Source organism: Dermacentor andersoni, chromosome 2 (genome assembly GCF_023375885.2).
Source record: "Dermacentor andersoni chromosome 2, qqDerAnde1_hic_scaffold, whole genome shotgun sequence".
Taxonomy (NCBI): Eukaryota; Metazoa; Arthropoda; class Arachnida; order Ixodida; family Ixodidae; genus Dermacentor; species Dermacentor andersoni.
Genome location: NC_092815.1, coordinates 133,977,582 through 134,049,670, shown reverse-complemented (window position 1 = coordinate 134,049,670; position 72,089 = coordinate 133,977,582). Strand labels below are relative to the sequence as shown.

The 72,089-nt window shown below is 47.5% G+C and overlaps 1 protein-coding gene across 1 annotated transcript; it reads left to right on the top strand.

Annotated features, from left to right (window-relative positions):
• The first annotated feature begins 34,676 nt into the window (after nt 1-34,676).
• LOC126540693 (tissue alpha-L-fucosidase-like) lies at nt 34,677-66,173 on the top strand. The gene is made up of 7 exons (XM_050187536.3): nt 34,677-35,017; nt 53,273-53,397; nt 58,065-58,171; nt 59,823-60,095; nt 61,630-61,850; nt 64,495-64,736; nt 65,368-66,173. The coding sequence occupies exons 1-7, from the start codon at nt 34,758-34,760 to the stop codon at nt 65,928-65,930; spliced, it is 1,791 nt and encodes a 596-aa protein (XP_050043493.1). The 5' UTR covers nt 34,677-34,757; the 3' UTR covers nt 65,931-66,173.
• The last annotated feature ends 5,916 nt before the right edge of the window (nt 66,174-72,089 follow it).

Below are 72,089 nucleotides of genomic sequence, written 5' to 3'. Positions count from 1 at the left end.
ATATGTGCTCCGAACGGCGTAAATGTCGCAAAGAAAGAATAGAGATATTGATATAGTGACCACAGTACGCATGGTACCATACACAACGTAAACACACAAGAAACGCATGTACCCGAGCGGTTGACAAAATTCATAACCAATGAGGGACGTCATTTGTACTTCAACATAGCCTACAACTTCATTGCAGAAACCGGTGCACTTCCTCCGGCCTGTTTCGGAGCTGGCCATTGCCAAAGATCCAGGCTGCTCACGCAAAATTCCAATGAGTAGCAAAACAGGGATGGTCGTTCAGAAGAAGTCAAAAGCGGATCCATTACGTCGCACACACGCACACACGCACACACGCATGCACACACACACACATACAATGAAGTGAAAGCTACGGGACGGAACTTCTGCTCGTGTGTTACCGCGCCAAGTAGACGGGCAGCGTTTGACAAAGCTTTTGGTTTCTCGGAACAGAAAGTAAACCAAGACTAATAATAATAAACCACCTGCGATGGGTTCGCATTTGTCCGAACGCGTAATGCAGAAGAAAAAAAAATGCGAAATGAAAAAGCAGGAAAGTAAATCAAATGCAACGCTCAGCGGTGCATTTTGTCTCATTTCGCTGTACTGAAAAGGTATTTGTGTTTTCTCTTCCCAGCTTAAACTAAATCGGATGAGGACATGGGATTTTTTCTAAGAGGGCTCTTACATGCTCCCTCTTCAAGAGGTGTGCTGTACAGCTTTCTCTTCATTGTCACGGTAAGTTGTATGGCACACCTCTTGTAGCTACCATAACTACCTTCACTCTTCCAGTATCCGTCAGCAACCTGAGCTTCTGCGGACATGCAGTTTGGTTTCAAAAAATCAATTTGCCTTTTCTTTTTCACTTTTTCTTTTTTAAGGTGCGACACTGATGTTCCGCAAGACTTCCGGAAGGAGGAAAGGAAGAATTATTGAAGGGAAGATAGACAGGTCGGCCTAAACCAGTGCTCTAATCTGCTAACGCGGACAAGAAAAACGGCGAAAAGGGGAAGAAAAGGGGAAGAAAAGGGGAAGAAAAATTAAGGAACGGGGGATGGTGAGGACAGATCAGCGCGCTGCGTGAAGTTGAAAGCTAAAAGCCCAATTCTCGAGGGTGCGCCAGCCTGCTTGGGTGTATTCGCCCAGCGCCATCACTCAATGCTAAACTGCTGCAGATTTTGGCTGAACCCTCTAACGGTGAGCAAGACCTACAAAGACCTGGCGCATGACCTCCGAGATTTGCGCGCGCCGGGTGGATTTTCAGCTGGCGCGCGAATCTCGGATGCCATGCTTGGCGGTTGTCGATGCACCCCGGAGAAGCGACAATTGACTGCAGCACTCATTAGCGGATGAAGGGCGACAGAGTCCGTGTGAACGATGAACTATATGGAGAGGGCACCTGACTTCGCTGCGAGTCTTTTCAGATACCTGTTTGTTCCTCCTACACGCAATGCCAGCAGAGTAATTTGCGCAAGTGTTCTTGGCGTGCAAGGAAAGCACGAATGCGTCACTCAACATGCTAGCCGCCATTAGTACGCTTTCTTCAATGACACGTCATATGTTTATAAGCGCATAAACGCAAATGTGAAAAAAAAAGAAACAGCGCTGCACGATTACTGCCCGAGTATCGGGGTAATCGTACATGCGGCAACGGCCCTGAAGAAAGGCACTTCCCTTAATATGCAAGGAAGAAGAGCTAAGGAAGGGTTTAGTTTCTGAAAAAATGTTCCAAGCATATTTCGTGCTATGTCATTTTACTATATATAAGCCCAACTACAGGACATCAGCACAGCAACTGTACCAGCTAAAGACTGGTAGAGTACGCAGACAGTACACAAGGCTAGAGCCAAGGACGTCCATTCGCTAACCTTCAGGAACAAAAGACAGGCGCGAAGAGCAAAAAAAACTGTATTAACTCAAACGCACCAGAGTGGCAGTAAAAAGTACGCGCCACGAAGATACTGAAGATTCTCTTCCCTGCCGAGCTAACCACACTGCTTGCGAGCCTACAAATCTGTGCCCTGGCCAATTTTGTGTGCACTAAAATGACGATTGCACTATGAAGCGCGCGCGCGTAAGTCCATGGCGTTTGAGCGATTTACGAAGTGTAGAAGTTTAGAAAAACTAGCATGCATTTAGGTTGTGAATTCTATTTCCGTTGTCATAGCTCGAGATAACGCGATTATGATGTCAGCCTAAACAACGTAAGTGTGACGCTTTCCAGTTTCCTCGCCTCGCATGCAGCGCTGACGTCTGAACCTAGAATGGAAACTGCATGCACAGGACGAAAGGAGCATGGGCTTGATGCATCCACGGACGCTGCAGTGCTCGTATACAAGCCCGCCGCGAAATGCACGCATAATGCTCAAAGTGGCAACGCCGCAAAGCTTCCGAGGTGAAGGGGCGCCAAAGATTACGTGCACCACGTTCGCAGTCGTAAAAGGAAAGAAAGAAAAGGCGGAACGACGGCGTAGCCGCCATTATACAAGGTTCACAGATAGCGCCGCGAAGGTCTCCATAATGCGTTCGACCGTTGCGCCAAAGCGCTATAGCTACTCTCAACTTGGTTTCATCAAGATGTAGTAGATTGTACAAATTGTGACCCTTTCTCTCCTTCCCCCTGTTTTGTTATCCTAGCTATATGTGAGAACCTCGTTATCACACAACCCGTGTCTCACCTTGAACCACGCGACGACGTCGAGTAAAGCTTACCTCGGGCAATGCGTGGCACGACCTCCGTCCAAAGAACTCGTAAGGCGCCTTCCAAGTGTGACCGCAGCCGATTCCTATATAAAAGCAAGATGCTATCAAGATGCGGAGCTGGGATTCAAGCTATGCCTCAGTAACGCCCCAGTCTTTATCGAAGCTTCACCGTGTGCTGTTTTTTGTGTTAATTCATCGAGCTCCCAAGTGTCTGGTCGGAAGTTAACCCCGATTTGCAACACATCCAATTCAAGGCTGTTTGCTGTGTCGGTAAAGATGGGTCGCGCGCACATTTCTGCTGACAAAGTCTCCTACACTTCCAAGACATCGTACAAAGAATGTTGAAAACCTTTGCAGAATACATCTTTCCACTGTCTATGTTCGGAGGTGAGAGCGCGGGCTTTTCGGACTATACTGCAAGAATTCTACCGACATTAGTCAAAAAGCAAGTGTAAAGCCCTAAGTCCGCCCAATGTCTATGAAAAGTCTATAGACTTCGCAGAATAAATGGACGTATTAGGTTAAAGTAGCCAATAGGTTTAGCAGGTCTGTCATACGGGAAACCTAAGTAGCTTTAGAAAGACACACAGAAATACAGTGACAACATACGGAGCTATATTTAGCACCTTTAGGAATTTAGCGCTTACCCGATCTCGGCCGGGTGAGACGGGCCTTCACCGCAAGAATCAGGAGGCGGTGACGAAGGCGGGCTTCGCGATGATTAAGAATAAAAAGAATGTATTCACTCCATGGTACAATGGTTGTGACTCTATCCGAGTCCCAAGCGGTTCTGCCCAACACGGGCCAGAACTGCCTTAAGTAACCCCTGGCCTACAGCCGACACAAACGGTGGAGAGGTCTCCCCGAAAGGCTCATTAACTTCTCGTGGTATTGAGGTAGTCGCTGTCTGCTTGGGAAACTTGCGGAACTTACGAAACTTGGGGAACTTGTGGAAGTGTCAGTTCCTGCGTGTTTAGCGCAGTCCTGTCCCCTTGTAAGGTTGTGAAGTCGACGACCTCCTCCCCTTTGTGTCTCCTCCTTCTGTCCTCCCCTTTGTGCCTCCTCCTTTGTGCCCGTCCCTTCGTATGCGCCCAGAGGATGGCAGGGGCCATAGGGGTGACGCTTTCTCGGGGATGAGGGAAATTACCTCAACACGGGAAAGCAAGCTGAAATGTTTTCTACACTTGAGGCGTCGAATTCCAGGCCAATCATAACAGCGCTTTTTGCTGCCGTTCTTATATCTGCTCCTATCTTTTCAGCGCTACTTGAACAAATTTTCTATAGTCAAACGCCATGAGTAAGAGACGCTAGCGTAAAATTAAATGCTTATGAATCTTTATGATTGTATGAACGAAAGAAAAATTTATAGGTTTGGTGCCGGTTGAAAAAGAGAACAGGAGATTCGAATTGCTGCACTTGCGTTACCCGCTTTGTCAACTTCTCAACATTGGTGAAAACTAGGTGTCTTCAGCGTCTCGGTCCTTATGTCAGCTACCGCTGCAAAGTGTAGGCCGAGCGTGAAAAACCCGCAGTGGATTGGTCCGAGTTCCTTCGGCTGGCACAGTAACGTTACTTTTGTGAAATATATTGTCGTTTAGGAAATGAGCTCTTTGAATCGGGCGGAGCAATTGCGGTACTTGATCGCCAGGCTAAATCCGCCTGTTGCTACAATTCACCCCCCCCCAGCTCTTTCAATAAATTTTTGCCAACGAAGACGTCACAAAAATGTATTTGAAACGACCGTCATAAGTATACCAACATAGGGAACGAAAGCGAACAAACCGTAAGACTGCAGGAGGCGCACGGACACCGCCCGAACTGCAGCAGACGACAGGCGCGAGTCCGTGCCCTGACGTGACGCGAGTGGGGTTCTCAGCGCCCCTGTAGGTCGTTGTCGGGGCTAATGGCGTTGCGCTGCTAAGCACGGGGACGCGGAATAAAATCACGGCCGCAGCAGCCGCATTTCGATGGGGGCTAAATGCAAAAACGCCCGTGCCCCGCGCAAAGGGGGGCACGTTAAAGATCCCCTGGTGGTCAAAATTAATCCGGAGTCCCCCACTACGGCGTGCCTGATAATCAACTCGTGTTTCTGGTATGTTTAAAACCCCAGAATTAACACAGAACGCACGACACAGCCACAGGTAGTACAGTGGTACTCAACGATTCAAACGCGATACCCGCAGCGTGTGGCTGTCGGAATTATTTTGCGCCACCGTTAGGGCGCTAGGGACATCGGTCTGATTCATTTTTCTAATCAAATGAAAGCGAATGCCCGTGATTGTGGATTTTTACTGCATTCGGCCCCCTCAGTGATTACCCAGCGTTCACTGGGGGTGAAAAAGGGGCCGGTGAGCCACCATGTGATCTGAGTATCGCGTTTCATTTGCTGAGCATAGTATACGTGGGATTGTATAACAGGTAGTCGCTGATGATGCCACACATCCGCGTTCATCTTGCTTACACTCATCGAGTACTTACACTCTTAAAAAAGTAAAGCTAGTTCCACGCAGTGAAAGTTGTCAAGACAGCGAGGCTGGTGGTTGTTTTCACAAGTTTGAACTCGTGTTTAGCGTGATTTTCATCAGTCTTTTGTCTCGTTGTCGTCGTTTTGCTAGACTCGAGCTTCGGTTCCGGATTACGCACTCTCTTCAGTTGTGTGAGGTTGTGGTCAAACTACAGTCTATCACACACCTTGCAGCTGTGGCCGCACTCACAGTCGAGGAATTCTCTCTTGAAGCGTCCATCGGCACCCTCCGTGGGAGGAATCTCTCTGCGTCGACGTCTCTGCTCGGCCTCCTACTCTCGAAGTTGGGGGTCAGCTTGCCTCTGCTGGCGCTTGGCTTGGGTTCCCTTCTCTTGAAAGGTGGGGGGGGGGGGGGGGGTTGGCTTGGCTCCACCGGCACTTGGCTTGCGCTTCCCGTTCTCGAGCCTCAGCGGTAGCGGCTTCCCTCCGCAGGCGCTTTGCTTGCACTTCTCGCTCTCAAAGCTCGGGATTTGCGCGACGTCGGTCTTGCCGCTCTCGTGCGAGCTCCTGCTGCCGCTCGCGCCGAGCGGAATCCATGGGGCGAAAGGACTCGCGCCGGCGAAACACCTGCTCCTATATCCCTCTATTTTCCCCTTTCCCGGCGTGCGCTCTGGCCCCTGCCCCCTTGGGTGACACCGGACAACGGACGGCGAAGGATCGATTTAGTTCCGCTGTTAAGAAAGTTTGCACCCCATGGAGCTTATCTTGTCCCACAACGATGGCAGTCATCTGCCTTGCTTACGTTTGCTTTCTCAAAAACTCTGCGCTCGCTACTTACCTGTCAAGAAAGCTGTCACGCTGATGACGTGCATGTCGTTCATCGCGTGGAAGTACCGGGCGCGCAGCGTTAAAGAGAATAAAAGCGAGGAATCGATTATTATTATGGAACAAGGTAAGCCCCAATGGGTGCAAACTTTTGTAAGAGCGTAGTGTAGAAACCACGAAACAAGAATTTGTAGAACCATACAATCGGCATGTCGTAAGCTCGCGTCGAACGAGAAGAGTAGATATCATGCCGTCGGTGTCACACGATCGTCGTCACCGTCGTCTTGCTGCTGTCGTCATACACAAGCGGGCGTCATACACGCAGCCGTTCGTCTCGCACAAGCACGTTGGTCCACTTGGTAACGCTTTGCCTAATCCCAAACGAATCTGGGTAGCCATGCTGCAGCTACTAGCAAAAAGCAGCGCAATACATCGATATCGATTCTCATAGTGCGACGTATCTGCCCCTCTCTCTCTCTCTCTCTCTCTCTCTCTCTCTCTCTCTCTCTCTTTGTGTGTGTGCGAATACTCATTCTTTGTTTTATTCAGACAATAAACTCAGTTCAGTTGAATTCAAGGCGAAAGCATGCAGCAGATAAATTATACATGCATAAGTCCTTAGGGTTGAAAGTGTTTGCTTATTTTGTTCTGTAATCAAGGGGCATGAATAGACAAGTTTCGCCTAAATTAAGAACTTTTTGAGGAAGCTGCGAGGTGACTTGAGTGAGCGTAGGCTCAACCGTCGTCTTGAGAAACCGCTGAAAGATCTATAGGTATGCAAGTGCCGGCGTCAAAAAAGCTATTCACCAGCTTCGATGTGCAGCCACATGCCACTATGAGAGCACTGCACATTTCACCCTATGGGTACGGAAGGGGATGGAAAATAGTCGAAACAAACAAATAATATGATTTCCTATATACCTGTGCAGCGTTTTAGAGATGTTCTTGCACAGCACGGTGAACTTGTTAGCAGAATCTTTTATAGCGACTCGTCTTTGAGCGATACGAAAGCGAAGAGGGCTGAAGAAGGGGTGCACTCGCGACCTCTCCACCTCCATCGAAAACCAGCTAAACTGCTCGAATCAACGTTTCACAAACATTTCTCGCAAAATGCAGCCACGCATAACACAGACGAAGACTGTATAAAAAAAGCAGAAAGAAAGGGAAACCGCAGTATCAAAACCTAAATATACATGGCCAGTATTTGCAAACTAGGTCAAGCCTTTTCTTTTTCCCTTCTCTTTCACGTTGCTCCGGTGCCAGCTACTGCGTGCCACTGCTTGCGTCATAGACACACATGATGTCTACGTGTCGCTTAATGCGTATACCGATCAAGCCATTGCGTTCCTGCTGACAGGTCAGCCAGCGCGCCCCGTTCGTTCCCAGTGCAGTTACGGGCAGTGACAAAAGTCGAGAGACACAACGAACGTGACAGCCCTGTCGGCCACGTAGGCTCCTGGAGTTGCGATTACATCGTGTCTTCACAAGGACGAACCGAGCGTCTGGTGTGCCAAGAACGTCTCTGAAAGGGGGAGCCCAGCGATCTACTCGGGATGCTCGTTCGTAGCCAAACTTGGAAAATGCGCACAGGACTCCTGAACGCTGCCCCCAAGCCTTATTTATCTCTTTCTTGTTACTGAATTTGGTTAAGGCGTAGCACCCACGTCGTTTTAGGCAAGAAAAAAAAAGGAAACAAACCATAGAACAGGCTTATTTCGAATTTGTTCAAAAGTGGCATAGATGTAACCGCCTGCGGCAAGCACCGCGTTAACCGCGTCGTCTAGTTGTGGCTTCGCCAAGGAGGCTTCTACGGTCAGTGGACAGATCACCGTCGATAACAGTTCTCTCCTTTTTTTTCTTTTTTTGTTCGGGGCGAAACCAGATCGCCGAACCGCCACTTCGCGCGGGATTTCGATCGGTGATGAGATCTCTGGTTCACTGCCCATCCGATCATGGACGCTATTTCGTTCACAGATAAACCGGGCCTCGCGTCAACCCTGCCCTCACCTCTCAAGGTCAGCTGTCGTGTAACGGTTAGCCGAAAGCACGGGCAAGTTACCAAGCGTGTGACGTGTATAAGGAGTATGTTTCGGTACGTACACTATAGACCACGAGAATAAAATTGTTGCGTGCGCCAACTGTTGATTTCCTTGCATTGAGGAGAGGCTGTGGCCTCAGTATGTTTGCTGCAGAAGTACATAGCACCTCATTTGAACGAACTTGCAGTGACCTTAAAAAAGTGTACGTTCAAGGGAAAGTTGATTGACGTGAGGGCGTGCATACAGGGTATCATTATCAACGAGCAAAGTAAGGCGGCGCTGATTTTCAACTAACCAGATTAATTTCTGATGGTGCAGTTACAAACGACAAGCAAATGTCAAATGGTTAAATACCTTAAACAAGAAAGTGTAAGCGTAGAGGTGAAGATTAATATGCAGAAGGCAAATGTGTTGGATCGCTAACTTCTTGAAAGACAGAAAAATATATCTATAGATTCAAATGACAGACAAAGCGATGCGCATACTCCATAAGCAAAGAAGTTCCGCAAGGAAGTGTATTAAGTCTACTTCCCTTCAATGCAGGATTAGCAGGCTTGCCAGTAGTACTTCCGGCAGACGTAAACATATCTATGTACGCTGGTGACTTTTGCATATGGACATCGCATAAGACTCCAGAGGTTGTCAAGCATCGTCTGCTGGAAGCTTTAAATGCAATAAGTGACTATTTAAGAGGACGGGGCATGCAGATATCCTATGCCAAATCAGCGGTTTGCCCTTGACGAGAAAAGAAGTCAGAAATTTCGTTCTTTCAGCATACGGCCATGAGATCGAGCTGGTTCGGAAACATCGTTTTCACGGCGTGATTTTGGACCACCAGCTTCGATGGATTCCTCATTTGACCGCCCCGGAGGACCAAATTAGTTGTGTCATAAATGTTCATCGCAGAATCGCAGGTACAAAGTGGGGTGGAACAACTGCATCCCTGCTCCACGTTCACTCAGCACTAGTCCGTCAGAGAATTGCTTACTCCGCCCCTGTATTGCAGAAATTATCTGCGACGTCCCTTCACCGACTACAGCTATTGCAGGCTCGGAGTTTACGAGTGTGCCTAGGAGTCCCGCAAGCTACTCGCCTCACTATTGCGGAAGCACATTTCCCCATAATTCGCAGCCTGTAAACATGCCGGCATCTCTTCAGAATTTCTATCCAGCATTTCTATCCAGGTGCACAGATACACGCCATGTTTTTAAGAGCATAAATCACGACTCCCATGATCGTTTTTTTTTTTTTTTTTTGCACTCAGATCTCTGCTAACTACCATGGCTTCTACAGGCGCCGAAATAAAAACGTCAAATGAAGGCATTCAGAATAAAAGCGACGTTTCCACATTAGCAGCGAAATAATTAGCCTTACATAAGCTATTTCACAAGTATCAGGAATCTATTCACGTCTACACGGTCGGTTCTGTAATCAGAGGAAGTGCGGCTGCAGCTTATGTTATACCATCCTTACAGGTAGAGTACGTTCGTCAACTAGGACTCTCGCCGTCACCAACAATAGCAGCATTAGCGGCAATTCTCTAAGCCATTTATTTTATCAAGACATATGAGACACCAACAAAGCGATTAATTTACACGGATTCCTTATCGGCTTTAGCATGTCTTGAAGATATTGATGACAGCCAACGACACGCATGAATAACATACGCAGTACTTAAGAGTTTAACCCAGGCTACCTAAGGAAAACATGAAGTAATATTAAATTGGGTTCCAAGACCTGCTGGTATAGCAGGCAACGAATTAGCGGACTTGTTGGCAAAATCGGCCCATAAAGATGCAGAAGTTCAACTCATCCCTTTGTCACCAATCGACACGCAATGCATATTGAGAGTACTAAATAAGGATTTGTGTATGTCAACCTGGTACTAAGGAATCGATTCTTTACGAAGTGGACCGTCAACACAAGTACCGGCTGGGTGCAGAACTTTCGAAAAGTGTCGAGGCACTAATTCATCGGCTGCCCCTTAAGAGAGCATACGCCAAACATTTTCTATATCGAATAAAACGGGCTTCTTCCTCGGCTTGCCCCTGTGGCAACGAAGATGAGGATGTTCCGCGTCTCCTTCTCGAATGCCCCAGAAAAGCGACGCAAAGACGGCAGCTAGAACAAGCACAATACTCCACTGATCCTCGCCGACCTTTCTTACTCGCAAAGTTGCTGGGCCCATGGCCATCGAAAATAACACAGTGAAAAGCATTGAATGCACTCGAACGTTTTTATGGCGATACAGGCATCCTTAGCAAGTGCTAGATATTGCACTGAATAGACACACAATATAATTACAACTAGTTTTCATTATTTGTAATTATTAGCGCTTGTAATTACATGTTATGCTCTTTTGTATACTGTGTTGAAACTCACTCTTAACTGTCATATTCTGTGCGTGTACAATTTTAACTCTGTAATTCTTCATCTGTTCACATGCTCATCGGAGTCTACATCGCGGTCGCCGGTGTGACTTTGTGACTTTGTTTACAAACTCATTGTGGTGCGACTTGCCTTTTCCTCTTATATTCATCTGTTCGTAAATGTATAGGACATTGTGCTGCGGGTTTCTGACCATGTGACGTCGTTTCTTTTCATTTTCCTACTACATATTTCTTTCAATATCGTTATTTCTGCTATGAGAAAAGGAGAAGCCGTCACCATTATAGGGTGACTTCATCTCTTTCTTTTATTTTCAGTGCAATAAAAGAAAAGTTAGTGGTTAATAACCTGACACAATAGCAACAATTCGTGATGGGCAGTCAGCCTCTAGAACCCGTACAGGAGTACGTGTATCTAGGTCAATTACTCGCAAGGGATCCTGATCTGGAGAAGGAAACTTACAGAAGAATAAATGTGTGTTGGAGCTCATACGGCAGGCATTAGGAAACCGATATGTCGTCAGAAGACGACAACGATGAAGTGCGCGTGCGGAGGCACTGGTGGTGTTGGCACGAGCACGCCTCACGGAACGAACGCCTCGCCAGTGCTGGCTCCTAGGCCTGAACTACTGTTCGTCCACTGAGTACCTGTTTCCTTGAGTTAATAAATCGTCGGCACCCGACCACGGCTGTAGAGACGTAACAGAAATCATGACCGACAACTTATCACTATCTTTTAAAAGAAAATTGTACAATCGTTACATTCTACCAGTGCTAGATATATGGGCAGGAGCTTGGAGGTTAACAACGAAGCTTGACAAGTAGTGAAGGACCACGCAAGGAGTGACGGAACGAAAAAATTCACCGACGATCACGATGTTCCGTAATACGAAACTTGGGCGCAGATCTATGCGTGTTTTCATTTCGCGATATATTGGCTGGCGCGGACAATCTGTTTCGTGCGGCACGTGGCAAATGGAGCGAAGTGGGGCGGAACTGCTTCGGTAATCTGGAGATCGCGAGAGGTAGCTCGTGGGTGACGCGTGGGCGCGATTCACAGCAGCCGCCGCAGCCACACCTCCCAGATGACGTGCGCTGCACTGGCGCCATCTCGTAGCCGTCGTCGCCGCACTACGCTTCGCTCCTCACGCTTTCGGCGTACCCTCCTCCTCCGCTTTCCTCCTCGCCTCTTTCAACCCCCGCGACGCTCCGCGTTCGCTCTGTCACCCTTCATTGTGCTCGTTTGCTCGGTTACGCCAACGCGTAAGCTCGCCGCAGGAGCGGGTGCCTAAGAGTGGCGCTCTAAAATTTTAGGCGCAACGTTGACAGACAGGAAGAGAGCGCTGTGGATCAGAGAGCAAATGGCAGTAGTCTATATGCTAGTCGATATCAAAAAGAAGAAATAGAGCTGGGCAGGCTATGTAACGCACAGGGTGTGTATCCAGTCAGCTGTTAGATTTACAGAATGGGTGCCAAGAGAAGGGAAGTGAAATCGAGGACGGCATGGAATTAGGTGGTGTTATCAAATAAGGAAATTTCCAGGCATAAGGTCTGCTGGCACAAGACAGGGGTAAAAAAAGATCGCCGGGAGAGGGCTTCGTTTTGCAGTGGGCATAAATATCGGATGATGATGATGACGCCGACTACGACGATGGCAGTGACACATATCTTGAGCTTCTTGCTAAAAATTATGCTACTTTTCGCTGCCCTTGTGCATTCTGGATAACAGACGTTGTAAACTGGGTCCATGTGTCGAAGAATTTATGCATATACTCGGGCACGACAGTTTGTTGGATATTGGTCCGATACAGAATAAGTGATCTTTTTTGCTTCAGCTGTGGCTACGGCACGAAATAAGCAGTTTAGTCATTTAATTTAACTGAAGGTGCATCTAGAAAGTGAAGAAGGTGTCCTCCGCAGTTGAAAGTAAACATGTGGCAGAATTGACAAACTTTTTCGTTCGTGAGAGCTGTTTGCCATTGCCCGGCCACCTTGGCTCATTATACATTCAACATTACAATTGGCTTGCGCTTGCTCTTACGGACAGTTTTTATCTTAAGAACATTTTGTGAGCTAGAGCCGTAGTGGACGACACCCACAAGGACCAAAATAAATCACGGCAGTTCTTATGGAACGCGCGAATTTTCGAACGCGAATGATTGGCGATAGAAAAAAAAATTGGCAATTCCCCGCAAGGGCTGTAGGTTATGACTTCACAGAAAATGTTCTTATATAGTTCAAAATTGCACCGCGAATGGAGTTTGTTCTACGGGAAGTAATTTCATTGGCCACAGTGGCATATCGGTGCGAAACGCTACGAAACTCAGTGAGCTGAAAATTTTACTCAAGTACTGGTCGCTCAAGCATATATGTGGCGTTTCACGTATTTCACTGCATCACGGCGCGGCGTCCCTCATAACGAACAATCAATGTGGCGAGTTTTCCGGAAACACGCACCGCACCAGCGATAGCTTAAGGCAAGATCGGAGCACTGCATTGACCTCGTTGAATAGACGACGGCCGGGAGTATTTAACGTTCGTATCGCAATTCTTTTTTTTTTTTTTCTCACTCTTATAGGTGTCCCGAGCGGTGCTTCACCTGTGCGTTACCACCAGGATCGGCCGTTCGCGAGCGGTGGATGATTAGAGGGGAACATAATCACGCGAAGAAAAAAATATCTTGATAATCTAGCGACTCAGAGATTTATTTCGAGAGTCCTTCGATTCGGCGTCGTCCTCCAACTAGTACACAATATCAGTCGAGAATCACGCACCTCCACTTCACTGATGCGCGAACGAGTGATCTGGTGCTTATTGAAGGAGCAGCTACGGCCGCTATTGACCGTGGGCCAAGATGCGTTTCGTGATGGCACCGCCGCGAAAGGCGCGGGCGCCAAACTTGACGATAGGAGCGAAAACTGCTCATTGTTGTAGCATAAGCAAGATCCCATTAGGGTATTAGGGGGGGATAATAGCAGGAGAGGAGATGGAGCCAGGATCAATACCCGGCATGGGTAACTTTACTATGCAGAGACAGAGCATTTAACGAAAAGAATCGATACGAAGTACAGATAGGCAAAATGCCACACTGCGATAGACGCAGTAAAATCTGATTGACTCAAGCAGGTTAGGCAACTACGTGTCAGCGCTGCGTTATATATATATATATATATCCTATCTTTGTGTCGGTTTCTCTCACTACTTGCCGTAACATTGGCACTGCGCGAAAACAAAGAATGTTTTCAAACAAACAACTTCTCCTAACAGCAAGTGTAGCTTTAGACAATACAATGCCCGTGCTCAGCTCCCAGCCTTCTAAACCGGCATCCAGACTAACAATGCCATGTACCTCGCTCCCTCTCTCTAAATTTATTGCATACACTGTATCGCTTCCAACTTGTCACGTGTATATATTGATGCCACACTTCTTTACATTTGGTGATGCAGCGCACGTTTACCTCTTGAAAACATGCACCGCTTGAATATTTTTCGTTCTCTCTCTCCTGCCATCCACGTTTGCCCGCTGGCATCGTCGAGTCCGTGGAGCGACTTTTTCTCCGCGATACTCGCTGTCTTGGACCTTGATGTAGAAATAAACGTTGGCGACGGTCGACGATCAGATCGTGAGATAGATCTTGAGATTGGTAATATAAGACAGACAGTACGTGAACGTGGCTCCTAACGTTTTTTTGTTTGTTTCTTTACCCTATATTTTTTCACTGCATATTCAATGGCGGTTATAAATCATAGCATTGCGAAGTGCGCGCCTGGTTCCGAGTAGTCACGTTCGCCTCAAAGGCAACGAGAACGACGAACATTTTTTTTTTTAAACAAAGCAACTAAGATGACCAGTGGCTTCTAAGTTCAAGGCACCGACTATCTTCACCTACGGTTTACACGATTGTACAATTAGCAACACGAAAGGCGTAGTAGTTGACTAGCTAATGCGGCTGGCGATACAAATAGACTCACTGCGGATGCTCAGGACTTACAATGCTACTAGAATGACAACAAAAACAAAACAACCTTTGTGTTTATGCTAATGCAACAGAAGACAAAAGAGAAGAATTTACAACCGAGCTGTCAGGCATTATAAGAAGGAAACCTGGTTTATTGACTGCTATTCAGAAGAAAAAGGACGCATAAATTGGGATAATTGGCTGTCCCGACTGGGTCGTCAGGTCGGAACTCGGCATTTCTACTCAGAAGTCGGCACTGTATATACGGCTAAATTCGAGACGGTCCGAAAAACCCTATACGTCTAGTGCCACTCTTATCCAGTGCATATCCTATAGGAATCTGACCTCCACCCTCGATCATACCCATCCAAAACCATATCCATCTTATCACGTCTGCCGAATGGCTGGTCTCATTCCCTGTATAGACCAGCGGCACTTGGCCGCTTACATCGAATCATCAATGGCCCGAGCGGCTAGAAAGCCTTTGGGGTGAAGTACTCGATCTCTTACTAACGCAAAATAAATTTAGTTCTCTCTCTCTCTATCTCTTTCTATCTCCTTCTCATCTGCATTTTTTCCATTTAGTGTAACTCCCTGGATAGAAAGGCCTGCTTTTAAAGGAGATTGTTGATTCACTAGCGAAGGCTTCCCGTTAAGGCCCGTTGTTTCCTTTCTCCCGACGTAAATTTTCATTACTATGGTGAAGTTCCGAAATTGAACCTTTAGGAATGAATTGCCAAAATTTAAGCTAATGTCTTCTCCCGACTTCCGACGTATATATCTTTCTTGCAGCACTAAAACCTGCCCAATATGATAACTTGAATATGCTGTTATCAGGCTTCATATACCATGCTCCCGCTCTAAATTGCGGTCTTCTGATCATTTTGCTTGTATTAATTACGTTACAATTAAACTATTATAGACACAAACCTGGTCTGAGGATTTCCACTTTGCAGTCATCCTGCAACCATCCCGAAACAATTTGTATATATTTTTTTCTTATTCTGTCACCCACTTTCTCCCTCTTTGAGATGGAGTATAGGAACTCCCCTCAGTCGATCGGCATGACGCTGATGCTGATGATGTTAACCTTAAGGACATATAGTGGCACCTACCTACTCAGTGGGATTGGCAGCATGGTGTTTGCATGAAAGCACGTTGGTTTTGTGCTGCCGTTCGTTGTCACAGTCACACGATTGTGAGTGCTTATCAGTGATCACCTTCCCATATTTGTTTTCATGACCGAATGTTCGCTTACAACACGCAAACACCTTTTGCCGCAAGCGGTTCGAGAGGCCACGTGCACAGCCTGAACAATTTTCGTGAAGCAATATCGCAAATGAATTCGTCAGAACCGACGCGTGCCACAGACCCACAAATTGCCCACGAATACTTTTGCACTAGGTTTAAGGCGTGCCTATGATAAATGCTTTAAACACAAGGTAGTTAAACACGTATGCAAAGGCAAGAAAACGAAGATAAATAAAACTTGTACTTATGAAATTCGCTTCAAAAAATCGCCTAACAAACATTTTATTGGCGCACGAACTGAATAAGCATCGCATGACTTTAAGGCGCTAAGGAAGAAAGTAAATAGTCCTTCGCGGGGAGAGAAGAGATAGTATTCAAGAAATCCGATGTCGCCTCCAGGCGTATTATTGGCTTTCTCGGCCGAGGTGATGGGAACACGACTGTAAGCGAAATCACACTAGACAATAAAGTTTTATCAAACGAGGCGCTGGCAAAGAACTTTTTATAACTATTGTACAACCTTAGTAAACAGTACACCAGTTCTTAATCCTCTGAGTTAACTTGGCTGCAGGAGTAATAAACCTTTTTTAGCGCCGATTACGGTAAATGAGGTATTCACTGATTTTATGTCTATCAAGAACAGTGGATGTCGCAATGTCGATGGGTTTGAGATCCCGCCAATTAAGTATATCCTAGAGTTGACTCTACCTGCATTAGTATGCATTCTATAACTTAATATTCTCCAGTGGCTTTCTCCCGAAAAGACTACATGTTGAGAAGGTAATAGCTTTGCAGAAAGTTGACGATAAAAACGAGTTAATAAACTACCAACCAATATCGCTGTTGCCCATTCTTTCTAAAGGTATAGAAGAACTAGTACATACAGGCGTGGACATCGCTTCTAAGCCAACACAAACTCATCACAAGTATGTGGAATGACTCTGTGAAAGGTCAGTCGACCTAAACTGTCATACTTACTCAAAAATAAATTATATTGCATTCATTTGAGCAGTAGCTACGTACTGTGGGTGCTTTTGTTGATTGTTCAAAGGTGTTCGGTCGTATAAATTGTGCTACGCTACTGAATAAACTAGAACATTATGTTTTTGTTGCGTCTTTCCTCAACTAATACATTCATATCTTCAACACAAGACGCAGCAAGTTCTCACAGACAGATGAATGTCGAGCTTAAAACCAGTTCGCGTGGGGAAGTATCCTGGGGCCTCTGCTTTTGCGTGTTTTTATATATATATATATATATATATATATATATATATATATATATATATATATATATATATATATATATATATATATATATATATATATATATATATGACTTTTTTTACTATTGATAAAGTAAAGTTCGTTGTGTATGCGGATGGCACAACTACTCTGGTTACTGCACCGGGTTTCGCTGAGGCTGCCAGTATTGCGATTCAGGCACTAGTAAAAATGTCCTCATGGCCTACCGTTAATTGACTTGCCATAAAGATTAAGAAAGCTAAAGTTGTCCTCTTGAGACCGAAAAGTCGTAATGTCGCTGCAGACTTACCAATACAACTTCCTAATTTTATTCCAATTGTGCCTACTGTTAAATGTCTTGGAGTTGTATTCGTACAGCATACGTATGTCATGGAACGCGCATGGGAATTTAGTCGCTGCTAAAACATACAGAGTAAGGGAAATTTTAGGCAGGTTGAAAATTCTTTTTGTCTTTAAAAGCATCAGGCTTCTTCTGTAGAAGTCCATATTTTGCCTTCACATTAACTATTATCCTCTTATCTGGAGTACTACGGTGTTACTAGTATCGCCACATTAAATAGAATAAAGAGAAAGACCGCCCTTATTGTTCTGCATGTTCCCCACGACGCCCAGAAATAAATTTACACCTTATGCCTGATATTTATAAGAAAACACCCCTTTAATGGTATCAGAGGTGTGTTAACAGAAGTAATAACACTCCAAACACTATTTCGAATTTAAATCCCGAGCTACGAAGCTAAATACACGTAGTTGTGAACTCCGGGAGATGCCACGGGTAAGGAGCAAGTACACTTAGCAAATGCTGCTGTTTTGATTACCGTCTTGTTTACAAAAAATTTACGTTGTCTAACATTCGTTATTGTGCTTCTTTTATTTCTCTCTCTCTCTGTTTCTGAAATAACGGGGGAAAATTATGTTTTTTTTACTGCGTATTCGCCAAATCGTGCATTGCAGATTGTATCTCGTGGAACATTTGTTGATTTCATTTATGTTTAATTTGCAGTCGTAATGAACAATATTACTTGTTATTATTTTAACCTGTTTCACTTCTGTCATTTCATAAGTGTTACATGTGCATTCCGTTCTACTTGTATTCATTTTATATATGCGCAACTATTTTTGTCACTCATATTATTTGGACTACGATGAATCTACTGAGTACGTAACACCTCAACTTTTGCTCAGTCACTGCCTGGTAAGACGTGCCACGGACCACGTCAAACCATTAAAGAAAAGCTTTTGTTCAGCTGCCCTGAGCATTTAGGTGTAGAGATAAAAGTTAATTGAAGCGAATTGAATGTTTACAGTGATATGCAGAAGTCATTCATTCAAACTTGCTGACAAATTTATTTAATTTTGCAGTTTTCTTTTTCTATGTGTCATCTGTTCCGGTACTTGGAAAACTTTTCCTTAATTTAAAAAAAAATAATCATTTTGCTCATGCCATTCTGGCTCCTAACTGTTTCTTTTATGCTCTTTTCTTTACTATTTAAAAGTTTCACGGATTCATTTTAGGTTAAAAAACGCCTTAAAATATTTTTTTATAACACTGGCCGATGCTCGACAGATCCCGCACAGTGGGTGTGTGCCAGAGTTCACGTGACCGTTGTCGTCGTCATGTTCTCAGCTGTGACCAGAATTCTATTTGTTTTTAATTTTTGTACTGTTAAATTATTTATTACTGATGTGATATGACTTTCCTGATTTTATTTTAACAGATAATTCTACGCTATTCAATGCTAATTCCATAGATATGCGGAAACTTATGCTCCATATTAGTTTGGAATAATCCACCCATTTCTTGGCCAATCCCCCCTTGTGGGTAGGAGCCACACACGTGATACGCAGCAACGACAACAACAGCTGTAAGTGAAGCGCTTGGCCCGCCTACAAGGTCCGCGGAGCACACTGACGAGTGAGTGCATGCAACTCTTTATCATTTGAAGCGGTGCGGTAGAGCAGCGATTGCGGAGGGCAGCGCACGAGGCATTTACAGATTAGCGTTTGAGACACGGACAGCAAAATTTAGTTTGAGAACGGTTGGAGCGAGGCAGCTTTCCTCGAGCCTGACCCTTCGCCAGGAGAAAAGGAAGAGGACGAAGGTCAGCGAGGTGCCACGGTAAGGACGGACGACGTGAATAAGTATGCAACCCCATTTCTGTGCAACCCCATTTGTCAGATGGACCACTTGTCATACATCGCAGCCGCGATTCATGATTTTCGCTCCTGCGCAACGTTGCAAGTAATGCACGGACGGCTTTGCAAACTCGATTTACAACTTGACCACGGTTCGAACATGGCGTTTTCAGTCAGCTGCGACCGCCCGCCAAGTTCGGACGAAGCAGCACCCGACGCCTGCCTCTCGCGCGCTTAAATTGGAGACACACACAAAGGACGTGGTGCGTTCTCTCGTGGTGAAATGACACCATTTTATGGCGCCTTACGCGCAACAAGTCGCACGTTATGACAAGCGTACCGCTCTCCTTATCGGCATGTTGCTCTCATACGCAAGCTACCCGCTTACTACGGCATCTTATAGCGCGGCGGTCTTTGAGCCACATCTCTGTCATCGTTTTCTCCGTATTTTTCTTGCATACCAAAGCTTATAAGTGCATTGAAGTACAGCACTTTTTGGGGGGGGATTGCAGGAATGTAACATAACAAAGTGTACAGGATGCATAAAATCATGCTGCGTCAACGAAGTGCTCTCCTCTCCTATAAGGCAGAAAAAGTTTTCATGTTTGGTTGCTGGGCTGACGGGCATTCCACTTTCGTATCGTTACGGCAAAAAAATACGTAAAAACATCCTTCTCCTTTTTTTTTTTTGTAGCAAAGTTCGCGAACTGCACATTCGTATTAACTGAACTTGTAAGTTGCAATTAAATTTAAGACCGACGCTATACCACGTACGTAACGAAGCATTCGTCACGATAATTTGGTGTACGCGTTATCGAAGGCGTATGCACGTCGCTCGCCTTGCGTTTTGCGGGGAATAATTATTGAAGTTTAGGGACGTTCAACTGCGCGAATAAATTTCTAACACCTCGCAGGATCCATATTTGTTCGTCGTTGTTTACGACTACGACGCGACGATAATTATCGCGAGAGACCAAGAGGGACTTTGGTTCCTCGCACCCTTCGCCAGATTCCTTATTCGCGCTTCGCGTACACACGCACGCGCCTTCGAGTTTTCGCGTTTCTCGCCGACGCGAAACACTGCGTTCACGCGAATTCACGCCACGTTCGCAGGAAGAATCGCGCACAATGGTTCCAACGACACCCATTGTTTGCACAACGCGTTCTCGTCTACGGGCTCCCGGCACCGCAAAGTCCGGATGACGTACGGAGAGTGCCCCGCGAGCTGCAGACAACGCACCGTTTCATCATCACAGCGTAACGGGCCTGACTCACCATACGGATCCACCGTTCACACAGACGCGGCCCACGCGAGCGCGCGACGTTTCTCACATCCGCTCGCGTTTACGCGTGGATGCACAATGTCGTTCGTTGTTTGCTCGGTTGCGAACCTTCTCGTTGTCCCGGCGTAGCGGTCGCGGCACATCGTGCGAAGCGCGACATTTGCCGAAGCGGTGGCAATTCGGTGACGCAGTGCGGATGTGTCGTGGATGCGCGACATCAACTCGGGACTGCTTTCTGCATATGCGGGGCGACAATTTTTCTCAGTTTTCCGGACCTTTTTTTTAATATCGCCCGTTGCAGATAACATAATTGTAGTCTTTGAGCTCGATTAATCGGAGAGGCGGAAATTATTACTTGCCCGAGAAATCGAGGCACATATACGGGTAATTAGAATTTCACTAATTCTTCTTAATCTTCTTAATCAATTAACTTCTTAATTAAGTTCCTTATGACACGTATTGCAATTTACGAATTGTAGCTGGCGAGTTGGCGAGGGTATGCGCATAGAACTAACCTCCAGAATGCCAGCAGTTTGGAGATACGTGCCATCAAACTCGCCGCAAGAATGGACTGTTGTTCGACTTACTTTTATTTAACGAAACGCTCTTTAATGCACTGAAGCAGAGAAGTAACTAGAACGCCCGTGTATTTCGTCCCACCCCCCATTTCGGGAAATAACATCTCGAAACTGGTGTCATCCTGAAGATTCACTTAGAATGGATGTCTTGCAAACTCACCGGCTGCAATTCGTAAGTTGCAACATGCGCCGTAAAATAATTAATTATGAAGTTAATTGATGCTTTTTAATTACTTGGAAATGCGTTTCGATTTCTTAGTCTAACAATCTCCGGCCTTTCGAATAATCCAGCTCAAGGAGAATTAAGCTATCTGCCACTGGTGATATTGAAAAACTCCGTAACACTTATATAAGATCGCCCCGTACATGGCTGAACATATGTAAGATTGTAGCGAAAGGTTAACTATGGCCTCATGGTTACCATAGTTTAGTTGCTGCAGGCGGATTCCCGGGAGAAACCTAAAGGCCGTTTTAGAAACAAAAGGAGGCAGTCGGTTCCTCCGCTTGTGAACAAGCACGCTTGTGAACCGCTTGTGTGAACAGAACAATTTTATTCGCGGTTCACAGCGTGTTCAGTTCGGGTGGTTGGTGCACCTTGTTAGACGGCCAATTTTTAAACATCGCGACACAGGCCACAGCAAAAATAATCGCAGGACAGAACCCCGTGTCTTTGTAGGCCGGGGTCCAGCCATTATCGATCAAGGAATATTTCCTGACGAAGGTTGGACTCCGGTCGATCAGATTCAGTGCTCTATTCTGTGGGTCTCTTTCTGTGTCCTACGTCGCGCTGTTTAAAATGTTGCTGTTTATTCACACGCCCCCCCCCCCCTTTTTTTTTTATTTGGTCCTTGGGATGCTTAAGCGCATTGGTCGCGTCAGAGTTGTGCCGCCGAAAGTTGATTTCCAAAGTGGGACAGTAAACAGACTCGGCAGCTGTGAAATTGGAGTCGACGCGCCACGACAGCCGGCGTCCACGCCACGGAGGTGGTGTCCGTTGGTGATCTCCGTCCGATGCTTGTGTGCCCCACAATATGGAAGGAAAGATGACTGCTGCGTCCCGTCTACGAGGCGGCTCTCGCATAAAAAAGCCACGTTTCGTTACGCCTCGTGTTCCGGCAATGTGCGGAAGCCGGGAAACGCACGATTGTTTCAGTGCGGCAGGAATGTCCGCCTTTGTTCTATGCTGCGTCTGCGCAGGGTGATTTCCCCTTCTCTCTCTCTCTCTCTCTCTCCTATTTATTCTTTCTTGTCAGCGTCGCCGGCGGCATTTCCACCGCAGCAAAGACCTGTGCATCCGTCTGAGCTATGTCTGAGATCAACGCAGCGTTTTCAACTCAAAGTGTAGCGTTTGCATGAGTTCAGGATGCCTGCGCGCATGCGCATCCAATTACCTGCGAACATAAAGCACTTCATTGCTCTAAACAAATGCCGTGAAACAATAGGACACAGCAGAATTAATCACAAATAGTGAAAGGAGTTGTCCAAATCGCATCATCCCAGACGTAGCGGTGGCTCAGTGGCTGTGGCGTTATGTTGATGAGCACGAGGTCGCGGGTTCACTTACACGACGCGGCGGTGGCTTCATTTTGTCAGGCAGGATATGGAAAAAACTCTCGAGATCGTTGCCCTGGCTGTGGCAGCTCGCCCACAATCTTCCACTTCACGATTGAGTGCACTGCAAACCTCTTTCCTCCCTTGCCAACTCTCCTTTACCCCCTACGCAACAAAGAGCTGTGGGACGATGCCCTCCGCGACGGACCTCCCGAGGTCCTCCGAGCTGTGATACAACGGGCTCGAAACATCGCCGGAATCATTTTAGGGACCCTGGACTGAGGGTTCCTCCCACACTGCTCTCGCCATTCAAATATTATTGATAAAGATGTGTTACTCTCTCTCTCTCTCTCTCGTGTACTTAGTTTCAAGGGCGCTTCAAAAAACCCCCGGGTGGTCAACATTAATCCGGTGCCGTCCATTACAGTGACCCTCACAGCCTGCCCACTACGTAGTTTCGGCAAGTTAAATCCCGAAATTTAATTAAAACTTATATCGCGCCCCTAAGCGACCGCGCCGACGATGTCACATACTCTATGGTCGCACTTTAGTGCACTGCAGACGCCGCAAGTGATTGCAGGAGCTGGCGGAAACACGTCATGAATTACCATATCCTGGACGACAGCTCTACCAAAGAAAAGCAGCTGTGCCGATTCGTAGCAAAATCCGAGTATATTGCGCGTGATTCCAGCGGCGGTCGAACAAGTGCAGGGCCAGAGTATACCCTATAGCGACCGTTGCATGAAACGCCGCGTTTTACGCATGACCTCCGAGATCGCGCGCGCACGATCGCGGAGGCTATGCCCTGCGCTACACGTTGCGCATGTTGCTATTACTGCCTGTTGCTAATCCATTAGACCATGCAGAAAACAGCGCCGAGTGCGTCCACTTTCTTAACTGATGGTCGCGGCCTGCTCTACACTGAAAGGCCACGCAAAGCGGGTCATAGCGTGAATTCAAACGAAAGACGCCCGCAAGCATTCTTCTTAATTCATCAAAGCTGAGAGATGAGGCGGTCCGTTAAGAGAACTGGCATTCGCTGGCTCGAAAATTGTTCCGTGTTCTTTCGGCTTCATGTTTGTTCTGCAGCCACTACGTCGTACGCATGCGCACTGTCGCACGTGTGTACAAACGGGAAGCCCCTTTTAACTACAATATTGGGCGGTTATTGGCTGTTAACTGTAAAATACTAGTAAAATCCTATTATAGTGCAAAGGGTAACATAAGTTTTTTTTTTTTCTTTCGTAATTGAGGTTGTGTTTTGCACTGCGCACCATTGTCTAACTGAACTGCGTAATATTTGGGTTGCGCCGGCCATCGGTATTCATTTTCCTCCTGATTTCCTATCTTTTCTTTCCCCTGTGGAACAGAGAGAATACAGTATGCAGTATAAAGTCTATACAACGAAAATTTTAAAATTATGTAAGTGTGCTAAAAGGAATAAAAGGGCGTAATTTTTTTTTACCCGTGCGTGTACTCTCCATTACATTTATACTGCACCCACGTATACCCATACCACTCCATAATAAAGGTGTGTTACATCACCGTGACATCAACGTAACATCACCATGACATCAGCGTGACATCCCTTACATCCGTCTCTCCACGGCAATTTGCTTAAACCCCAGTAGTGAAAGCGGACGTTTAATTGAATGTAACATGAAACTACAATAGAATATACTACACCTTTCTTGGAAGGATGTAGGCTCGCAGATGAAAAAAAGAACTATCCAGGGGGACAGCAGGTGGCAGCGTGAATTAGCCGACAATTCGAAGCACAGAAGCGGGATCTAATTAAAGGCCTTATTGATACAGATGTCTAACGTCTTAACTCAACGCAGGAGCTGTGAGCAACGCCACATAGTGGAGGACTGCAAAATAATGTTGACCACCTGGAGTTCCTTGACACGTGATCCGCAAGGCTCGGCACACGAACGTCTCTGCAATGCGCCCCTACGTCAGAAGGCGGCCGCCAGCAGGACGCACAGTCACTGAGCTGAGGCTACTACGCAGTCGGTTATATCACGACGGACATTGTAGTGAGGACTGCGGGTTAATTTCGGCCACTTGAGGCACTAGCTCGAAGCATGAACGCGAGCGCTTTTGCACTCCACCCTCGTCGAAATGCGGTCGCCGCGCGGCCGGTATCGCACTGGTGCCCTCGAGCTCAACAACGCAATGCCACAGCCACGAAGCTACCGCGACGGGTCGAACCCGCGACATAGTCCTCAGCAGCGCATCCCGCCATCCGACAGCCAGCCACGGGTGCTAAGTGCACGTACGCTATGCGGATTCGTGAAAAAAGGAAAGACGGCGTCCAGTTGAAAGTGGCACGATCGACTCTCCACAACGGAGACCACCTATACGCGTGTTCCTCGTGCAACCTAATCTGCGCAACCCTCGCGCATTCGTCGGTGATGCTCATATCGCGCATAGATACGTGGAGCGGGCGTCGCGCTTTCCGCTGCCGTCGGTCGCGCGCGCCAGCACACCTTCCGGTGGCGTGTCCGACGTCGCGCGCGCGTGGCACGACTGCTGTTCTGTTTGCTCAGATTAGCGGACGGGCACCGCTGCTGCGGCAGCAAGCACGGGCGCCGAACGCGAACGGTCGCTCGCGCGCCTTGGCACGCGTCGGCATAACGCGCCTTCGCCTTATCGCCACCACCTGCTTTTCTCGCCTTATTTCTTCTCTCTCTCTCTCTTTGTCTGCCGAGATCTCCCGGTGCTCCACGTATACTCGCGTGCTGCCTCGCATATATATTCACGTAGATAACGGGTGCTCGCGCACTCGAAACGCGGTGGTAAGCTAGGGCACAGGCCGTGCGAATGGGGGCGCGACGGGTTCAACACTCCTGCGTTGGGCGGCACTATACACCCGGCGCTGGGATGTGTGTGTGTGGCGGAGTAAACGAGAACTGTCTGTGTCTTCTTGATTACACCGCACCTAATGAACGAAACGTGTGACGCTGTGCTAGTTAGTTCAACAGATCCCCCCTTTCGAGATGAGAATATCCCTATATAATTAGCCGAGCACCTCCTGGCCGGCAGACATATCTACCTATTAGGAAAACCAGTAGGTGCGCGGCGGTACTGGGATTCGAACCTACTACCTCTTCTCCGGAAACGAGTCGGGTGCTGAGCCATTTGGCTATTGCGGATTCACACACCACATGCCCAAGTCACGGCGCAACACATACCGTATATCGCTTTGTGCATGGTGTACGTTCACTCCTACTGCCAGTCTTCTTTTCCTGCGTTGTTTTGCCGTCAGAAGCTAATCACTCGGCTCCATGCGCACATCGTGGTTTTGACATGTAAAACACCAGAATTTTATTTTGTTGTGGACTCATTCTGATGTCGTCAAATTTGTTACGGACCCGTGCGAAGTTTTACTACATCGATACCTCTCCCGTTGCCATATAAACTTAACGCGAGGCACGAGAAAGTAAAATTTATATTCGTGCTCAGGACGGCGTATTCGTCCGCGTAGTTTCACGTTATATGGAAAAATACAAGCCTAGCATGTAATGGTGCCGAAGGCAAAGCCAAGCAGTAGGCAACGATATGTGGACAAAAAAGTGAGGTTCATTTTGCCTGCCGAAATATGGAGTAATCACACGGTGGTCCTCTGACAAATAGGTGACCGTGAGCATCGCCGTTATTCGATATATGCTGCCACTTTAAGCTGCTGCTCCGGAAAATTCTACTGCGAAGGCATTATCATGAGGCAGAAAATCCGGCGTGATCAAGCGATGGTTGGAATAACATGGCCGACGGCGCAAAGAGGAAGAACACGTCAAAAATACGCGGACGGACGTCAAGTTTCTCAGTAAGGTTCCTATAAACGAACTAAGTCAACGGCTTTGAAGAGAAAATTTCATGCATTTAGGTGAGAGTCGAACCCGAGCCTCCAGCGTGCGAGACGAGCACGTTTCCCCGACGCCACGGTGACTCCACGTTGTTGACAAAAGGTGCGCCTACTGCATGTGTCATTGCACACGTCACGTCGCAGCCATTTGCGGCGTTAGTAAAGTGACTTGAGGTGGAGTAAAGTGAACTAAGGTGAAGTGTATGAAGGTGAAATAAAGTGGAGCAAGGTTGATTAAAGTGGATTAAGGTTGGTACCAATTAAAAGCAGGTGGATTAAGTTTGTTACAAATTAAAGCAAGGTGGAATAAGGTGGAATAATGTAGAGTTGCGTAGGACTAGTGGCAATGTAAGACCTCACGTATTATGGACGTAACCAGTTAATCTGAGAACTCAAGATGATTCTGCATTCAGATCACGTAAGGATACTTAAGTTACTGTCAATTTTTTTTTATTATAACGATCACATGTTTCCCCTGACCAATCGGCTCGTCTTGTGGCGCCCTATATACAAGCAACAAGAACAAGTGGTGCCAATATCAGAAAAACCTAACACCTCGCCGCGGCAATTCGAGCCCCGTCATTGCAGAGTGCTCGCGATTAGCGGTGCTCAGGCGTACCGAAGTAGCGCCCCGACTATGATTTTCAGTGCCAGAAAAAAGAAAGAGCAGGCATTGTCATAAGCTCCCCAGTGTTTTAGAGGTGCGCTTTTTGCATGAGTTCTTACTTACAATACAACTTGGCGTAGAGTTCATTGGCTCAAGGTGCAGTTCGCACCTCCGGTTCCACAGTTGTGTTCCCCTGTTGTGGAACCTGATCTACATAATATCGCCCACATGAACGGTATGGTTGCATGTGCATATCGCAATATATGGCAAATGAACCCAAGTAGACGCAATATAGTAGTAGTAGATGTTATCCGGTTCTGTGGTATGGTGAAAACAGCATTCCAGGCTCAGTTCCCGATAGGCTGCTGATACCTTTCTGGCGTTCTGGCCTTTGTGTCTGACACACAACTGTATAACCAAAGTAGTAGTCTATCGAAGAAGCAATGAGTGCCTTGAATAAGTAAACCTGTCAGAATGAGAACTAGAAATCAAAACAAAACAAAGAAATAAATGAAGAAAGAAAATCGTTAGTGTCTGCTTATGTGTTACGACCTTTAGTCCATCTCGCTATACCCGTAGTTGGAAGTCAGACTTATCGATTGAGCGCAGCAGCCTTCCAGACCTGTAGGCAAGTTTCTACGGGTGTATCACAAAGCTTGTTTGCACAGCGGCGGTCCGGCGTGTTGCGGTGGGGTCAAATTTCGGGCGATTAGGCGATAAGCTGTGCTAGCCTCGCACCGTTTGCTTGCTTCCTCGTTTGTTCGTTGGCTTCCGAAAGCAAAATGTACAAGAGCAAATTTAAACAGACGATGGTCCCAAAGTCTAAGACTATACCGGGAGCCCACGTTTGTGCAGCGACAGGAAACAATAGTAATTAGGACAAAATTGAATGAGAAACGCTATCAACAAAAAAAAAAGAAAGATAAGAAGGGAAAAAAGAAAGAAAGAAAGCAGCATGCATTTTAACCATGCCATACGTTTTACGACATCGATCCAGCCTCGTACACTGTAAAGGCGTCTCTCGCCTATAAAAGGAAGTGGCACCGGTATTTGCATCCTTAGTTCCCAGCAGTCTTCGTCGTTAAAGCGTCTTTCATTTCTCCGTGGTTAGCATAACTTGGTCTATTTTGTTTCATTCACATTCCGGCTGCGCTTTACAGTTCATCGAACCCCCAAGATGCATGTTGCCCGTAGTGCCCGTACACAGACGCCCATGTAGCTGTCACGCAACTTCCGTTTCTCCACGAAAATGTGAGATATCTGTCTCGGGCGTCCGACAAACGGTGGGAGTCGTCCGCACAGAGGTGTCGCTGGCTCACCTTTGACCCCCGTATAATCCCAAACATAACGCGCACCCTTGTATCGAACGATAAAAGAAATCGAATTCGAACAGCGAACGCGTTGATTCCTACAGGGCGAGTGTCTTATTCGAATCGCAAGAGAACCAAGCAACAGGGATTGATCGACCTCGATAATGCGCGTACTGACAGTGTCACCCACGCTTGCGTTCAAAAAAAAGAAAAAGAAAGACGTGTATATCGACAGCTGGCCTTATTAGAGACTAGTGCGCCTGTGTGCGCACACCCTTGTGTACAGCACTTTGCGGAAGTGACTTAATTGGGGTCGCTTCGAGGCAGGACCCAGTTTGGAGGTGCCGCACGGTTCCGCTTCCGCCACCCTTGAATACAAGCCGGATGGAGGAGGAAGACGACCGCGAAACCGGCGAAAAAAATAAGAAATTCTTTTGTCGCTCTCCTTGTGTTTGATCCCGACCCACGGTCGACAGGAAATGAAAAAGGAAAAGAAAGAAAAACCACCTCGCTCCCTTAAGGGTGCTGCTTTATCACGCCGCTAACATCCTTGTCCTTACGGAGCAAGATCGAATCGTTGACGAGGCCAAGCGAAGCTTTCTTGTCTGTCGACTTTCTGTGGCGAGTAAACGTGACGACTCGAGAAATAGCATGAAATAGACTTTGATAGATATATCACTGTCAAGCTCTCGTGGGAAAGCGCAGTTTTCGACTGCACCTTCTTTTATCGCAAGCGGAGTTTGACCTCACTGTCATGTGCAGTAAAACGTGTCTTTTTTTTTTTTTTAACATAGGAAAAGGTGTTTAGCCGTGGAACAAACCAGTCGCTTTTAGGGTGAAATAACTTTACTATACTGAACACCTTGAAGGGACAGCGCAAGACGATTCAGACACAAAGCAGGAGAGACAGGACAGCGCTGAATTCGCACCTAATTTTATTAGAACGCACACACGCACGCACATACTTGAGTACTACCACCTATGCCCTGGTGCTCTCCCATCGGTGGCGTCAATATCAGTGCACAGGCAAACAGCAAAACCCTGTAATCTAATGTTAGAGTAAGCTAATTACATTTTTATCATTTTTTTTTACATTTCATTGTCATTGGATATTTTGTTTGCCTTTTCTCTTAGTCGTTTCCGCTGCCCCTTCGAGATCTTCAACCAGTATCAGCTCACCCGAATGTCGATTCTTCTATTTTACTATGCATCTAGAAGGAATAGAGAAGAGTGGAAGTTTTTTTGCACTATCCCTCACAAAATTCCACCAATTTAAATGCCAAAGACATCCTTGCTCATCAGCGTGGAGTCCGCAGAAAATACCCGCCGCCTCACCCACAACTTAACGGGGAAGAGGCCGCCGATTGGAGTAAAATACAGACCGGGGTGTTCCCCCATTTAAAATTGCTAAACGCCATGTATCCCACTCGTTATAGGGCCAACTGTCCTTGGTGCGGTGGCATACCTACCCTAATACACATAACCTGGGAGTGCACTAAGCACCCTCATAGGCCAAATGCCAGTAGGACAATGGAGCAGTGGGAGGCACAGCTCGCCCGCTCCGACCTGGCAGGACAAAAGTCCTTAATTAGCCAGGTCAGGCAGGCGGCAGAGGCCAGTGGGGCCCTGGACTGAGAGGCTCCGACCACCCCTCCTTCAAATCCTTACAATTGCAATAAAGTTTCTCTCTCTCTCTCTCTCTCTCTTTTGGCACCATGTGCCATTGTTGACACAACGCTGATTGATTCACGGGGAATAATGTAAAATAAGAAATCGAGAGAGAGTGAGAGAGTATGGATGGAGGGAAGGAGAGAGTGAGGGAGGGTATGGGAAAGCAGCTATATTCACCACCGTGCAGATGACCACTATACCATGATGTTCTGCATAAGGAGGTGGACGAGGATTTTTTTTCAAAATTGTCTTTTCAAGAAAATGCTTGCTACGTCTTCATCATCGGGATATGTTTCAACAGAACTGTTTGTTCGCCTAGCTGCTTGCTGCTTACTGAAAGACATTTTTTTTTTTTTTTTGCCGCCCGTGCCGTAGTCTATGTGTATTCTTTTTGTGCGTGTTTTAATTTGCAGCAAACACATATCTTTTGCCGTAGGGGATGTAGCGAAGTAAACAAGGATAGGCTTACGTGAAGTGTGGGGGAGAGCACATGCCAGCAGGTCTCACGCTGTCCTTCTCTTTGTTTTAATATTGTTGTTGGTGAGAAACGTCTGCCTTCAAGCTCAGGACATTCCTCCTTTTCTAGTGCACAGTGAATTGCAGGCCCGGACCCAACACGTATCGCTAAACTCGCTTTAATCTTAAGATCGTTCAAATTTCTGTCGTGTCGTTGTGACCTAGAAAACGGAGCATGGCACAAGGCCACGGAGAGCCGTTATCCTGTGCTCCTTTCCCTGCAAATCGTACCCTGTCATATCTCTTAATCAATTCATTAAACACTGACCCCAGTGTGATGATAGGGGAAATGACTAAAAGTCTGAGGAAAGTTTGACGAAGGTCGGAGCCCCTACACAGAGGCATTTTCTTCGTAGTCATTCATATGTGCAGACAGTATTATGACAAGAACAATGACAACGGCAAAATAAAGATGAATGCACACACAATCGAAGTATGATACAATAACCTTGAGATAAGGCAAACAGTGGTTTGCTACAGACTCTATAAGAATGCGAGTTTTAACAGAGAGGAGAAATTATAGCTGCCTCGTATCTCTCTCTTACCTCGTTGCTATCGCCTCTTCGGCAGGCAGACTGAGCTTTCTGCATTTCCACCTATATAATTACGCCGACAGGGTACTCGTTTTTACCTGGCGTGCATCGGATCCCACGTGGAAGCACCGACACCCCTTTTAGTTAGCTATTACACAGCATAAAAGTAACCAACTGCCTTGTAGAAAGTTCTTTATTTCTGTGCCCATTTTACTCGCAGCAGTTCGTCTTAATTACATCAGTTCGTACAGGAACAAAAACATCACGGTGATTCGGTATCTACGCTCAAGGCTATAGGTACTTTCTAAAACGAAACAATTCACGCTTAGAAGTCGGCCGCACGTTTCATATCGTGTAATGTGACAGCGCTTGAGGTCACAGAAGCTGCGAGTGGACATCCAGTGATCTCGAACCAATTTGTTCGGCACTGTAACCTACAGTCTCAGTTGTTATCTGAACAACAGTTGGGCCCAGTCTTCTTTGCAACTATTCAACGGATTTTTTTTTCGTCTTTAAAAGGCTACATTAATGCAAGGCAAAGTAAAAAAGATTGCCCTTGGTTGCTACACCACACGTGCTGTTTTCGAACTAGGCAAACGCAAGGCCACGTCGTATTGCTAGCAGTCGTTATGAACCGGTTCAGCTGCATAACATTCGCATTCGCACAACTGTCTTCTGTGATCAACAGTGCTTGCGAATATGCGCGTTGTGCCAGAGTCAGCTGACGGAACTTCAGACAGCGCTTATATAACATCACTCCTGCGCACGGTACAGAAGCTTGATGCATAGACCACATAGTGGGAACCCTTCTCAACGATTATCAAGCCAGTCAACTCAGCCCAGGTGACGTTTCCTGTTGTGTTCGTTAACCACTTTAGCAGACCATCTTACCTCTCTAACAAATGTTCGGTTGTATTATCGACTCACGATGCCCCTTTGTTCTGGCCATAACGTCAATTATACGACCCAACACGGAATGCTTGCATAGGCTTGCAACTCTCGGTCTTGCAGGCATCCAGACCGAGTGTATATAAGCTTGGAAAAAGATACAACAAGAGATGCGCATCACCGGTCAAGTGAAGTCGTTGATAGTTATTCGTTCCTGTCATCAAAGAACGTGCGACTGCGACTGAATCCGCCTAATAGACTTTTCTTTAATGCGAAAGCATCATATGCCCCGATTGAGCGAAAATCCGTCGTATTCGGCGTGACCGAAAGATGGCACCGAAAATGGCCGACGGCGCAGAGTAAAAAACACGTCAAAAAATCCTCGGCTTCGCGAAAAATTTCTCGGGAAGGTCTCTGTAGAGGAAGTAAATTTATGGGTTCTAAAGGAAATGCTGGTAAATTTCAGCCTCGGTGGGAATCGAACCTAAACCTTCGAGGTGAGAAACGAGCACACTTCCCCGACGCTATGGCGGCTCCACGGCTCAGGTTGACTAAATGTGTGCCTAGTACGTGCGTCATTGCACACGTCACGTCTCGGCCATCTGGCTGACTAAAGGTAAGGCCTAGTGCGTGGGTCATTCGGCACGTGATGGCATAGCCAATGGGAAGGAGGTGGCACCACGTCATGAGTGCATAACGTGAGCGCGTTCAAGGTCCATACAAACGGTATAACCCTTTCGCATTCCCACACGTACGTAGTTCAAGTGTGTCCACTGAATTTTAACGCGACAGCGTTAAGGAGCTCGTATCGCAGAAAAGCCGGTGTCGGTGGCGTTGGCCGTGAGCGATAAATCCCGGGAGGCACTTCATGAATGAAAAACAACTTGCAAGATGGGCTGGGTGGGAATCGAACCAGGGTCTCCGGAGTGTGAGACGGACACGCTGAGTTGGCTCAAAGAACTGGCCAAGCTGTTCAAGAATATAGAGTTTACATTATGGCACGCAAGTCGCACCCAAGCATTGGGTTACGCAAATTCCAATGTGGTCCTTTCGTGCTATATTGTGCTCCGACTATTTCGTACTATTTGGTGTGTTTTTGTTTGTCATTTTTTTTTTGTACGCCCAGTGTTTTGCGTCTCCCAACGCTTGAGGGCGGCTTGAGTCACCTAATGTAAAACTGTTTAATAGGTGCTGGCTTATCTCTAAAGTATTGGTATCATGCTTTCTTGTCACTATAGGTGGAGAGAAACGGCCTGCACGTCGCATTCGGCTCGTTGCCTTCGCGTCGGTAAATGGAAAAGCTGTTATTGCTACACGCGAGCAAATACGCGCACGTTTAGAGCAAGGACGCTGAGGTTCTACTTAAGAGAACAACCGACACGAAGAAAATAAGGGAATAAAACCCAGCGACTCCGCGAGAGATTGCTCGGTCAAACCCACGCTATACCTCTCACTGCGCAGGGGCGCGAAGGGACGGGAGCGCGCGTGTCTTGCCCGTCAAATGTAGTCGCGGTCCATTAGGTGTGGGTGCGCGGGAGGGGTGGGGGGGGGGGGGGGGCTCAGTGAAATAAATGTCCATCCTCACAGAAACCGTCATTTCAGTTGCTTAAGGAGGCCTAGTGAACCTCACAACAAAACCCTATTCACTCACTCAACCGTAGTATTTCCTACTGTAAAGGATTCAGAAGATTACGCGTAAATGCAACAGGTAACTCTTGCCTAAAGAACCATACTAGCACATCCATTGAAGCAATGCAGAACGCAACGTTACATTCACCGCTCAGGACGAATCCAGAGGACTCTGAAAAAAACCATTGCACGTGTATCAAGTCTGTAAAAGCATTATTAGTTTGCTTTTTTCTCTATTTATCTCAGACGGTAAAGAAAACAATGGATTACTTATGTAACAGACACGAGGCAGACATAGTTAGTACGTGCGCACAGGTAGCAAACTCAGCCGGCCGGCACCATCCAGATAACCAGCAGAAGGCCTGCGCCTATTGAGCCGTGAGGTCAAGGGTGAAGGCCGACATATCCCACACACTTCATATGGGGACGTGACGAGGCGTTAGTGCGATCATCTCGTTTCCATCTTTTTTTTTTATCACAGCGTCGGCTTTCTAACAGTGAGAAGACGTGTAAGGTCTTTTGTTAATTAGGAAATGTTGGCCCAGTTTAATTTCTTTTTTTTTAGGTAGTTTGTATAGCTGTACTTGGAATACACGACTATGGCGACCGTGGATATGTATGTCACGTTGGCTTGGTTAGCAGTTACAAGAGCTGACAAGTAGGGAGGGAAAATCTATTTGTAATGTCTGCTATGTTTCAAGACAATCAGTGGAAGACACAGCTGTCCTCATACAACGAGGAGCGCGATTATTCGAATGCGAATAATCGCGCTCCGTGAAGTGTCCTCCGTGAAGTGCTCCGTGAATGCGAAGTGCCCTTGTGCAATGTGTCCAGCGCGAGCAGCGCGCATTTCCTTCAGTCTCGAAACTATAGCACCGACACGCAGGATCTAAGGCCTGAACGTTATACTCGTACTTTTTAGTCCAGAGTCATGTTGTTGTTAAAGTTATCGGTTAGTTGGAACATTAACGTTTGTGAGATAAGTGGGAGTCTGCGTTCACCGGCAGCGTATCACACAACTTGTATATATGAGAACTGCGGCTAAATGGTCTTCACCATCTCTTGTTGTTTCCTAATGGAGAGCATGACCGCGGTTGCGAGTTTAAAAAACGCCTTAGTGCCAGACGAAGCGCTAAACAAACTGCGGGTTTCTCAATTTCGGTCGCTGCATAGCCCCGCCGTAGCGGTGTCGGAGCCCTTCATTTCGATGGCAGACACAGAGGCGATCGATCGTTCCTATTCGTCCATCTTCAAGAACGTGTGTCCCCGTGCAGGTACCGCGGTATGCAAGGAGCGGGAGAACAGGGGTACAAGCCCACGTCCGGCCACTCCGCCGTCAGAGATCGGTCGGTCGTAAAGCCGAGACCGCAGCGGGACGAGGCGCTCGCGGCCGACGGCGTGCAGCGATTGCCACCACCTGGCACGGTCGCTGCGTCCAGGGGCTCCGAACGAGACAAGGACAAGCGAGTGGTCAAGAAGCAAGCCGCACCGCCATCCAAGAAGCGCCCCGGAGAGAGCATTAAGTCGTTGCTAAAGACATGGCAGTAAGAAACCTGTAGTTAGGCGACATAATGGCGCGTGTATTAGCGCCAATTATTATTTTTCTTCTCCACCTGGCAAGGGCGTGAAATGAACCTCTCGTTATCCTACTCCACCATCCCTTAACGATGAACACTCGCCTCGTATATACATATATATATATATATATATATATATATATATTGTAACGATGTTAGTAAAACAAGGATATTTATTAAAGGCGAACTTGTGCCCACAAGTAAAAGTCACTGCGGTCGTGCAGGAATCCGCGGCAGTCGCGTTCTCAAACTGGGCTCGAACCGTCTTCCTCTTCTTCTCGCGTGACACCTCGTGCACGTGCCGCATGCGAGCCGGGTCCAACTGGCTGCCCGTGCCACGAAGATCGCTTCCTGTTGTTGCTGAACAACACCACTGTACGGCGTGCACAGTGCCCAATGCAAAGGGCGCGCAACTTGAATGTCACCAAGTTTGTCGTGGCAATATATATATATATATATATATATATATATATATATATCGCAACATCAAAAAAGCCACTAAGCAACCACGGCTGGCACATGGAAAAGTGCGAAGCCTCACTGCGGTGATCAGGGCACACAAATCCATGCATGCATGCTATTCGATAGTCCGACACTTAAAACAAACAACATGACCGATAATATTCTGGTAGTGGCGACATCTGTTATGGATGTTCGATGGGAATCGTGGTCGAAGGAACCATGTAGGATGTTCGAAGGAATTGTAGCTATAAAGCTAAACGCTTCAGCGTCAAAGCTTAAACAAGGAGCACATCAGTGTCGCAGTTTCCTGCTCTGTAATGCTTTCTATCGACCTGCACACGCACGCCGTGATTCGAACTCCGCCAAGTGAAACGTTCATGTCGTGGTATGGGACAGTTCAACCGTCTGCCAGAATCACTGGGCAAGCAATGGCACCCTTCGCTCGCATCCCATAAACTTTAAAATCAGGAGTCATGGCTTTCCTTGCTGCCAGATACAATTTCCTAAAAATTGTACTCGAGTCAACTCTGGTGTTGCGATCGTGCGATCATTCAGCGACCAGTTCCGCCTAGAAATTTTTGTTCGAAACTCTATGCTTCTTGCCCCTGTTACAGCCCGGGGAAACTGCACTCAAGAGATCATCATCAGCCTATTTTGCGTCCACTGCAGGACGAAGGCCTCTCCCTGCGACCTCCAATTACCCCTGTCCTGCGCCAACTGATTCCAACTTGCGCCTGCGAGTTTCCTAATTTCATCCCCCCACCTAGTTTTCTGCCGTCCTCGACGTCGCTTCCCTTCTTATGACACGCATTCTGTAACTGTAATTGTTCGTCGGTTATCTACCCTACGTATTACATGGCCTGAACCAGCTCCATTTTTTTTTTCTCTCAATGTCAATTAGAATATCGGTTATCGACGTTTGCCCTCTGATCCACACCGCTCTCTTCCTGTTTCTTAACGTTACGCCTAACATTCTTCGTTCCGTCGTTCTTTGCATCCATGGTCCTTAACTTGCTTTCGAGCATCGTTGTCAACCTCCAAGTTGCTGCCCCATCATCATCCTGCAGTCATCATCCCGGCAAAATCTGAAGGAATCAAATTAAAGAGTTCATGTGAGACCACATCGACGGGTATAGAACTCGCGCCACTCCGTGCTGCACTTAATTTATTTCATTAAGCAGGAGCCACCGCGACAATGGACAGTCTTTAGTGAGTTAAAGGCAGCCCTTCAGTGCATACAAAGCCCAATGCGCCACGGACCCAATGAACAACTGGCCTAAAGAATTCTACACATATATCATCACTGTCATGACAAGGGAGACAACATAATCTTTCAATGGCTTCCAGGACATCAGCGGGAATGATCACGCCGACGAAGCTGCCTGATCTGCGCATGAAAGTGGTCAACGAGTCTTCATACCGCTTTCGCGAACAGACGCTGAGGCTGGGCTGCGATTGATGTCCCGTGATTGTACTTTGCCCCTGTGGGACTCTAACGTTTTCACGATGTGTCGCTTGCGTTCGTTGTCTCCGGACATACGAATGCACCTCCCGCCTGGGTTACCACGACGTAAACAGACCATGCTGTACCGTCTGTGGCTAGGCGTTGCCTTTACGAACTCATATGCTTTCCTTATTGGAATGGTCAACAGCCCCACGTGCGACACATGCAACAGCGATGAGACGCTGACACATATTATATGTGTCTGCCCGCGATATAGTGCCCAGAGAACAGTGATGTGGAGAGTACAGGAACAGTTGGACAGTCGTCCACTATCAGAACACAAATCTTAAGGTCAGTGCTCCAAAAGAACATCCGAGTTGAAGGCCTTACTAGCGTTATTAAGGTTCTTGCGGTCTACGGGGCTTCACGATAGACTTTAATAACGCCAGCCCCTACCGCTCTATGGTGTACGCGCTTTGTTCGTGCTTGTCTCTCTTTCTCTCTATCTCCCCTTTCCCCTCTCTCTCTTTATCCCACTTAATCCTTCCCCCCGTGCAGGGCAGCCAACCGGAACTACCTCTGGTTAACCTCCCTGCCTTTCCCTGTATTCTTTCCTCTCTCTCTCCCTGTGCCCCATATGTTACCGCCGGTAGAATGCATTGATTGTACACCTTTCTTTCAATGATAGGGGTAAGCTTCCAGTCAAGATCTGGCAATGTCTGCCGTATGCACTCCAACACATTTTTATTCTTCTGTAAATTTGTTTTTCATAATCAGGATCCCCTGTGAGCAACTAACCTAGATCAACGTACTCTTTCATAGACTCTAGAAGCTGACTGGTGATCTCGAACTCTTGTTCCCTTGCCAGGCTATTGAGCATTATCTTTGTCTTGTTCATATTAATCTTCAACCCCACTCTTACACTTTCTCGGTTAAGGTCCTCAAGCATTTGTTGTAACTCGTCTCCAGAGTTGCTGAATAGGACAATGCCATCTGCAAACCGAAGGTTGCTGAGATATTCGCCGTTGATCCTTACCCTTAAGCCTTCCCAGTTTAATAGCGTCAATACTCCTTCCAAGCAGGCAGTGAAGAGATTGTGTCGCCTTGTCTGACCCCTTTCTTTATACTGTTGGAATCGCACCGCTGGCACGAGTTGTTGGGGTCTCGGTGCTGACGCCCGTTATTGCCAATGGGTCGCAAGCCCCAAGGGTAGCGTTGGCCTGGCGGCCTGGGGCACTGGAAGCATCCGAAGGTCCCGGCAAAGCATGAGAAGACTGGTAACAGAACAACTTGTTTATTCTAACATAGCAAAAGAGCGGCCGGTCAGTTCGACCGAAGTGGAGAGACGGGAGAGCACGTAACTCAACAGTACAAATCGGAGCCTCTCCCCTGGCGTCCGGGGGCAGCTGCTCTTATACTCTCGGCGTCGCGGTCCAAAAGGGAAGGAGGGAAGGTCACGGGATGAAGGTCACGGGACGGCGGAGCATGAGCCCACGACGGCGCGAACTGTCGGGCCGAGAGACCTGCTGAACCGAGTGTAGTGACGCATCGCCAACCCTCACCCACACGACGGCGCGAACAGTTGAGCCGAGAGACGTCCAGGCTCCTCATTCGGGGAACTCCGCTCCCCGGCTGCCGCGCTTTGACAAGCGAGGGCACACACACACACACGCACACACGAAGACACGTGGCACTGAAACACGCCTGGACACGCTTGGCGGGTAGGCGTCGCGGCGGCGTCGGACGGGCCAAAATGTCCGCCGCTTTGAACAAAGCCCCGGCGTCCGTTGCATCCGCGCCGGCATTACCGCGCGTTGTAGGCGAAACGTAACAGACCGCCCCGCCGGGGGAAGGAGATCCCGATGGTCAGGGGACTGCATCCGCTGTCCGGAGGGATGTCGCTCGATGATGCTCATAACCGAAGTTGGGCGTCCTTGGGCGTTTCTTGAGCGCAGCGCACAGAGAAGGCCTCGTTCTCACGTTCAGGTGCACACAGGACACTGCAAAGTGACTTCGGGAGAGTTGACATTTTTGTTCTCGTTTCCGGCAAGCGTTAGAACCACGCCAAAAGTCAACCGCTCAGTCAGCAAGCACGGCACAACCCTCACTAAGCCCTGCCAGGCTCTTTCCCCTTTTTTACTGCTGCCTAGTTCCTTACAGTAGTTTAGCAGCACTCAGAACGCGTCCACAAATCGGAAAAATTGCACTAAAAAGCACATCATCACTTTGAAACACTTACACAAAAGCAATAGGTTAAAAATCCTGCCTCAGGAAGAAAAACATCAGTAACAAGCAATTTTGAGGCTGATTCCCACGTTAGGGGCTTCGACTTAAGCCATCGGCGTTACCGTTGAGACTCCCCTTTTTGTAACGCACCTCAAAGGAATATTGTTGCAAAGCGAGGCTCCAGCGCAGGAGGCGGCCATTTTTGGGAGAGATGGTCTGCAGCCATTGGAGAGGGCAGTGATCCGTTTCAATGATAAACCTCGAGCCGGCTAGGTAACATGACAATTTCTGAACGGCCCACACGATACACGCACACTCTTTCTCGGTGGCGCTATACGCCTGCTCACGACTCGTCAGCTTACGACTAGCATACAGGACGGGGTGTTCTACTTCTCCATTTTCCCGTTGGCACAGTACAACGCCCATGCCTCGCTCACTAGCATCACACTGAACAACGAACCCTTTTGTGTAGTCGGGCGATCGTAGCACAGGCTGGCTTGTTAGGGCGCTCTTTAGGGCGCTAAAAGCTCTTTCCTTCGTCTCATCCCAGACGACTGTTTGCGGCTCTGTCTTTCTTAGAGCATCCGTCAAGGGAGCCGCGATATCAGAGTACCTGGGGATGTACTTCTGATAGTAGCCGGCGACACCTAAGAACGACCGAATATCGGTCTTCGTACGCGGTTGCGGGAAGTCTCGCACAGCGGCCACCTTTATTTCAGAGGGGCGGCGTCGACCCCGACCAATCACGTGTCCGAGGTAGACAACCTCGGCCTGTGCTAACTGGCACTTGGGAGCCTTGACTGTCAAGCCCGCATCGCGCAGGCGGGTTAGCACTGCCCGCAAGTGCGCCATATGTTCCGGCCAGGATGCGGAGAATATCGCTACGTCGTCTAGATACGGTAAAGCGAATTCTTGCTGTCCCCGCAACACTTTATCCATGAGGCTTGAAAAGCAGTATGGCGCGTTCTTCAAACCAAAACTCAAAACTTTAGGACGGAATGTCCCCATTGGTGAAATGAACGCCGCATACCTACTAGCCTCTTCTGTAAGTGGAACCTGCCAATAACCCCTGACAAGATCTAGGGTGGAAATAAACTGAGCGCTACTCACTCTCTCAAGGCGCTCCTCGATGTTAGGGATCGGATAAATTTGATCCTTAGTGATGGAATTAAGCCTGCGGTAGTCGACGCAAGGACGAGGTTCCTTGCCCGGTACCTCAACTAAAATCAAAGGGGAGGTATAATCACTCTCACCCGCTTCAATAACACCGAGCTGTAGCATTTTCTTTACCTCAGCCTCCATAATATCGCTCTGGCGGGGTGACACCCGGTACGCCTTGGATCGTACTGGCTCTGGGGAGGTAAGTTCTATGTCATGAGTAAGGACAGAAGTCCTACCAGGCCTCTCAGAGAACAGACCTTGAAACTCTTGTAAGAGCTGGTGTAGTTCGGTTTTCTGCTCAGGCGACAGCGATGCTTTACTTACTAAGTCACTAATGACTTGATCGGTGTCTTTCCTGTTCGTCACTGAGCCTAGTCCCGGAAGCTCGACCGGAAGCTCTTCGGGCACGTTTACCATCATGCACACCACTGCTTCCCGTTGCTTATAGGGTTTGAGCAGATTACAGTGGTAAACTTGCTGTGCTTTCCGCTTTCCTGGCAGACTCACCACGTAGTTAACGTCCGACAGTTTTTGAACAATCCGTGCTGGGCCCTCCCACTGCACGTCGAGTTTGTTCTTTAGCGATGTGCGCAATATCATGACCTCATCGCCCACCTCAAAACGACGGGCCCTGGCTGTCCGATCATAATAAACCTTGGCCCTCTGCTGGGCCTCTGCCATTGCTTCACCTGACAACTCCTGTGCCCATCTTAAGCGTTCGAGGAGCTTAAGCACGTACTCTACCACGACTGGGTCGTCGCCCCTGCCTTCCCATGATTCTCGAAGCATGCGAAGCGGAGATCGCAGCGAGCGACCGTACACCAGCTCAGCTGGCGAAAACCCCGTAGCCGCATGCGGCGCGGTCCTTAATGCAAACATCACTCCCGGCAGACACAGCTCCCAGTCAGTTTGATGTTCAAAACACAACGCTCTCAACACGCGCTTCATGACGGAGTGGAGCTTCTCAACGGAATTCGACTGGGGGTGGTGCACTGAGCTGTGTAACAGCCTTACCCCGCACCTTTCGAGAAAGGCTGTCGTCAAAGCGCTAGTAAACACTGTACCCTGATCTGACTGGATTTCTGCAGGAAAACCAACTCGCGCAAATATGGACAGTAGTGCATTGACTATCTCAACTGAGCTGAGTTCTTTAAGCGGCACTGCTTCAGGGAATTTTGTCGCTGGGCAGATCACAATCAAAATGTGTCGGTACCCCGTGGCTGTTACCGGCAGAGGTCCCACTGTATCAATAACGAGCCGTCTAAAAGGCTCCGTAATGATAGGTACCAACTTCAACGGCGCCCTCGATTTGTCCCCTGGCTTGCCCACCCGCTGACAGGTGTCGCATGTCTTCACAAAGTGGTCTGCGTCCCGAAAACACCCTGGCCAATAGTACTCCTGCAAGAGACGGTCCTTAGTTTTCTTAACTCCTAGGTGTCCGGACCACGAACCCCCATGCGACAAGCGCAACAGATCCTGACGATAGCATTGAGGCACGATCAGCTGATCGAACTCCACTCCCCTGCGGTCTAGATACTTCCGGTACAGGACCCCACCTCTTTCCACAAAGCGAGCATTTTTCTTGGCGATACCTTCCTTGATAATGCAGCGTATGTTTTCTAGGCTGCCATCCTTCTTTTGCTCGGCTATCAAAGCCGACCGGCTGACTTTTAGCAACCTGTTTAGTCCGTCTGACGTAGGCGCGATGAGCAAATCTGGAGACAGCCCTTCTAACTTTCCCGTGTCGGGAATTTCCTCTCCAGTATCTGGTGCCTTTAACGCTACAGGCTCAATTTTATTCAGTTCGGGCGTGCTCTGAATACCAGCTTGCTGCGCCTCTGACCCTTTTTCATCGTTCAACAACGTCGGCCCCGCAACTACCGCCTTTGCAGCGAGCTCCCGAACCTTCGATCTGGTTAAGGCCTGAACGCTAGCCTCACCAAACAAAAGCCCCTTCTCGCGCAGGAGGTGATCGGACCTGTTCGAAAATAGGTACGGGTACTGGGGGGGCAGCATAGATGACACTGCGGCCTCCGTCTCAAGTGCTCCGAAAGGTCCTTCAATAAGCACTTTTGCTACCGGCAGACACACGCTATGAGCTTCCACTGCTTGCTTGATCCATGCGCACTCGCCCGTGAACATTTCGGGTTCTACGTAAGAGGGGTGAACTACATCCATTGTAGCTGCGGAATCGCGAAGCACTCGGCACTCTTTCCCGTTCACGAGGAGGTCTCGCATGTAAGGCTCGAGAAGCTTCATGTTCTCGTCAGTGCTGCATATAGACAAAAACACGACTTGTGTTTTTGTTTCTGGACACTGCGCCGAAAAGTGACCCGGCTTCTGGCACGTATAACAAACGCGCGCTTGCCTCGTCTCGAACCGCTTTCTGCGTTCGGCTTCGGTTGCCGCCGTCTCCTTACGTTCGGTCGGACTGCTTTCACTCGCATCCGAACTACGTGTGTCCCCCTTTGCTCTCATGGGCGTGAACTTTGGCCTCTCAAACTTGGAGCCAAATTCACCCTTTTGACCGTCCTTAGCTCCACGAGCCCGACGCGTCACAAACTCCTCGGCTAACTCAGCGGCTCTAGCCACCGTACTAACGTCTGGCCTATCCAAGACCCAGTACCGCACGTTCTCAGGTAACCGACTATAAAACTGTTCTAGCCCGAAACACTGCAGAACTTTCTCGTGGTCACCAAACGCTTTCTCTTCTTTGAGCCACTCCTGCATGTTTGACATAAGCCTGTACGCAAACTCTGTATATGACTCACTTCTGCCTTTCTCGTTTTCCCGAAACTTCCGACGGAACGCCTCCGCTGACAGCCTGTACTTTTTTAGCAGACTCGATTTCACTTTGTCGAAATCCTCTGCCTCCTCTCTCTCCAAGCGAGCGACTACGTCGGCCGCCTCGCCGGGTAACAAAGTGAGCAAGCGCTGTGGCCACGTTTCCCGAGAGAACCCCTGCTTCTCGCACGTTCGCTCAAAGTTAACCAGGAACAAACCAATGTCCTCTCCAAGCTTAAACGGCCGCATCAGGTCAGTCATTTTGAACAATACTCGTTCTCCTGCACCGTGAGCCTGACTTCCATTGCGAGCGCGTTCCATCTCTAACTCGAGACGCCTCATTTCCAAAGCGTGTTGACGGTCGCGCTCTTCTTTTTCTTTCTCTTTTTGTTCTTTAAGTTCGCGCTCATCTTTCTCTTTCTGTTCTTTTCGTTCACGCTCATCTTTCTCTTTCTGTTCTTTAAGTTCACGCTCCTATCTTTTTGCCGTCTCCCTCTCCTCAATGGTCTCAAGGCATTCCGACAGCTCGTCATCCTCAGCTTCCAACTCAAGAATAGCCCTTAGCAGTTCTGGTTTTCTGAGTTTGTCTGAGACATCCAGACCCAACTCTCTCGCAAGCTCCAACAATTTCGGTTTGCGCAACGACTTCAAATCCATGGCTGCTCTGAATGCTGCTTTCTCTACTGCCTACTATTGTCTTGCCGCAAACTAACCCGGTAGCAACGACAACCACAATTACCAGCTCTGTTTCTAACACTAACAAAAGCCTGGCAAAACTCAGAAGAAGAAAGTCCCGCACTCACCAAACCTTGCAGCCAAGACTTCCGCGCAGTCGTTCCGCTGCAGGCAACCAGTCATCACACAGGGCTCGTTGCGCTGCTCCCGGATGGTCGTTGTGCTGCTCAGCATACAGTCAACCGCATCTCTTCGCTGCTGGCCTCCGTTGTCGCGATCTCACCGTTGGCAACCAGATGTTGGAATCGCACCGCTGGCACGAGTTGTTGGGGTCTCGGTGCTGACGCCCGTTATTGCCAATGGGTCGCAAGCCCCAAGGGTAGCGTTGGCCTGGCGGCCTGGGGCACTGGAAGCATCCGAAGGTCCCGGCAAAGCATGAGAAGACTGGTAACAGAACAACTTGTTTATTCTAACATAGCAAAAGAGCGGCCGGTCAGTTCGACCGAAGTGGAGAGACGGGAGAGCACGTAACTCAACAGTACAAATCGGAGCCTCTCCCCTGGCGTCCGGGGGCAGCTGCTCTTATACTCTCGGCGTCGCGGTCCAAAAGGGAAGGAGGGAAGGTCACGGGATGAAGGTCACGGGACGGCGGAGCATGAGCCCACGACGGCGCGAACTGTCGGGCCGAGAGACCTGCTGAACCGAGTGTAGTGACGCATCGCCAACCCTCACCCACACGACGGCGCGAACAGTTGAGCCGAGAGACGTCCAGGCTCCTCATTCGGGGAACTCCGCTCCCCGGCTGCCGCGCTTTGACAAGCGAGGGCACACACACACACACGCACACACGAAGACACGTGGCACTGAAACACGCCTGGACACGCTTGGCGGGTAGGCGTCGCGGCGGCGTCGGACGGGCCAAAATGTCCGCCGCTTTGAACAAAGCCCCGGCGTCCGTTGCATCCGCGCCGGCATTACCGCGCGTTGTAGGCGAAACGTAACAATACGTATACACTCTAAGAAAAATCCCGGGGAAAATGGGAGTAACTGGGCAGTTAGTCCTAAAAAGGGCGCTTTCGTCCCTCAAGGGTCTAAATGCATGAATGTGCGTGCCGTGTTCAAATTTCGGAGAGTAAGTGTTTAGTCCCTGGTCGGAAAGAGAGCAACGGGAGGACGAACGACAACAGTTACTCCCCATGCGCTCCGCTGTTTGGGTCCTTGTCGTGCAGTGATGCGGCAAAAACGGTATTGTCTATAAATCGTGAATAGTTCGAAGTTCGTGCATTGTCTAGAGAACTACATTCAAAGCATCATTTTGCCTCTTCGTGAGAAAACTGCGTGAAATTTAAAAGCTGGAATGTCAAGAGCTATGCCCTTTGTGCGCACACCATTAGTGAGCGATACACATTAAATGCGCACATCATTGATAGACTGCTAGATTTTGCTGGTCAATAGTACCTAAGTTCCTTCCGTTCCAAGGAGATTACGAACTTAACTGAAGCGATTTGTAGCTCAAACGGGACACACTAAGCGACAGAGTAACTGTCCTTCTCTGTCGTCTTGGGTGCCCCGTTTGAGCTCGCTACACGTATACATCGCGTAGTGCCTCAGTTTAAATCACTCTAAGAATACTCGGACAGATTTCTTTTCGCACTCGCTTATGGTTGCACGTACACTCAACGTTAGACTCTCCCCGCACATACATAAAATGCCGAGTCACTTTTATACTGCCGCATCTGCGTTCCGTTGCTTAACGTGTCTCAATAGCCTGCCCCGTCAATTGATCTGCCGTGGTGCAGTGGTTAAACTACCTGACTTGTGAGCGCGAGGACGTGAGTTGGAATTCTACTCTTTGGCACATTTTTTTTCTTTTTCTTCAGCTTAATAATTTTTTATCAGGCTATAAATGCCTAATTTCATTAATTCCACCTTTGTGGAGCATCGGAAATAATGACCGTTACTCCCTTGAGGCGCATCGGAAAAGAGCAACTGTTAGTCCTCGAAGGAGTAACGGCATGGGGAGCAACAGTTCATTCCCTCGCACTTACCTCCTAAGAGAAGGAATGTTTGTGGCAGATTAGTTCCTCCCCTAAAGGAGTAACCTCAATGCCCCATTTCCTCCTTTTTTTTTCTTAGAATGTATCTTCCTACTTTTCTTGTGGAGAATCAAGGTAGCTGTGGAATCTTTGTAGATATTTTCCAAGAAATTCAGGTATGCCTCCTGTACTCCTTGATTACGTTATGTACTCCTTGATTACGATACTACTGGTATCGCTACTGAATAAAATGCCTTTTTATAATCTATGAAAGCCATCTAGATAGGTTGATCGTAGTTTGCAGATTTCTCGATTACCTGATTGATGACATGGATGTGATCTATTGTAGAGTATACCTTGCTGAAGCCAGCCTGTTCTCTTGGTTGACTGAAGTCAAGTGTTTCCCTTAATTTATTGCAAATTATCTTGGTGAACATTTTACACAATACTGAAAGTAAGCTAATGGGCCTATAATTTTTTTCAAGTCTTTAACGTCTCCTTTTTTGTGGATAAAGTATAACGTTCGCATTCATCCAGTTCTCTAGAACCCTTGAAGTCGTGACAGGTTTCGTATAAAGTGCCGCAAGCTTTTCAAGCATGCTATCTAATCCATATTTGATTAAATTTACTGTTATTCCATCTTCTCCTGCCGCTTTTCCGCGGGTCATGTCTTGCAAGACACTTCTAACTACATCGCTAGTTATAGAAGGAGTCTCAGATCCTGTTCGTTAGTACTTCGAATGGAGGTAGTATATGGCTGCTCTGGGTACTCTACAGTTCAGTATTGAATTGTTCCGCTGCTTTTACTATACCTTTGAGGTTGCTGATGATATCACCCTGCTTATCTTTCATCTTGGCTTGCTCTACGCCATGTTTTCTTCGGACTGATTTCATGCAGAGTCCATCTTTAACAGCTTCCTCAGTCTTTGTCACGTTATAATTTCGAATATCCGTTTCTTTCTCGTTGATCAGTTTTGATAGTTCCGCGAATTCTATCTGGTGTCTTGAGTTGGACAATTTCATTCTTTGTCGCTTCTTTATTAGGCCCTTCGTTGCTTATCTACTGATTGCCTTGGTGCCTTGCCTCCCACTTCAAGTGCTGCTTCTGAAGCCAGCCTAGTTACAGGCCAGAGGAAGTTATAGCCCAGGCCGACCTCTCTGCCTTTCTGTAAATAAATGTCTCTCTTTCTCTCTCTAGTTACGGTTTCATTTATTGCCTCTATGTCATCTTCATCTCTCTGTTCTGAGGCTGCATATATGTTTCCAAGCACCAGCCTGAATTGGTCTGCTTTTACCCTTACTGCGTCTAGGTTGGCCTATTCTTTCTTGACAAATTTTACTCTTTGTCACTTGATATTGAAGTAAATCCTGGACCCTACTAACCTATGATGAGCTATATCCCAATCGAACCAGCACCTTGCGCGTGGAGCAGCCGGTCCATGATATACCAACCACTCTGACTGCTCGCTTTCGATTATATAGCTCGAAGACGCGTCCCGGAAGTGCTGCAGAAGTCGCATCCTACTTTACGCAAGCCGCTCCCCACGTGATCCCCCGTCCTTCGCGTTGCGCGCAATATCCGATCGGAGCGGCACTTGCGAACTTCGCCTGCATCAGGTGGCATCCGCATCCGGCAGGTACGTGTTGGCATGCGGCCGATGTGTTCGCGGAGTGGCTGCTTTCGGGTGTGGGCACAGCAGTTGTGAGACATAATCCGAACAATCCAGACGCATCTCTAGCGGCTGAATTTTAGCTGACGCAGACAGCAGAAGAAAAAAAATGCATAGTAGGCATTGAAAGGAAGATACACTAATTCGTAGGGCACCCTGACCAGACACCTCCAGCAGTATACCCGCAGCTAGGAGAAACGAAAACTCTTAAACAAATAAATAAAGAAATAAACAAATAAATAAATAAGATAACGAAAAGGCGCTGAAGGCATGTTCGTGTTAGTATGACGCAGGCTATACTACGCCTATTAGAACGCTGTAGTACTGCACTGTCACCGTATGGGTTGAATCTGTCTGTATGCGTGCTCGCTTGCCCCATTGCCAGCCACTTCTTCCTTTAATTTTCGTGCGCGTGTTGATCACTCCGCACCAGGGCTAAACAGTATCAAAAATAAGTGTGCTTTATTAGATATTATATTAAGATACTCACAGGGCATTCTGCATCTGTATCGTGATATATCAGGCACGACGCGTATCAGTATCGACATTTGGGATACAAAGTTAAGGTACCATGTTCTTTAACATAAAGCATACTCCTATAGCAAATTCCGCGAAGACGCCCAGAGTCAGTGAAGGTTAGCAAATGAAGGCAAATAATTCTTATCCTAAAAGACGGCAATTTCTTTTTTTAGGCTCATATTTGGAATGACCATTGCGGTCAGAAATGGGAACCTAAGAGCACAGTTCAAAGGCACTTTTCAACTTTAACAACTGAAGAAGCACAGTATGTTCACTGTCAGCATCATTTTAAATTGTCTATAACTTTGTCATTCAGGCCCCTTCGGTGTCGCCTAAACGGCAAAGGTGTACAGCACGCCATTTCTTTATTAACAGTGCCATGTCGCCCCTGGTACACATACTAGCCAGCCTATTCAGCACATCATTACAAGCTTGTTTGCGGAGCCAGCAACGCCTCGTACCTATTATAAAGGCTGCATGGAAAAATCTCTGACTCATCAGCGTACCTACCTCAATCTGATGACTTTCATAGTGATGCAAGCACCAGAGACTGTTCTGAACGGCAATGTATTACTGAAAGTTCAAAATTAGAGCGCCATAAAGAAATACGTGCAGTAAGAAAAAATAATTGAACAGAAATCTATTCGCAGGAGTTAATAAAGTTGCAAGTCAACACTACTGTATAATTGCAGTGGTACCTACAGCGGAGCTATAATACTGAATGTACAAATGGACTGACGTATCCTAAGGTCCAGAACGGCAGTGTCGTATCGTATGCATTTAATCCACTAACAACCCGTATCTGTATCTCAAACACCTTTCGCTTCAATATCTCGTATCTGTATCTCGATATACCACGATACAACTTATCGCGTCACCTGGAACTGGAGACGGCTTGTTTTATTTTTCAGTTCACAGAATTTCAACCCAAATTTCATGTTCGCTGTATGCGGTGCGATTGACAATGAAGGATAGAGGCTTGGGCATGTTGGTTGTTCTTATTTTTGCCATCGACCAGTTCCAAGTCAGGGACCGCCACTCAGTCCCGGGTTTCAGGACATTATAAGTCTGCTTCAGTGAATCGATTGTACGGTGATCTTGAAACAGCTTCGTAATTTACCGCTTGCCAGGGCGGACAAAACGCATCTCCACGCTATCGATAACAAGGTCTCTGTTGGCGCGGCTTACATTGATGACGCCCAGTTGATGCGAGATGTTTGTCTGTTGCCCATAGCAAAGGCGTTTACAGTTGCTTTTTCTCACGCTTCATTTACCGCGGTACTTGCTATAGGCGATTTGAAAGACGAGAGAGAGAGAGAGAGAGAGAGAGAGAGAGAGAGAGAGAGAGAGGGAGTATAAGACCGGCCTTCGGCTATTTTTTGCAACCGCCCTTGGGGCGTACGAACCAGAAGTCGAAGGCGCGACCGGTGGCCGGGCTTTGCCCCGTTTCCCTCTCCGCAGATTCTTCTAGCTGCCTGCGTCACGTTCTGCGTCCGTTAGCCGACAAATCGCCCGCGCTTACGTTGTTGTCGAGTCCGCCGAAAAGCTCGAGAAGAGATATACGTGACAGCTTATACCATCACGTTCGCCTTATTGGGAGGTTGTTTTCACTTGCAGTGCCGTGGCCTTCGCCACTCCCTCCCCCCCCCTCTCCCCCTCCATACAGCTATAGGAACGTCGCAAGAAATGGTCGTTGAACGTAGTCACCCAATTTCGAACGGTGGCCACTTTGAGAAGTATGTTAATATAGGCGGAGTCCAAATCGCGCAGCCCCCCCCCCCCCCCCCCCCCCAGCGACGGCTACCTCGGAGCAATAGAAGCGCCGCAAGCGATCTTATGAACCGGAAACACGTTATGTGGCCATGCGGTCACACAGCGCGTGCCAACCGCAGGAAAATGGTGGGCACGCCTGACTGCCGTAATACGTCCCATGCTGCGGAAATTCGGCTTGCTTTTTTGCAACATCAGGCTCTAATTATTTTTGCCGTCAATATAAAACAGCAAGAGTTCGCGTTCCGAGTGCCATGACCAGTGCGTCGATAACGTATTAACCTTCAATTTTTTTTTTTTAGTTCTAGCAACGGTTTACTAACATATTTCTTTAGGTCTCCTAGTAATATTCCGTCAACAGTTGACCACCAATTTAAAATTTAAACATGTTTATATATACAAAAGGAAATAATTGTAGAACAAGCGTGGTGTGTGTTTGGAAACAACACTAAAAGTTGTGAGGAGATCTGTTTCGTGTTCGTCATACTCTTTAGCATTCTACAGCAGCAGAAAATGATTTGAGAATAATATTATAAGTGAGACCAACATTAACTTCGTGTTTCTTAGAAACGACCTTACAAAAATTAGTTACTGTCGAATTGCATCCCGTTAAAGATATCCTTTGGGAAAGATAGTACTAATGTCTAGTCACATCCTATCGAAGTTTGTCTTTAGAAAAAAGAAAGTATGAAAAAGTGACTATTTACTGCCCACTAAAAACAGTTGTTAAAACAAAGTAACTTCAATTTTTTTTTTTATTGTACTGCGAACTATTTGTAAGAGGCAGCATCAAGTTTTAAAGGCGTGCCAATAAAAACTGCCCTTGATGAAAAAGGTAACTTTAATTTCGAAACCCACTTTTTTTTAGAGAACGGTTTTAGAAAGAAGTAGACTGTCTTGTGACATGGACATGTGTTACTATATTGCAATGTAAACAGGATGTCACTAAAGTCACCAGGAAGTATGTAGAAAGTATAAAGAATGTTAATAGGGCCTTTTTTTTTTTGCAAGGGAATCGACGGATGCTCTGAGGAAGCAATCAAGGCACAATAGGGCTTATTCCCGTTGCAGAACAGGTGCTGTGAAATGCTCATTGTGTCCAATGCGGCTATGTGTATTTTCCGGTACCTAATGTAGATGGCGTGTTATTGCTGAAGACCTTGAACTCGAAAGTTGACCTTCTGTACTTTCGAGTTCCGTATATCTAGAATTGAACGCAGTAGGGCCTGTCGTCATCAAACAAATGCAAACTTTTAATTCGCCGGCAAGGTGCTATGGCGCACACCAACACGCTTGGTTGACAACATCGACACGTCTATATTCCTTGGTACTTACACAAACTAAATTTCGTGTTGTCATGTGTGCGGCAAATACAGCGGTATATGCGTGTATTGCCCAAAGCCTTTCACAATGATAACATCACGCTCCTTTAATATTCAAAAGTTGTGGCTGTATTTTGTCTCCACCGTAATGCGTACAGCAATTTCGAAACATCGAGCACTTGAGTTTGCTTATTTTTCGCAACATGGGTGCACAGCCTAATGTACATAAGTGGCAAAAGGTAATGGGATAAAAGCTGCATTCGACCAGCTTGACAAAGCCCCCACTACGCCACATAACAATGACAGCAAAAGGCAACGATACAGCAATGTTCTTTGTAGTACAAATCATGAAATCAGTTCACATGGAATATGCGCAAAGCCAACAGTCAGACTACAAGAAGGAAAAATAAATAAAGCTCGATAAAGAGAAAGCATATTAAACATTCGAGCACACCTTTTGCATGATATCATACTTTGACATGCAACGTAAATTTCCATCTGACATATTAAATTTAGTGCGTATGGAAGAGAGTAGCGCAGAAGTTGAAAAGCATAATTTGTACGAGGCCGCAGCACATACCAGCGGTCAGTCTGTCTTGTTAAAAAGTGAGGCGTGATTATGCCGTAAGTTTGCTAAACTGCATTTATGCGTGAAGTTACGGATTATCTCAGATTTAATGATTAATAAACGTTGTTGCTCATACATAGTCGCGATTTTTAAAACATAAAACCTCGGAAACATTTCAGATGTGTGTGCATTGTACTACAAACCTGCGACGGCACGCAAGGTATTTTTTAATACTATCAAGTTAGTTAACGATCCCTTAGTTCCAGTAGCCCAAACCAAGTGACAATAAAGTAGATGGAAAGAAAAAAGAGCATTATATAGTAATAGTTCTTGTGGTACTGGTAACGTATGCTGACACTTACGGTGTACACCTAAGACTTTATAAAGTTTATTGCTTATGTAGTTAGTGCGATGCTCCCATGACATGTGTTCATGAAATATGACACTGAGAGTCTTTGTAGTGATCCAGACGTTGAGCATACCATAGACGATAATGTCAATAAAACGGTCATACGCTTCGCCGGTTACGCAGCAGGACAATACATCACCCCAACCTGTCAAGCTGATTTCCTCTCTAAAAGTGAGAGTGGAGTGGTACGTTAATAATGCATCACCGGTGACAGTGGATTTGTCTGCTTCACAGACTTCTTTCAGAATAAGGAAAATAAGCAAGTAATTACTAATTGTGGCGTTAAGAACATCAGAACATATCTTGTCCTGCGTTGTACTATTTATCAGTGTGGAAATTGCCGTCATACTTCGCGTGGACAGGAAACTACATTTCTGTAAAAGTTAAAAGCAAGAATTGAAGATAGCTTTGCCTGTTTGTTAGTAGTATCTAACATGCAATTGTTTAGATCACCACCTAGTACTAAAGTGTATTCATGATTATTTACGAAAGAGAAAAAAACCTTCCAGAAGGGGAAAGAAACTCTCAATGTTACCATCAGGTGGTCTGTACACTACTGCAAATATGCACTTATCGCATTTATAATTTCGAAGCATCGCCTGCTTCGTCATTTGTTCTCAAGTACCAGTCGATTTGTCAACTTTTACGTAAATTGAAATACTATGGACTGATCAACACAGCTAACACTCAATTCGTTCAGCCTAGAGCGTAAGTTTGTTTATTTCCTCACAATAACCACGCGGTGCTTGTGCAAGCTACAGATGGTCGCCAGCCAGTCTGAAACACAATTCTCAAAGGTTCAAGTTCGTACATAAGAAATTTGCGTCACTAGCTGGCATTGTTGCGCAGGGCCATTCGCGCAACCGGATATTACGACACTGGGGACGAAACAAAGGAGAGTCTCACGTTGACATTGGCACTAGTTGTTCTGCTCGAATGATTTTGCATTTACGACGAGACCTCGAGGCAAGGTCAGTTTTGAGCTGTAAACAACAATTATTATTGCTGTCCTTGTCCTTCTACCTCGCTCTTCTTTCGCCGCCATGTGAACATATAATCACCCTGCGGCTCCAAATAACGTCACGTTGAACCAGCAGTTAGGTTAACAAAAACCAAAAAAAAAACAAGTGCTGCTTTCAACGACGCCGACCTTTTCTGCATCGTTCCCGATCGCAGGTACCACTGGCCGCGCATCTTTCACATCTGTCTGTCAAAGGCGTCGCGCCTATGGCTTGGCTTGGTCGCCGCGCAAGTCCTCGTCGTGCTGTACATTGTGCTGGGACTCAGGGCCGCCGTCAGAGGTATACACAGCGCTGTGCGCACGATACGTTTGCCTTCTCTAATTGCTACGTAGCTGTTAACTTTCCTTATGCGTGAATTCGCAGTCTTTAGCCAACGCAGTTTCGCCGCGATGCTCGCTGAGTGGCTTCAGCGTTACGCAGCAAAGTACGAGGTCGCGGGTGCTACTGTACCGGCCGCGGCGGCCGCATTGTCGATGGATGCGCACTGCGAAAAGCGTTCTTGAATTCTTGAACTATGGACTGATCTTTGGGTATACATGCACATTAGAGGACGGCAAGGGAGCTCAAATTATTGTGGGTCCACCCCACAGCGGCGTCCCTCGTAGCCTGCGTGTTTCTTCGGGACGTCACTTCATCAATCACTCAAAAAAAAAAAGCCTTTAATTATCAGCCGCCGCGTTGGTACAGGCTGTGGACGAAAACAGCGCATTGCGGCTTCTTCGGTTTGGCAGTCGCGAAATCACCCGCGCATGCACTGCCTAGAGGCTACCCGAAAGAGATACGAAAACAAGGTGTGGCCTCGTGTAGAAAAACGTCAAGCTGGTAAAGTTGAAATACCGGTGCACGAAGTTGAGTACCGATAGCCGAGAGTCGTGTATAAAGGATACACTTGCGCATGCAAAAGGCCTATTACCCCCCTACTCCCCCCTTCCAGTCAAAGGTGCTTGCAGAGGCTAGTTTAAATAAAAATAAAATTCTGTGGTTTTACGTGCCAGAACCGCCATCTAATTACGAGGCACGCCGTACAGTCGGGAGGGGGGGGGGGGGAAAGAGGGGGCGCTCCAAATGAAGTTTTGACCAACTGGGGTTCTCTTAACGTGCACCCGATGCGCGGTACACTGGTGTTTTCTTTGCCTTTTCCTTCGACTTTCCCACCGTTGCTGCTGCTGCTGTAGCTACTGCTATCTGGCACACCGCGTCGGGGGAGGGGGGGGGGGGGTCAGAGCATGTGTGTACATGACACGGGCGAGTCAGCGAGAGAAAAAACTCAACTCGTTTGGACCACCGCATCGAATGTGCACAGTGCCCTTAGGAGCTCATTACCCACATTACGCTCCTCAAGAGCATTGCAGAAACTGCAGCGCTTACCTTTCTACTAATGTGCCAGTCCAGAAGGGACGTAGATAGAACTGTAGAGAGGAGGGAGAAGAAGAGCCAGTTCCTGTACAAGGGGAACTGTTGCATTTCTGGTATCTCGAAACTCGAGAATCATCTGCAACGCGTGGAAGGTTCCCACTTCTGAACGCTCAGGGAAACGTGTCGGGGCAAAACAATACACGACGGGCGCACTCCGTCTACATATCGCACTTGACCGTAACTGCGTAACGGGAGCTTCCGCAGAGCTCCAAGATACATCACAGTTTCACCGTGTCCAACTCGCGTATCTTTGAGTCTTCTTTCACATCGCAAGGACGTCGAACCAACGAGCTCAAAATGTGTAAAGTATTCGACTTGACTGCAAGAACACAGAATCTGAGCAAGTGCATTGCTGTTTCAGTTAATATGAAACTGAACTGCAAAAAAAAAAAAAAATGTCGTGCGAAAAACTAACTGAAACAGCAATAAATTTTCACCGCACATTTTGAGTCCGTATGCTTCCCGAAACTGGCGCTATTTGTACAATGTTATGGCAAATTTAGAGGTTTTCTTTTTGAGAACTATAGCTGCCTTTAACTCTGCAATTGCAACGTGCCGCCCTGAGGCCACTAAATTAAAAGTTAATTAGTAAAATATTGTTCTAATACTTGTATCAGTGATTATCATGCAAACTTTCATATCTGCAATTGCGTTGAAGCTTGATGAACAAACGCTATCTTAAATTGAATCCTTTACGTTTCTTTATTCTGATCCAGTCGGTGCAGAAGCATGCGGCACATAAAAAGCAAGCGCACTCAAAACACCAGCACCGAGGACGGCGTGTTCCGCACCACATTAATGTGCTGGTGCTCGACGCGATATCTGCCGGCCGCTTTGGCATCATTCGATTCGAGTTTTTCCTTTTTTTTCAAGTCTCGGATGCCATTCGAACTGCGTGCACTTCCTCAACTAATATCGGCAAGAGTTACTGATGCCACTTCGTAATTCGTTCCGCAAGTTCGTGATGGCGGCGTCCGACGTTGCCATTCGTCTCGCACAACGCGTTGGAACGAATCGAGAGCAGTTCTTGAACTCGTGAGGGTAAGTATAGTGCAGGCGCCGCTCGCAAGAGGGCGCCGCGGGCTCTTCCTGCACGAGCACGGAACATAGCAGTGGAACGACGTCATATCGTTTAGAAAGAGTAAAGTGTATCGAACGGACGTCTTAATTTAGCTCTGTCTGTCCACTACCTGTTGCAAGTTCTTGATGTGGCGGTCGTCTGTACACAGGCCTGCCGCCGTCGATATTGAAGGGGCTATCTTTAGCCGAAGTTTAAAAGTTGCACCGATGCACAGTAGAAGGATGCTACCAAATTCATATTGTGGGCTGCTGTATAGAGCAAGTTACGCTTTCTTTTTGTATTCTGTTGCTGTATAGAGCAAGTTACGCTTTCTTTTTGTATTCTGTTTAGCTGCATAATTGGCCAATACTAATTAGCCAACACCTGAAGTATCCACTTTAGGGCAGAACTTCGAATGAGAAACCTTGTGCAGAGCTCTTTCTGGCTTCCTACTTGTTGCGTAATTGTTTTTATTCCGCGTCCTAAAATAAAAGAAAAGAAGAGAGAGCTCGCGAAATAATAAAACAAAAATTCACGCAGAAACTCCTGTGGGAGCTATCTAAAACATGCGTAAGCATCTGCTACTAATCGCCTGCTTTTCTTCGTCGTATGCTGCTGCGTTTGGTATGAATGGCGAGAATCAGGCGTGACAGCCGTATATGGAAACGGAGAAAGAGGTTTGCAACGCTGTGATGTTAATTAGACCAGCATTAGACGACGAAGAAGAGGTGAATAGTATCAATGTTCACGCGCAGTACAGATATTCCCGAGAAAATTCACGCGCGAATGGATAACGGTTTGTTTTAAGCAAATAAGCACATCATTTTATTAGGCCTTTTATGTACACTGTCTCGTTCTTTTGTTCTTCTTGCGTTCCTTCTTCATCTTCAATCGCCTTGAGGTTGGATGCCGCTGCTGCTTCGAGAAAGATGAGCCCTGGCCGTTGCGTACTTTATGTACCACGCGACGTAATTGAACGGTGTGATATCTGGGAGACCTCGTATATACGTAGACGTGGTCGGCTGACGGGAATCACGCCAACGCGTGTCTACGTTTGTGCAACGCGATAGGCAAGTGGTTTCGCGCCGCTTTACTAGAACGGATGTCTCGTGCAGTGGCTGATATACCAGTGTTTGAATCAAGGAGTCGCATGTTCGAAATTCATTGTCGCTAATAGAGTTTTACGACCATCCGATTTCTTTCCGTTTCGGTAATTTATTTTTATTAGTGCAAGTTTCTTTCTTTTTTTATGCGGTGAGAGCCTCACGCGTCAGCAACAGTTTTCCTCAGTGAGTCGACACAGAAATACTTACACATTAAAGAAAGGGGGGGGGGGGGAAACACGTGACATGTACGCTTGCTGGTGCACCGCGATTGCAGTGCTCTCGGACGTCCCGCGTATGAACGAACTGCGCATTTAGTGCTGTCTGGACTGCTTATCGCCATCCCAAAGCACCGCGAGGGAAGCACGTGTCACTGACGTAAATTGCAATGCCAAATCGCTGCCCTCTCACTTAAACATCAGCATAAGTTGCCATGCGCTTTTCCTTTATACTTGGCCCGCCTGAGAGCACTGCAAGCGCGGCGCGCAAACGTGCCTCTCAGTTTCCTTCTTATGCTTTTTTTTTTCACGGACTCCTTTTCGGTCGCACAAAAAGAGAAAAATTATTACGTATCAAATAGAGAGATCAAGACTGGCGAATCAGGCGTTTCCAAGAAAGTTCTACAACTTTCGTGATGGAAGTGTTTTTTGAAGTTAATGCTTGCGAAATCATTTAATTTTCACTAACTATGTAATTAAGCAGAATAAAAAAAAAAACGTTTGAGTTGCTCAATACAATGCCATCAACAGGCATCTCGTCGCGTCCTCTTATAACGAACTTAAGCACATTTTTTAAGCCTTTGCGAAAGTAAGATGGTACAGTGTCCCATCTGAACCCGCAGCAGAACGGCATAAATACATTGTGTCCCAGGGACACAATGTACTTATGGCGTTCTGCTGCGGGTTTATTTCCCCATCACGGAGGCCGCATTCCTGTAGGAGTGAAATGCAATAAAAGAAAACTCGCGCACCGTGCTCTGCGTGCTCGTTAATGAACCTCACGAGGTGAAAACTAATCCAAGGACGCCCCCTCATTCCTGCAGCGTTGCTCATACAACTCGCTATGCAGTTTCGAGGTGTTTAAACCCAAAAATTTACAGCATTTCAGTCGTCTATAGACACCTCTTTGTCAGTTGTGCTATATCACGTTATCGGAAGTGCCCTACTCGAGAGACGAAGTCTCGCAGCATAAAATTGAAGATACGCAGTCCTGCGCTGCATAGACAGGCAAAGAAATAAAGGGAGAAAGAATTATTCACTCACTCGTTTTCTTTGTTTCTCCTTCCGCGGAAATCACCTTTCCGCTGAGATGGAAGGCTGCAGAAGTTGGCGAACTAGCCATGTTCAACGACCTTTTCACGCGCGCAGCTCAGAATCCTGTGGGGTCGCTGACCCAAGCGCCGGTCTCGGGGTATACGGCCGACTGGCAATCTCTGGATTCACGCCCGCTGCCCGCCTGGTATGACGACGCTAAGGTGGGTTTCGCATTCTCAATAAGGGCATAACAGCGGCGCTAGCGCTCCGCATAAAAATTTTACGTGTCGGTGAAATCGTGCGAAAGAACTAGGGTGGTTGCTTGGGCTAGATGGTAATTCATGACAAAAGATGGCGTCCAGCGCGAAGGATAAGGACTGCGAGAGCCGACATACACTGCGCTGTGTATGTCGTCTCTCGCAGTCCTTGTCCTTCGCGCTGGACGTCTTTTTTTTTTTTTTTGTTGTTGTTGTTGTTGTTGTTGATGTTGTTGTTGTTGTTGTTGTTGTTGTTGTTGTTGTTGTTGTTGTTGTTGTTGTTGTTGTTGTTGTTGTTGTTGTTGTTGTTGTTGTTGTTGTTGTTGTTGTTGTTGTTGTTGTTGTTGTTGTTGTTGTTGTTGTTGTTGTTGTTGTTGTTGTTGTTGTTGTTGTTGTTGTTGTTGTTGTTGTTGTTGTTGTTGTTGTTGTTGTTGTTGTTGTTGTAAAGAGCTCTAGAACGCGAGAAAAAGAGATCATACGGGCGCACTGACATTTTTTGAGGCAAAGCACACGTCTCTCCTTAAATAAATTTCAATTCAAACGATTGTTCGTGCTGGCTAACGAAATGTTAGCCGATAGGCGATTGCATTCTCTCATTGGCGTGAGTCTTTCAAGTGAAAGGCGCATACTATAGACTCGTTCGTAGGTAATTTGACGCTGAAGCACACCACACCGGCAACTGTAATCGAAAAGGTATGCAGCCCGGTACAACTACCTTCTGTGGTATCGCAGTGGCTGTAGCGTTCTGCTACTGCGCCAGAGGTTGCAGGTTCGATTGCCGTCCAATGTGGTCGCACTTTTCGTGGGGGCGAAATTTAAAAAAAAAGCAAAAACAAAAAGAAAAACGCTCGTGCATTTAGATTTGGGCTACACAATAACTCTATTGACGGCACACATAAATTAAAAAATGTTTGTTTTCTATCTAAATGTGGAAAACACATCGAGAATAAGCGTAATCAACGAAAAGAAAAAATATATATATTTTACGCAACCTTTTTTCATCGATAGTGGGGAAACCCTCAGGCAGAAAAATGCAAGTGGGCTTCAACTCAAGTCACTTAAGGCTTCGTTTGGAATTAGTACAGACAGCTCTGGTCATATGTCAACCATCGGTGCGGATTTCGCTTGCTTTACACCACGTGTGAGACACCACTGCAGCCGGATATCTTGCATCGGTCTGTCTCTTCTGAGCGTGATTTCAAAAGAAGGCGAGTTGCGTGTCAAACTTCTTTCTCGTCCTATACTCCTGCTCTAAACCAACGAATGACGTTTGCAGCCTATCATTCAGTGTCGGCTGTACACATGTAGCCAGAACTTTCGCACTCAATACCGAAACTTAGCAAGAAACAAAGAATTCTGGTGTATTGCCTGCAGGCAACACTCGTTAATAAATGGTTTAAGAACCCAAGGTGGTCAAAAATAATCTGGAGCCTTCCATTACGGTCTCTCTGATAACCCTACAGAGTTTCTTTCGCACGTTAAACTCCATGCCACTAAGATAATTAATAGCCCCTGGGAAAGTTCTGTACGTCTGTGCCAGAACTGAGTGTAATAGTACAGTAGAACGAAATACCGGAGAACGAACGAGTCAGAGCTCCGTGTCTCCGATCCCCAGGTGGGCGTGTTCGTGCACTGGGGCGTCTACTCTGTGCCCGCCTTCTATTCGGAGTGGTTCTGGTGGCACTGGCAAATGAACCGCACCGACGCCGTCGTAGACTTCATGACCCGGAACTACCGGCCCGACTTCACGTACCCGGAGTTCGCGCCCAACTTCAGGGCGGAGTTCTTCGACCCTTACTACTGGGCGCGTCTGTTTAAGAAGGCGGGCGCGCGCTACGTGGTGCTGACCAGCAAGCATCACGAGGGCTACGCGCTGTGGCCCTCTAATGTATGTCCTATTATCATTCATGCATTCATTCATTCATTCATACTTCCTTTTTTCTCTCTTTCTTTTCCTTTCTTTCTTTCGTTAATTGATCTTTCGTTCATTCTTTTTGGCATTTCGCTCTTTTCACTCACCCTTGTTTTTTCCTTCCATCTTTCACTCATGCATTCACTATCCAATTTATTTCTTCTTATCGCACTCTTTCCGACATTCCTCCTTCCGGAGGATTCGCTTTTCCGCTCAAAAGGACTTGGACGCGGTGAAGAAGAGTGTGTGATTAACTACAGACTAAGCATTTCAAGGGACGCATAAACGTGTCACCTCACTGGCACTTAAGTGAACAGGAAAAGAGGCTCTCCACGATGGACCTCGTGTTTCACGTTCGCTGAAGCTAATGCTAAATTGAAGCTGCAATAGTCGGGGCAAAACAGCTTTTATTTATTAAAAAATGATAGCAATATACTGAGTTTGCTGTATCGCTTCTTTCTCTCTTCCCATTTTTATTCACTCGTTCAGTCATTCATCCAAACAATATACATGATTTTTTAAAATATTATCATGCGAACCAGCAGTCACTTTATGAATCACTCGACAGATCTGCCATTTCTAAAGAAGGCTCTTCGTAAAATGAGCCACTTACTTGAATTACCTAAGCATAGTGCCGTGGGTTCCTTGATGAAGTCGTGTTATGCACTCGGCCGTCGCCATTTTGAACCTAAGCTAATACGCTGTCACAGTGCCATATCATGAGTTTGCTTATTCTACCTCTCAGTTGGGCCGTTAAGCTTACTGTTGAAGTACACGTCATGTGATTTGAAGTAACCATTTGTCCACCGATTACAACCTTTAAATGAAGCCGCTTACATGAAGTTTCGAGACAACGCGTTCCATTCATGACCCAACTAGTGCATGGAGGAAGTAACGATCAATCTGAACACATGCGAATGGTTGCAGTTTGCTTTCTTGTCTTTCTTTCTCTTTTCCTTTTTAGAGTTGTTCTTTACACGTGTGCCACCGACAAGCAACAGTAAATGGCAATGGTTGCGTTGCAAAGCGGAAGCGGAAGAAAGAACAGATGCACAAATAGAGCGCCGCTTACCCTTAGCTCCACAACCATTGACAGCTATGCGCCAACAGGTTAACATGGTACTTTGCTGAGCCAGCCAGCCAGATATCTTCCCATTCATTGCGGATCAAAAATTGTGCTGGGAACGTCCATGGGCGTGGCCCATCCTTATTCGACAACACAGAACACCTTGCCTTACCCTCGTATCCTTCACACCAAGACGAGGCCAGATAGGCCGCAAATATGCACGATGTGCGAGCGATTCCCAAAAGATACACGCCTCTAAATCAAACTGTTAAGCAGCATGTGAAGGCGTTTTCCTACTATTTAACAAGTCCGGCACTACAGCCATGCTGCAGTGCTCGAGTTCGCGAGTGAGGTTTAGCAGGCAGTTTTTACGAGGTTGCTGTCGGCACGGTCGTGCGTCAACCTGTCAAATCGCACTGCACTCTCCCGCATACTCGATCGAAGGTCTCGTGGAACTGGAACGCCAGAGATGTGGGTCCCCGGCGAGACCTGGTGGGAGACCTGGCCCGAGCCGTACGCGAAGCGGGCGGCATGCGCTTCGGCCTCTACTACTCTCTTTACGAGTGGTTCAATCCGCTCTACCAGCGAGACAAAGCCGCCGGCTGGACGAGCGACGACTACGTCAGGGCCAAGGTCACGCCCGAACTCAGGGACATCGTGGAGACGTGAGTTGGACGGGGTGGTATAGAGGGAGAGGGAGGTGTTCCAGCTGACTGAACTGACGCTATGTTCGTGCTGATTGAAAAAGGAAGCACCTAATTTGTATGCAAATTTAGAATGCGCACCAGTCGTACGGGATCCAACACTTGCAACCTACGAGCGTCCGCAGAATAGACCGTGCTATATATTTCAATGGATCTGAAGCTGCAGTCAACGCAAAGGTTATCATCCGCTAAAATTGAGTCCTCGAGCTAAATCACACAGAGTGGCATGCTATACTTAGAGAGGACGGTATTCTGAACACGTGGCCAATTCAACGCTCGCTAAAGCCGCCATATATCTTAGCCAAAAGACAGATTGTTGAGTTTAACGTCCTGAAACTGCACAGTGCATTGTGAGGGGCGCCGTAATAGAGGTATCTAGATGGATTTGCACCTCCTGAGGCTCTTTGACGAGTCGCCTACCAAATCACGGTACACGAGCGTTTTTGGCGCTCGGCCCCTATACGGGAATGTGGCCGGCGAGGCCGTGGTCGCCCGCGCAACCCCGTGCTCAGCAGCGCAACGCCATAGGCACATGGGCCATGTCGGCGGGTGCTGAGCCAATACCAAGGATTTCGTGACACCCCATAGGAACAATCAGAGACGCAACACTGTTGATTCTGATATACGGGAAATTAGCCCGGAGTTAGGCAGAAAATTCCAATTAGAAAGTTCTAGAGCTCTTTACAAAACGTCCGATTAAACTGTTTCTATCTTTCTATCTCTTATGTATTAGTGTTTTTTTCCGGAGTCCTATATTTTTTTTCCTTACCCACTTCACTGAACGCCAACTAAACTTTCCTCTAGGTGGCCTTAAAACCCCTTAAACTTCGTAAAGTAGCGACGCTCTCTTCCTCCGCCTTCACTCCTTCTCGTTTCTCCTCTCTTCAACGCTCCCTCCTCGACCGTGGCGCCGCCTACACTGCTCGAGTGTAGCAACGGCGCCAACATGCACTCCTCGCCACTCCGTAGACGCTTCTCGAACAAAAATGGCGCTGATGCACGGCGTGAGGGCCCACGTGATGCTATTAGGCCAATAGCGACGCGGCGTCTGCATCGGCCAGAGTGCGCGAGGAGGAGGCGGCATTCTTCAAAGCGTGGCGCTACTTTACGATGTTTGACGTTGCTTTGCCGCGTGCTCTAAAGCCCGCGCGCTCCTCCGTACTTTGTCCGGCGCGCGACTGTCTTCAACCCCAGGCGCCTTCCTTCTCCGGCTCTGGCTTCCCTCGCGGCGACACACATAATCTCGCCGACTTCACAGACGGGGCATGTACGCTTGTGCGTAGAAAACGCCTGATGCTCCTGATCACTCGATTCTTCACGCGTCTGCTTACGGAGCTATTGATAGGTTCCGGAGACCTGCATTTATTGTAGACTGCTGGAACCCATCTTGGAACACCAGGTATAGACTAGCGCTCCGAAGGCCGGTTTCATCAGTCTGTTTTCGTGTACGCTGATGCGTCGTTCCTGGTGTCAACTACGCGAAACAGTCATTGCCCTAATCGAGAAGAGATGCCTGCTTGCCGTGATCCCGCTGTTCTAAAGTGGCTCGTTGAGAATTTATGACAGCTTTAGAGACGTTGGGTTATAATTCAACCTTAAAACCTGCAATGTAAGCGAGGATACAGATCACTCTTTCTCATAGGACGCAAAGTAAGCGATCACCGTAAATCTTTACCGCGGAGATGGTAACAGAAAAGGCGAGAGCTCTCAGGGTCCAGATTTCGCAATAATCTTTAGCGTACTTTGTCATTGGCTTGTGAGCTGACACACCACTCTAATCGCCGAGATCAGACACGACGTGAAGGTCGATAAGAAAACAACAGGATTGATGAAGGGTTATTCCAAAGCTTTTTTTTTCCTCCTTCGAAGTATGCTTTCAACTTCGTTCGCCGTTACTTTACACCGTTTACAGGTGCCGTATTTTGTGATGATTGTTTTTTTGCGTTAAACGGATTTTTTTTATTCATCTATCGCACCGAGTTGTCGATCGCGGTGATAGCGGCGGTGCGGCGACGAGCCCACCAGGTTTTGTTTGGATTTTCTTTTTTTTACCTATCCTTTTTCGCAATTCGTCGTTGGCTGCCTCGTTTGCCCTTATAGCGAAGACCGACAACTCCATGCTCTGAGTAACAGCAATATGTGAACAAATTGGGCGCCTGAATTCGTGTATTTACGGTATCTTTGCCATGGCGGCTTTGTCATTAGGTGTGTTTGTTAATATTCTGGGGTACTGCGTGCCTGAACCACGATCTGATTACGAAGCACGCCACGTAGTGGGGCACTCTGGATTAATTTTGACAACCTGGAGCTCTTTATATAGCCTGCATCTAAATATAAGTGCGCGAGCGCTCTTGTTATTTTTTTTTCATTTTGACCCATCAAAATTTTGTCGCCACGGTAGGTATTCGAACCCGCGACCTCACGCTTAGCCGAGCAACGCCATAGTCACTAAGCCACCACGGCTGTTTCATGTGGTTAGCGCAGCTACGGCGTCGTCCCGCCTTTCAAAAGCAATGAATCACTGGCGCTATGTGCAAGTAGAACTGCGCTCAATGCGACCTTCAAACCTTTAATGGTCAGTTCTTTACTGCTTATCCGAGGGCAGGTACCGGCCTGACGTCATCTGGTCGGACGGCGACTGGGAGGCTCCGGACACTTACTGGAACAGCACGCACTTCCTCGCCTGGCTGTACAACGACAGTCCCGTACGAAACAGCGTAGTCGTGAACGACCGCTGGGGCATCAACACCAGCTGCCAACACGGCGACGTCTACGCCTGCCAGGACCACTACAACCCGGGAAAGCTCGTGCCCCACAAGTGGGAGAACGCCATGCCGCTGTACAAGGGCGAGTGTCGTCCGACGCTTCAATTTTTGTGGTCCCCCCTCTCTCTCTCTTCCGTTACACGAGTATAAATTAGATGCCGGCGCATTAGAAGTGACTCAGGCTATTCCTTGGGACATACACGAAATAAGTGAAAGTAACGCCGCATACAAAGCACATTTCTCACTTTGAGGGCGCACAAGTGGCATTCACCAAACGTGTTCAAACGTGTAATGCATTACTAGCTTTGTAACACGCCATATACAAATATAGAAATGGAGTTTCGACGGGAGCAATAATGTAACGCGCAAGATTCATGCTGGCAGCACCACAGTAGCTCAGGCAGAGATCAATTTGTGTCTATAGCTTACATTGTGTACACATACGAACGCTCAAATAACGACAGATAGCTAGAGAAGCTCGGTAGTCCGTGCTCGTGTACCTGTGTTGCTGTCGCTCAGTAAAACGCTTCGCTCTTTCGCACAATACGCTTCAAAGCCAGTTTATCTTTCACAACCAGGTCTCATCACTTGACAGACATAGACGCCACATCTCGGCTTCAGTCGCGGCCCTCCCAGTATCTCCTATTCGACTAATCTCACGCGTTTCACAAAGACAACGAAGCGAGCTTCTCCGGCAAACATTTCCCACGCAGGCGACGAGAACGCGGGTGGCCTGTGGGGCTACCGCCGGGACGTTCACGTGACACAGTACCTCACCATCGAGGAGCTCATCTACGAGCTTGTGTCCACGGTCAGCTGCAACGGCAACCTGCTCTTTAACATTGGTCCCGCCAGCGACGGCACCATCTCGGCCGCGTTCGAAGAGCGCCTCACGCAGCTCGGCGCCTGGCTCACCGTGAACGGAGAAGCGGTGTACGGTACGCGGCCGTGGAAGCACCAGAAGGACCCGCTGGCGTCCCACGTCTGGTACACGTCCAAGCCCGGAGGCGGCCAGCCACCCGCCGGGCCCACCGTCTACGCCTTCGTACTCAAGTGGCCCAGAGGCAGCAACCTCACGCTCGGCGGCCTGGAGCTGACGGACGGAGCTAACATCACCATGCTTGGAGTTCCCGACCTCCGGCTGTCCAGAGTCGTGCGGAAGAACACCGAGAGCAGAGGGGGAGCAACAGCGTTGGTGGTCACGTTGCCCCCTCTGACGCCGGACATCCTACCCACGCCGTGGGCTTGGGTGCTCAAGGTAGAAGGAGCGGCATGAACGGTTTCGTCGGCTTATTCAGTCCCCGTTGTGTATGCGTGCGTGCCCAGGCGTGTGTCAATGCATTACCGGTGCATCAATTCACGAATGGCACTGAAACGGGGGCTGCGCGTGGGGACGTTTTAGCGAATGCCTGCTCTGAATGTCTGCGTGAAAAGAGTGGTTGAATGACGTAGTCCTTGACGCTACGTAAAATAAATATGACACGTCTACGACAATACATTGTGTATTTAAGCTCACTGATACGGGTACTTGTTTCACTTGCGGGCTATGTATCTGTAGCCCGCGGCGCTCACATTATTGTGAGCAGCGCTCCCAGTATCGCTGGCAATAAAGTCTACTCGGCAGTCTGTGATGCATGAAACAACTACGAAAAAACTGTAAAGGGACGCCTTTTCCGTTGTTGATTATGAGGATGACATGCTAGTCTCGCCTGTCACTTATCATCCTCGCTTTCCCCATCGCGCGGGCACGACAGTTCGTGATCGTAAACGAAGTAATAGCAACGTTTGGACGACAACAGTGTGGTTGCTTCACTGAGGATGTGTCTATCTCAGAACTGCCGACAACACCAGCCTATGTATCTAACCGTGCGGCAGTTTCGACAAGTGATAGCCCGGAGACGTATGCACTAAGCAGAGGCGGTCAAGGTTACTTGCCCTTGCTCGCTTCTCTGTGTCACAATGTCGTTCTCGGCTGAACGAGAGTTGCAATTACCTTCTTGACTCCTGGCCATATACAAGCGAAGAGGCGCCTCAACCAAAAGCCTTTCTCTCCTTTCCCCCGTCTGGAGAGCAAGGGCGAATATTGCGACATTGTACGTGAGAGAGCCGCAAATCGAAGAGGCAAAATTAAACGTTTAAATTGAAGCTATATCCTGCCTGTATAGCTGTGGACGGAGCCTGCTTTCGGAATACAAAATATTTTCTAAGAACTCGCGTGACGTCAGCAGCGTACGTCACTACTGCTACTTAGCATTTTGCGTGCGTTTAGCTCTTTGACGCACAGGGAGGCCTGTAGGGGGAAGGGGGGGGGGGAGAAAAAGGGATAAGTGACAGCATAAATATACTCGCATCCGTTGTGCCTACAGTTCGAAGACATTATTTATGCGGCACGACACGCACGCTGAATTTGACCTGTGCATCCACGAATTGGAAAGCCTTCACGCGGCTACTGCGCCGCGTAAAAATAGATCCGCATCGCTTGACCTCGGATTCCGTCGAGGTGCGCTTCGGTACAAAACGCCTTTTTTCTCTTTTTTTTCATTCTTTTTCTTTTTTTCTCCCTCTCTCGCCAGAGGTCTATTTGGGTAAGAGAGGCTGTGACCGAGAGTTCGTAGTACCCGAGTTCGTATATCGGCCCGCTTATTGAACCCAAATTGTTTTTCCGGAAAGGAGGCAAAGAGACTAGGCTGTTCTGCCGAAACGTCCATGGTTCAAAAGGCCTCGCGAAGGCTGATTGTGAGGAAGGGGAGGTTTATGAACTAAAATGTGACTCGAGTACCCGCTCCCAGTCTATCTCACTCTCTCTCTCTAGCACGCGGTTTCTTTGACGTCAATGATGACGTCAATTACATGGACCCAGTCGAAGGGAGGGGGGTGGGGTCATGTATTTTTTTGTTGCTACTGTTGCTCGACCGTAGCGTTTTGTATTGCCCACTTCGCAGACGCTTGTGTTCCCAAACCGAAGGAGGTAGAAAAGCAACAAACGGGAGCTGACGGCTCGTTGTTTTCACATTACAGGGAGAAGCAAGCTCTCTACAGAACAAAACGACACTCTCAAGCACATTCCCTTGTGCAGGTAGAAACTATCACACCTTTTTGTTTTATGTATAGAGGCTTGAGACCTTAGCACCGCAGGCACAAAAAATATAAGGGTAAACATCCTCATGTCCTGGTACTACTTCAGAATCGCAATATGTGGTAATGTATCCAAGTCTTGTCAGTTGCAATGGTGAACAACTTTAGTGCGAAGCTTGCCGCTAACAAGCGCTGTCTGCAGCAAAATTTGCCGGGACCACGCGTTGGTGTCACGTGATGACGATGCAATGGCCGGTGTTGTCGCGTAGCTGGCTGGGAGACTATTTGTTGCTACCACGTCCGAAAATGGACGCCATTAAAAATCGTTGTCATCATCATCAAAAACAATAATCATTGTTGTTTTCATCTAAGGCTATGCGAGAGAGAGAGATACAAGCTTTAAATATGCTAGACATGTTAGCATGGCTGATCGCCCGGCATGCTACCCCCGGGGCTGGATGATAATTATGAGACACACAATGATCACATAAACACACAGATAACCCATGCAGTGACCACACACGCACGTGCGCAATAGAGATGTTTACGAAGTTTTGTTACGGCTAGTGGCACTCGAGAACATCAGCGGCGTTTCAGTGGCGCGTAACTCGCAAGTGATGATTTGCTACGGGCCGAGAATGTTCCGCAGTTCCAAGCTCGAGTCCTCTTGCAGGTGTACAAGGCTATAAGCACCTGAATACTTCGAGCGTCATACCATTTCGCAAGGAATACTATGCTGCCGGTGTCGCTGCATTGTTTTACGTGCTCCTTGGCTGTAACCGTGAACTGTGTCCTGGGAACTTTTGTGGGAGACAGCGCCACACTTTAGCTAGTGCTCCATACACTGTAGTTACGTGCACAATACAACGTGATCATGTGCTCGCCACATTGAAAAGACGTTTCAGACAACTGCTGTAGTGCATGCAGCACTTTCCTCCCACTGTATCCAAAATGAAGTGAAAGAGAGAAGAAAAAAGAGGAACAGGTTTACCAGAAAATGTATCTCCGGTTACATGATGCCCTTTAAGGAGCAAAGCGAAAATGGGTTTGGGCGCTGTCATTTCTGTGGGCGCTGTCACCGAGTCTGTCCAAGTGTCACACAGCCACACATTGCAACAAACAGAGGCATATAAAGCGTTACCCAGTGCACAATGTCCCATATAGTTAACATATGTCGCACCATACGGCCTCGTTCGAGTAACGGCGGGAGCACCTTTGAAGCTGCTCGCGCCGATTTTAGTCGATACAGGTGTACGAGGAGCTTGATTTCCGAGAGTGGACGATTATCCGGCTTGCCCATATAGCATGAAGCAGAACGCTGCTCTTCGATTGTTAAACTATGAGAGAAATCTAACGAGGAGGCGGACAAAATTCTGTCCAGGCACGAAACTTAAAAAAAAAATCAAAAAGACTCACAGTATAGCTGTGGCGCTCTAGTGCTGAGCGACAGATGGCGCGCCTGTTCCCCGACCACGGCGGACTTACCCCAAAGGGGGCAGCATGCAAGAACTCTCGCGTAGGTAGGTAGCTTTGGGTGAACCTTATAAAGAGCCCGCAGGTGGACACGATTTCTTCGTTAACTATATTACATCGACGAAGCAAAACTACTAACGCCAGTAAGGCTTACACTTCGCATTTTCAAGCTCTGCAATAAATGCCGGCAACGCGCTTCGTGGAATGGGCGCTATCGCCGATGCACACGTCGATGGCTGACGCCTGGCCGGCCGACTCCAAGGGCGCCCCTCAGGAGTTTGTGGTCACCGATACTGGTTCGCGCCGCCAGACGCTTTAACGAAGGGACGAAGTTCACGGTCGCCCTTCATTCGGCCGGCGCCTCCCCACACGCCGCTGTCTACCTCTCGCCGTAGAAACAGAAGTTGCATGGCGAAAGCTAAATACGCAAGCCTTATTAATATCTCGCCGACGCCCCGGGCATGTGGAGTAACGACAGCACGCGTGGAAGGCACGCTAAACGATGTGTTTAATAAATGCACACGCGTCCGCTATACCGTGAGTGCTGTTTACTGCGTTCCGAGTTGGGCCATTCCCGCACTCCTTCACGAGCACTCCTAGTCGAGAGTTCGCAGGTGATCCAATAACAGATTTGCACTGCATCTCTTAGTGCTTTGAGAAACGGTTTCTTTCTTTTTTTTTTTCGGGGTTACAAACATAGCAAGAACTCGAGTTAACCCCGCAATCTGCTCAATCTCTTTTGCGACTTGGGAAAAAGCACGTCCGGACACTCCTCCTCTGCATGCGTGTGCGTGCAAGTACAGGGACTTATGTCAGGTCTTCTATCAACATGTATGTTAAAAAAAGAAAAAGCTACTTCGAGTAACACGCTGAACACGGAATACTAATTGCCTCTATGCACTCCAAGGCTATTATTTATTATGTTGGCGAGATAGCTAAGGCACAACAAACACACGTCGTTTCTATCAACACGTTGCGTTTAATGTGGTGAGCCGTGTGCAGTGTAATTTTGTTACACCGCTATGACACCATCAAGGAGCAGTCAAGGATAATGCTTGAGTTTAGTACAAGCAAGCACACACAGAAACAACCTTTGATTTGTGCGTGTGTGTTTCTCCATTTGTCTACTTAGTCCCACGGCTCAAACCATTTTTTTTTTCTTTTGTGTGTGTGTGTGTGCCTGTGAGGAAGGGGAGGGCAGAGGGGAAAGGAGGAAGGGGGTTTAGCTGTCGTTACCTTCCCTCTGCTATGGGTCTATCTACCGTTATATATACTTTCTTTAACAATTCCTCCGGCGACCGGGAGCAACCACCGCGTGCAATAACCGATAGCAAGCGATAACTGTCCGAGAGTGAGTCCCCGATAATATATTTCTTTCCTAACAAATTCTTCATCCTCAGCGAATAACGCTGTTCGACGACAACCATTAGATTATTTTCTTTTCATTTTCAGCCATTAGTGGACGCGCGGAAGTATATTCTTACGATGTTCGCATTACATATCGCTGTTATGAGAGCACTTGATCGTATCAGATTTAGCACTCGGTCTCTCAATAGCCCCCTACCTCCTTTATTTTTTTTTCTTTATCTTGCATTTCCCAACAGCTCCGGGTGCAAATCACTCCTGAATTAAGTGAGCATCGGCGCTCGAACGCAATTGTATTCGAGCGTGCGGACGTGGAATCGTCATTGAAATCGTCCTCCTATTGCAAGAGTTCTACAAGCAGAAAAATTTCCAGGACGTCAGGCCCTTGCACTTCCTGGCTCTGCCCAGTGCACAGGGGCTCGCGCGGGAGCTAAGTGCACCTGCCACGGAGGTTCAGTGGCCATGGCGTTCGGCTACGTACTGAACACAAGGTCTCGTGTTCTACCCTCTTAAGCAAAATTGCCCCCTTTGGATCGTATCTTGCCACACAACGATAATCGTCATCTGCCTTGTCCGCATTTCTTTAACGCAGCGAGCCCGGTACTTCCAAGCCACGAACGGCATGCGGGTTATCAGCATGACAGAGCACGCTCGACAGGAAAGTAGTGGGCGCACCATTTTCAAGAAAGGAAACGCAAGCAAGACAGATTACGATTATTGCCGTGTGGCAGATATACACCGCAAAGGGTGTACATTTGTTTAAGAACGTACACTCATAAACTAAATTACACCCTTTGGGTCGTATCTTGCCACACAATACTCTCTAAAAACAGTTGCACCCATTGGGGTGTATATTTGCCACTCAACGATAATCGTCATTTGTCCGCATTTCCTTTCTTTAACGCGGCGAGCTCGGTACTATATATATATATATATATATATATATATATATATATATTCCGGAGCACTCCACTACAGCGTCTCTGATAGCGTATGTGTTGCTTAGGGACGTTAAACGCAATCAGTCGATCACCCAATCACGCTAAATGCCGCCTACAGTGCCACGTACAACTATCAGGCACGATGTGAATCGCGTCGGCGAATCGTAGCGACGTATCGGTTCAGCAAACGGCAAGAAATTCGGCATTCATGGCCACGGCGTTACTCCGTGCATCCAGCTTTCTTCAGCACATCAAATGAACTCTGCTGGCTGTATGTGCCTTGCTGGTACAAGGCCATAAACAGGTCCATCCTTTTATGTTAAGCACCAAGAAAGAAGAGTGCGTTCAGCCCCAAGATGAAACTCTCTAGGTGGGCTCTACTAAAACATGACGCCAAATGGCGACCACGCACATGCAAGACTCGGCGAATGCGCACTTTTGTCCCCCCCCACTGTGCGAATGTTCTAGAATAAAATGGGCAGTTCTTAGCAGCAGCTGTCTTGTCCGTTTCTTCCCCTTGTGGTCCGGAGACTCGGCTGTTTCGAATTCAGAAGAAATATTAAAGTAAGGCAGAGTGGAGG

Excerpts from the sequence above, each read along its gene's own strand:
- LOC126540693 (XM_050187536.3), top strand. The coding sequence starts at position 34,758 with ATGCAAGGAGCGGGAGAACAGGGGTACAAGCCCACGTCCGGCCACTCC. Across the intron at positions 53,398-58,064 it reads ACTCAGGGCCGCCGTCAGAG|CTCAGAATCCTGTGGGGTCG; the intron begins GTATACACAGCG and ends TCACGCGCGCAG. Across the intron at positions 61,851-64,494 it reads CTCAGGGACATCGTGGAGAC|GTACCGGCCTGACGTCATCT; the intron begins GTGAGTTGGACG and ends ATCCGAGGGCAG.